Source organism: Pelobates fuscus, chromosome 8 (assembly GCF_036172605.1).
Source record: "Pelobates fuscus isolate aPelFus1 chromosome 8, aPelFus1.pri, whole genome shotgun sequence".
In the NCBI taxonomy this organism is placed as follows: Eukaryota; Metazoa; Chordata; class Amphibia; order Anura; family Pelobatidae; genus Pelobates; species Pelobates fuscus.
The window spans coordinates 171,127,042-171,199,130 of NC_086324.1; the positions used below are offsets into that span (position 1 = coordinate 171,127,042).

The 72,089-nt window shown below is 42.4% G+C and overlaps 2 protein-coding genes and 1 pseudogene across 10 annotated transcripts; all 3 read left to right on the forward strand.

Annotated features, from left to right (window-relative positions):
* Positions 1 to 5,561: 5,561 nt before the first annotated feature.
* On the forward strand, positions 5,562 to 16,865 carry LOC134572021 (nuclear factor 7, brain-like). The gene is made up of 9 exons (XM_063430791.1): positions 5,562 to 5,851; positions 6,588 to 6,662; positions 8,667 to 8,845; positions 11,938 to 12,408; positions 12,508 to 12,603; positions 12,720 to 12,953; positions 13,037 to 13,059; positions 13,711 to 13,841; positions 14,951 to 16,865. Exons 1-9 carry the CDS (start codon positions 5,614 to 5,616, stop codon positions 15,487 to 15,489), a joined length of 1,986 nt encoding a protein of 661 aa, XP_063286861.1. The 5' UTR covers positions 5,562 to 5,613; the 3' UTR covers positions 15,490 to 16,865.
* A 2,404-nt stretch (positions 16,866 to 19,269) lies between these two features.
* Positions 19,270 to 20,505, forward strand: LOC134572026 (U2 snRNP-associated SURP motif-containing protein-like; annotated as a pseudogene).
* A 10,653-nt stretch (positions 20,506 to 31,158) lies between these two features.
* BCKDK (branched chain keto acid dehydrogenase kinase) lies at positions 31,159 to 52,505 on the forward strand. 9 transcript variants are annotated; one of them, XM_063430800.1, is made up of 16 exons: positions 42,202 to 42,526; positions 42,784 to 42,837; positions 42,958 to 43,267; positions 43,442 to 43,492; positions 43,736 to 43,777; positions 43,856 to 44,067; positions 48,985 to 49,053; positions 49,152 to 49,262; positions 49,374 to 49,421; positions 49,724 to 49,843; positions 50,003 to 50,101; positions 50,200 to 50,273; positions 50,873 to 51,001; positions 51,075 to 51,164; positions 51,480 to 51,641; positions 51,717 to 52,505. In XM_063430800.1, exons 6-16 carry the CDS (start codon positions 43,891 to 43,893, stop codon positions 51,859 to 51,861), a joined length of 1,224 nt encoding a protein of 407 aa, XP_063286870.1. In that variant the 5' UTR covers positions 42,202 to 42,526; positions 42,784 to 42,837; positions 42,958 to 43,267; positions 43,442 to 43,492; positions 43,736 to 43,777; positions 43,856 to 43,890; the 3' UTR covers positions 51,862 to 52,505. The 9 variants fall into 9 exon arrangements, with proteins under 9 accessions (XP_063286865.1, XP_063286871.1, XP_063286873.1 ...); XM_063430795.1 differs by lacking the exons at positions 42,202 to 42,526; positions 42,958 to 43,267 and adding an exon at positions 31,159 to 31,247; XM_063430796.1 differs by lacking the exon at positions 42,958 to 43,267.
* Positions 52,506 to 72,089: the final 19,584 nt, after the last annotated feature.

The window sequence follows — 72,089 nt, forward strand, 5'->3', positions numbered from 1 at the left end:
GGCTAGTTCAAAGCTGTAAAATGACCATAGATGAGACGTGTTCTGTAGGGCGAAAGTAATATTCCCTAAACGTAGATTCACGAGACCAATCTGCCGTTCGAAGAAGATCTTCTAGTTTACAGCCCAAGTTGAAAGCCTTTGAAGCCTTTGTCCCTCTAGTAGAGTGTGTGCCATATACGGATATGCCTACGTGGGCCGAAGCCATTATCCATTTCACCCAACGGGCTAGAGTCACTGTGGATACGGGGTGATGAGGCATTTTAATAGCCAAGAACAACTTGTGATATGCTGGATTCCTGAACACCTGGGTCCGTGCTTCATATTCCTGTAGACTAGCCACTGGGCAGAGGTTAACATTGTGAGGAAACGATGGATAGGAAACCAAAGTAATCGATGACTTGGTAAGTCTGGAAATGTTGAAGGAAACTCCTGTAGGGGTAAAGGAGCGTGCGTCAATGTCCAGTGCTTGGAGACCTGAAACCCGTTTGCATGATATCAGACAGAGGTGCATGGCCAATTTTGCTGACAGCTATTTAAGCGTGAGTTCTGCATTCCGTGGTCAGGTTTCCAACAGGTTGAGAACCAGATTCACATCCCATAATGACGTGTATCGAGGTTGAGGTGGTCGTGCAAATTTAATACCTCATAGAAGTCGACACACCATTAGCTGTTTTCCAGCTGGAGCCCCATCTAGTCCACGATGGCCAGCAGAGATTGTTGATCTATAGACATTAATAGTGCGATAGGCCAAACCCTGATCATACAGCTCAGTAAGGAAACGTAACAGGTAATTCACAGGAGCACATACGGGATCCACCGTGTTGTACCACGCGCCAACAACTTCATGTGTTCCAAGCATGGCCGTAGGATCGTCTTGTTCCAGGGACCCAGGCTCCCGCCAGTAAGTCGAGAGTTGATTGTCAAACATCTGGCACGCTAAGAGTCTGAGGTGCACTTAAATCAGAAGATGATGTGGGTTCCCATTGGGTTCCAGTAAGAGGTGCATTGAGTCAGGCAGTAATCTGGGAAGATCGATGGACATCTCCATGAGTAAAGGGAACCAAGGTTGTGCAGTCCAGAATGGGGCTATGGGAACCAAAGACATCCGAGAGTGCCTGTGGGTTCCCATCGGGATCCAGTAAGAGGTGCGTTGAGTCTGATAGTAATCTGGGAAGATCGATTCTGGGTTGTGCAGTCCAGAATGGGGCTATGGGAACCAAAGACATCCGAGAGCGCCTGAGGTGTACTAGGCACGAAGGTTTGGACTGGGTGCTGCACAAACTCGATACGATAACCTAGTATAGTGTTTAGGACCCAAACATTGGAGGTCAGTCTGTGCCAGGCATCGAAAAAAATGGTACAGTCTGCCCCCCACAAATTACATACAAGGGGGAGGGGATGATAACACACTCACCATAAGGCCGTCGTCCACACGAGGTACCCCTGGTCCCTCGGGACTGCCACGATCTGCACCTGACCAGGAAGAAGGGAGAAGGGGATTTTGTCTCTGTAGACTGGAATCTAGGCGTGGCGGAGCCTCGGTAACCCCGGTAGGAACGACCGGGCAGACAGCCCCGATGTCTGACGGCCCCCCCAAGAACACTCTCTTTATGTTTGTATGTGCCTTGTTCAGTGCCATAAAGGTACTAACATAAGTACCCAATTCTTTAACAAAATTGTCCCCGAATAGGAGACCTGTTGCCTGCGGTCCAGGCTCAGATATTGCCAGGTTAATGAGCTTAGGCTCGATCTTCATGAGGATAGACTTTCGCCTCTCAGTGGCCAACGCAGTGTTAGCGTTGCCTATCAAACAAATAGACCCAACCCCTGATCAACTGGCGCGTCGTCGGTTAAGGCCGCTTCGATCATGTCGAAGATTTGGGCGCAAGGGCCTAATACGTCAAGCACCTTGTCTTGGCAGTGACGTGGGGAATAGTCGAGCCCCTTTCTTTGCTGCGGCCTCAACTAAATAATCCAGCCTGATTTGCCCACGAATTGGGCGACCTTAGGGTCTACGTATGGTGTGGCACAAGCCATCTCGGGGACCGTAGGGCGTGGGCACTCTTCCCAGAAGCTTATTCCTCGTGGCCTTGTCTAGGGGCTTCCTAATCCTAGCCGTGATATACTAGGCCACGTGATCGGTTGGGTACCATTTGGCCGATTTAGAGTTTTGCAGGGCATCGGGGTCAAAAAGGGGTTTTCCTGTGGGTCAAAGATGGCGGTCCGGAGACGAGTTACCCAAAATAATAGAGCCAATCCCATCAGACTCATCCGAGACCTCCTCAGAATCCGAACCAGAGTTGGAAGAATCTGTCAGGGCTTTTGCCCTCTTCCATGTCCGCACCGCTGTTGCCCGGTGGGTGACTCTTTCACATGGGGGCCCCACGTCCTCAATAGTAACAGGACGCAACCTGTCCGTCAATCCAGTTTTGGAGGCATGCTCGCCCCCATAGTGGGTCTTCCCAGTAGCCTTACGGCCGCTAGGAACCACCGGCTTATTAACAGAGGCCTTAGGGGGTACCGAGCCAGGGATGTGACCAGACACCAGAATATCATTAGAAATGGAGTTGGACAAGTTGTCCTACATCGCCCCCATTGCAGTAAAAATGGCTTGGGTGACTGATTTGGTCACTGTAGCGTCCAGGAGCGAGTGGAACTCCTCAGAGTTCATCTGCTCCATGGAGGCTATGTCCTCCCCCGGATGGGTTGGGGGTCTAGGGACATGGGTCATTCCTTGCCTAGTGGCACTCTCAGCAGTGTTAAAGAAAACATTACCTGCTTATATCTTGCCCAATGCTTAATATCAGTTTGATGCTTACAGTCATATTAAACAAAAGCCTTTCTGTATAGTTCAGCTAAATTCTGTTTTACGTGCACAAATGATTGGAGAACATGCAGAGAATTCTATTGGACAAACTGCATCACGGGGATATCTGCAAAACGTATAAGAAACAGCTTTTTATCTGATTATGTGCACGCCAGCTAAATAACATTGAAAGTGCTAAAACCTCTGTCACTTTGTTTTGTAATTTTGCTTATCTGTTCAATAATAATATTTTAATTTGGACCAGTTGTTTCACGTGATTTTATTATCCTCAACAGCAGTATTAGGGGCATTAATTCCCAACTCCTTAGGGGCCTGCCTAGTGACCAAATATGGGGCACAGGTATCCTGTGTTACACAGAAAGGAGGAACCTGCGTTGCCAAGAAGGGTGGACTGGCTGAAATAGGTCATAGGCACACTAGGACAAAGCATACCAAAATCACTGTCAGCTTACAGACTGTTCCCTCAGGAATAGCCTCAGGAGAGCACTGGCAAGCTGCCCAGCAACAAAGGCAGCCAATCAGCTCGCCCCAAAACGAGCAGGGGAAAAGCACGGCAAACTCCTTGCCACATGCAAGATGGTCACCGCGATGCACAGCCGCAAATTGCGCATGCGCGACCAGAGGGCAGTCATCGAGATGTGCCCTGAGGCCAGAGGGAGACCCCGGAAAGAGGAGTGGATTAGGTTCACATGGGAGTATATGCAATGTGGACTGCTCTCACTGGCCAAGATGTTATAATGTGATGGTTAACCCTCTGAGGGTATTTGTTTTTCTTTTCTATGAATATGTTAATATCCTTTATTTGCTGCTGATGAATAAAAGAAAGCGATAAGCCTAATATTCGCCTCCGTGTCCTTTAATAAAATCAGAGCTTGTTTACCCACTGTTTGGAAGATTTTGAATAATCCACAGTATTCTGTCGTACTGTCCGATATATCTTCCAGAGTTATAGTCTGCCTCCTTCTGGATACAAACTGCAAGCATCCAGCTACATGGACCTCAGTCTGGCTCATTTATTTTCATGAAGGAAACTGCTTGTAAATTGCACTCACATTAAAAAGATTATTAAACTGTGGCTCTAAACATGTCGAGTGTGCAACAACGAATGTCGTAAGATTTCAGTCATTACCGCTCCATTCAGAACAATGGTGTTTTCAATGTCATCACAAGAAAAAGGAATGCATCGGGTTTGTAGAGATATTCGTGTTTCGGGGGTGACTTATGCCTCATTTCCACTGAGCGGATCGGTTCGGTACGGTTCGCTATTTTGGGTGTTTCCATTATGAAAGTGGTCCATATAAGTGAACCGTACCGATTCATTCAGGGTCCTGCTTCAGATGTAGGGCCATAGAAAATGGAACGATTCGGTTAGGGCGGAGCTACTATACAATCCATTGATTGGTGGACAGGAAGAGCATTTTTTTCTAAACCCTGCATGGCCCTGAAAGGTCTGACTTGCAGTGGAAACGCTCACCAGAATGGGCTGGTCCATTCTAAACCTTCCAAACTGTACTGACCCGAACCGATCCGCTCAGTGGAAAAGAGGCATAAGAGAACCTCAATACAAGGTTCTATAGACTGTAATGATGGGAGACAGTATTTCCAGTGTCGAACAGAATTATGGAGTACACCCCTGTAACGTCACACTATGACTGTATGAGGTGAATGCTGGGCTGGCTGTGAGTGTATGGCTCTGGGAGGTGAATGCTGGGCTGGCTGGGAGTGATGGCTGTGTGAGGTGAATGCTGGCTGGGAGTGATGGTTGTGTGAGGCGAATGCTGGGCTGGCTGGGAGTGATGGCTGTGTGAGGTGAATGCTGGGCTGGCTGGGAGTGATGGCTGTGTGAGGTGAATGCTGGCTGGGAGTGATGGTTGTGTGAGGCGAATGCTGGGCTGGCTGAGAGTGATGGCTGTGTGAGGTGAATGCTGGGCTGGCTGGGAGTGATGGCTGTGTGAGGTGAATGCTGGGCTGGCTGGGAGTGATGGCTGTGTGAGGTGAATGCTGGGCTGGCTGAGAGTGATGGCTGTGTGAGGTGAATGCTGGGCTGGCTGAGAGTGATGGCTGTGTGAGGTGAATGCTGGGCTGGCTGGGAGTGATGGCTGTGTGAGGTGAATGCTGGGCTGGCTGAGAGTGATGGCTGTGTGAGGTGAATGCTGGGCTGGCTGTATGAGGTGAATGCTGGCTGGGAGTGATGGCTGTATGAGGTGAATGCTGGGCTGGCTGAGAGTGATGGCTGTGTGAGGTGAATGCTGGGCTGGCTGTATGAGGTGAATGCTGGCTGGGAGTGATGGCTGTATGAGGTGAATGCTGGGCTGGCTGGGAGTGATGGCTGTATGAGGTGAATGCTGGGCTGGCTGGGAGTGATGGCTGTATGAGGTGAATGCTGGGCTGGCTGGGAGTGATGGCTGTGTGAGGTGAATGCTGGATTTGAACTGTAAATGAGAACAATAGAAATGAAAGCAGTTGCTATGTGGGCGGGGTTTCCCCTATAGAGTCTGTAGCCCCTCCCACTGCCCGGAGCGGTCACTATTGGTGGTAGAGTTCTAATCACTAGAGTCAGTAATTGCGGCCTAGTTTTGCCACGCATAGCCACGCTGTGAGCAGCCTGGCGGGTTCGGGTGCAGTGTCTCTAGTGTTTGTGCCGCAGTGCGCCCCCGCCCAGCTCCGGTCCAGGCCCCGCCCAGTTCCGGCCCAGGCCCCGCCCCCCGGGTATTGTCGCTGCACGCGCGGTTTCTCGGGCGCCATTTTGTGCTCAGTCAGTGTCCGTGCAGGTCGCTCTCTCAGACATGGCATCCGTAGCGTCATCCACCGCACCCACCGCTGCCGCCACCACGAACGACAAGAACGAGACCCTGGCCGGCGACGAGGCCGACAGCAACCCCGAGGAGGTCGGGGAGGAGGAGGACGAGGACGATAATGCCGAGGACGGAGCGGACGGGGGCGATGGCGACGAGGAGGAGGAGGAAGAGCTGGTGGTGAACATCGGGAGCACCTACCCCTGCAAGAGGGCGGACGGCACCCTGCGTGAGTATACCGGGGGGGGGGGTGAGTGTGAGAGGGGGGATACCGGGCCCAGTGAGTGGGGGGGATACCGAGTGGGGGAGGGGGGTGTATTGGCGGTCGGCGAGGTAGATACGGGGGGAGGGGGGGGAATGGCGGTAGGTGGGCGAGGTAGATACGGGGGTGTAATGGCGGTAGATACGGGGGAAGGGGGTGAGATGAGGTCCTGGCCCCCGGGGGGCGCTGTATTCAGGGCCCAGTTTAGACTCCCATCATGCATTGCTGGCCCCTGTTGGTTCATAGTGGAGGGTGTAAAGGGATTGCACACAATATGGCTTCCACTAGCAGCCTTGCTTTACCGCGTACTGGCCGCCTGGGGACCTTTACTAATTCATTTATTGTTGAATTGTCATGGGGTAGTTTTCCCATTGTGGGTAAGGTCACCATGCTTTCTATTGTTGCAAGGCTTGCACCCTTATTTAAAAGTTAACTGCAGGGTTTATATCGGGGATTTCATGGCTGGGAGAAAGGTTACAGTGAATTTAATTAAACTGATTACACAAATATGGTGACCGCTTATATGCATTTAAATGCTTTTGGGACTGAAATACTGCTACTGGATTTTTGTTTTTTGATCAATTTGATTGTTGTAAGTTGTTATATCAATGCCAGTCCCTGAAAAACTGATTAGATGCATGCATGTCAGGGTAATGTCTGTGATTTTTCCCATCTGTGAGCCAGTTACAATCTCTCTCTGCAGATGATGCCGAGGTCATCAAGACTCGCATGAACAAGCAGGCTGGTCGAGAGGAGTTCTACGTGCATTATGTGGGCTGTAAGTTGTTCGCTTCATGTGCAAACCTCAGGATCCTGTTGAGAGCTTCCGTTTATGGGTCTGAGCGATTTTCCGCTAATAAGGCTTCATGAAAAGTTCATGTACACTTGGCTACATGAAGGTTTAATGCTGCCATTAGCAGCATTTCCACTGCCTTCAAAGGGGTTGCACAGCGCTATTTATGGGAGTTAGATTTTTATATATATATCATTACGTTTTGTTAAAATAATTTTCTTTCTCTGAAACTGCTTCATATCTCCTGTGAGTTGCTTAACCCCTTAAGGACCAAACTTCAGGAATAACAGGGAATCATGACACGTCATGTGTCCTTAAGGGGTTAATGGCAGCAGAGGTTCTGCAGCAAAACTGTCTTCTGATGAAGTCTTGCTACAGTGCCACCATTTTATTATCCAAGCTGTTTATCGCCCTAAAGTTATTTCTTAAATTTCCAAGATTGCCCTTAATCCACTGTTCTGCTGCAAGGACTGCTAATGCGGACATAAGCTTGTGGTTGTAGTCAGTGTTGTAAATTTGTAAAATACTAACACAGTCTGCAATATTACACAATGATTTCAAGTGATAAGTTTTAAACCTGTGGGCGGCGCGTGATTTGAAGCGTGTTTTTTTTTTTTATCCAAATGTTTCTTGGCATATGCATGTGGGTCTTTTCATCCTTGTGTATGCTGTTCAACCTGTGGAGTTGCTTACATTGTGTTAGTGGATGCTTCTGGTACTGAAAAACAGTGCCATGAAGATTTACCAATACTTTGCATGTCCTCTGACGCACCACAGTGGATGGAGTCACCAGGCAATCCATTTATTTACACTCACATTAAGGAGAAATGGTCAGTTTCCACTTAAGTCAATTCTAAGTTACTGATTAGCCCTACTCTGCATATGTTGGGCTGTCCTTGTAACCAGTCTACTTTTAAATGCTTTCAGAGGAATTTCATAAAATGATGTAAATTTCCTTTGGATGGGGTCAGCACATTAGTACATACTAAGAAGTGATATACATATACCCATAGTAAGCTGGGAGTCTTGTGCTGACTGTGTCAAAAATACCAGATTTAATCTGGGAGGAAAACCTGGCACTGATCTCTGAACAGTGCAAGATATGTTCCTGATAGCAACCCCTTATTTGACCCTGATGGTCATAGGTGTAAATAACAAAGTACTATAAATATCCTAAAAACCTGCTCTGGAAACATGTTCCTGATACCATTGGATTCCTCCAAACCATTACTTCCATTATTAAAGTTACTAAATAGATGTTTACACTATCCTGCATTTTTAAAGGGTCAGTAAAGCTTTATTACTTTCTGGAAGCTTTGGGCAAATCTCAAGCTATTTATCTCTGAAGCTTGTCATTGAGACAGATTGCTCTCTGAAATGCAACAATTTGGTTGTGCTTAACACTAAGTAATTCGGAATTCACATGCTTCCTCAAAGTAAGAATTTATTTCTTAATTGCACTTTCCAGTGTGTTAGTCAAGTAGTGAGCTTTATCCCAATTTATACTGGGTTAGGCCTGTTTTTTCATAAATTGAAAATAAACTCAAACTACACTGGTACTACCACCTACTACTTTCTGTTTGTGTAATACCAATGTAATAAAGGGTTTGTGTTAAAGGCTTTGATGTCCCTTTAATTATTCAGATAGTTATCACCCTTCAATCTTGCTAGAACACTTTAACCATTGGATCTTCCATCCTGCTAATATGCACAGGTTTTATTGTTTTGTGCTAATTTTCTGTAGTACAAGTCCGCTTGTTGGTTAACAGCGGTAATAAGGTGACCCTTAATTTATCACATCCAACATACAGAACAATCATAGCAAAGTCTGGTGCTATCTGATTGTCATTTTGCGTCTGTCTCCATCCAGGGACCTTGCCAGGTCAATCACGGTAAGTTACAGACTCTGGTTGGAGCTGATGAATTCCATTGTCCCCTTCCCTTCCTGGTTTGCTGTGGAATTGTCTTGTAAGCTCGCTTTTTCTGCAGTGAACCGCCGCCAAAACGAATGGGTTGACAAACCACGCTTGGTGTTGACCAAAGCCACGAAGGACGAAGTTAAGGAGGAGGCGAATGGCACGGACCAGGAGATGACTGATGTCCAAGAGCAGCAGGAACCCAAAGCTGCACTGAAAAGAAAACTTGAGGATCCGGAACCCGAGCCGAAGGTAACACGAGGCCTGCAAAGTCCCAATCCGTCGCTTATCGCCATAAAGTATTAAATGGATGGGTTGAACTGTACATAAACACAATTGGCTCTGCTACCGGTAGCTGGTCTTGTCACATTAATGTTTATATCATTATCTCCTGTTGCATGTCCTTTAAATGGGGACAAGTGGCGTAATTTGCTTTCCTGTCCTTAATCATCTTGTCTCTATGTTGACTTTTAAAACTCGTGCATTTTACTCATCGGGATTGCTGCGGTTATTTTGCTTCTGTTTAATTTACATTCTTTACAAACAACCCGGTAGTTCCGATTCCTTTCTCGGGTTAGATTTTCTCCTTCACTCATGACAGCCAATGTAAAAGGCAATTTTTTTTTTTATTTTGGGAGGTGGTTCAATTAATGTCTAAATCTGGCACTTATTTCTAAATCTTGATCATCTTCTGTATTTTTTATTTTGCGTTATTAGTCCATAATAGTGTAGGATCCATAGTGTTCCTTTTGAGCCATGACCCTACAATACTATAGGAATCTTCCCAGCCTCTGGATTTGTCTTTACCTGATTTTATTCAGGTCTTTTAGAATTTTTATGATCTTCTTTAAAGTTTACCGAGCTTGGGTTTCCCCCCACCTTATCATATTTACACAAAGGTAATTTCTCTTCTGCCTGCACCAGGAAAGGTTTATATTAATTTGAGCTGTTCTTCCTTTAGGGTAAAGGACCAATATAGACACCCAGACCACTTCAGCTCAATCTAGATGGTCTGGGTGCCAGGTCCATCTAGGTTTAACCCTGGCTGCTGTAAACATAGCAGTTTCAGAGAAACTCATTGACAGCTGCTAGAGGCGCTTCTCACTGATTTTCAGTGGGAAGACGCCAGCTCCATAGGAAAGCATTGAGAATGCTTTCCTATGGACTGGCTGAATGCACGCGCAGCACATGCGCATTCAGCCGATGACGGCCAAAGGAGGAGATTCCCCAGCGTCAAGGGAGCCCGACACTGGAGAAAGGTAAGGATTTAACCCCATTCCTCTCCATTCAACCTGGCGGGAGTGGGAGCCTGAGGGCGGGTAACCCTCAGGGCACTATAGTGCCAGGAAAGAGTTTGTTTTCCTGGCATTATAGTGGTCCTTTAATGTTAAGTATACTATGCGATTACTGCTCACTACCAGTGAGATTGGTTTGGCTGAATCAAATCTTAACGGCACATATAATTGCCTGGTGATTGCTTTGTTTGCAGAGCATTCTTCTACAGTTTGCATGTGACCGATGAAGCAATGTGTGGTTGTTTTTTTTCCTCATTATTATATATTTTTATTTAATCTAGATTATCCTTATTGTCTGCTTATAAAGGATGTTATGCAATATCCTTTTTATCTGAGCAGAAAACTTTCCCTATAACCACACATCGGTGCAGGCATATTCACTTTTTCAGTCTAAAAGTGCAATTCGTACTTTTTTTTTCTTCGTATTTTCTACTTGTCGATCTGACTTTCTTAGCCAGGCTATAAAATGAGCTCTTCCTTCAACGTTATCCTTCTGATCATTTTATATACAGTCCTTTGGAATCATTGTCTTGGCTCCCAAAGCTGCTATTTTCACTTGCAGTATTCTTCAAAAATACATCAACTACTGAGCCTTTGTTCATTTTACCCTAGTTTGCTAATTTTAATTTCCTATCTGCGTTCTTGGCCTCAATTTCCTAGGACGAGCATGGTTCTACTCCTAATAGTCCTATGGTGTCATTCTTTCATTGTTCAATAACTCCAGTAACTAAGTATAGATTTTATTTTTCATTCATTCAACTATATAAAAGCGTTATGTCCAGCAGTTGCTAAGGTGCAATGCTTTGCCTCCATCGTCTTACGGGCTCCTCTGACAATAAGAGCAATTTTTAAAAACAAAGTATTAAACTATACATTCATGCATATATTCTGTACAACATTTTTGTAATTTGAGTGGATTTCCTTGAGTTTATTTCCTCCCCACTCTGGTTTCAAAAATCGTACTGCTTTCTGAGAATATAATGTGCTGGTCTGTTAAAGACTTGACACCGCAGCCAATAATCGGTTCGACTTGTAGGGAGTGATTAACAACTCTTGCTTGCAGATGCTATTCTCTTCCAGTTGCAGACGGCGTTTGTTGATCTCTTCCAGACACAAAGCATACATAGAACACATTAATTTTTAAAAATGTTTTCCCCAAAATTCTTTTTTCAGTTACAAATCAAGTGTCCTGCTTCCAAACTGTTTGGGTTTCCACACACAGACCTCAATAAAATGTAATAACCAGTGTTTAATCTGCAGGTTTGTCCATGTACGACTGCCATGCGTCTGAGGAAGGCAATGGAGTTTGGGGAAATAGATTCCCTACATAATGATTAAATCCACTTATTACTTATAGCTGCATCTGGTCACATTTATTTTTCAAATGTGAAGTGATCATCCTACACACGAACACATATTTAAAAGTAGACATGTCTTCAGTGAGACCAGCAGCTGGCAAAGGTCTGGGCGCCTTTGGTAACTTTCCCTGTGACTGTTTACCGTATGGTGGGTATCTGCTCCTGGGCAAAAACACTTCAGCTGGTAAGATCAATCCTTCTGGTAGGTGAATTTATAATTGTTTCAAAATTCAATACCAGAAAGCCTCTAATTACATACATTGTAACGTCAGAATGCCACCAGTTTCCTAAAATGGCATTTAATATGTACCTCTTGTTTCCAGCAGCTTTTTACATTACGCACTGTCAGTGTGCCATTCTGTGTTTTTATGGAGTCCCTGGTTAATTGGCATGCAAGCTGTACGGAGGCAAAAGGCTTTGTTTAAGCTTGGCTCTTTTTCTTTCCTTTTGCTAATGTACTGATTTGGGGTTTATGCTCCATTAAGTATCCTTGGCCAGGACTTGAACAAACACTTTGCAACTGTAACTGATTTACTGTTGCATCATATACAGCTACAAGGATGTCTCTCCCTGACTCCTAGGTTAGTTTGTTCATGTCCTGGGTTAAATTTGCTTGCATTTTCGAGTTCTCAATCCACAATTGTAATAATCCTTAAACAATTTGTTCTTTTTTTTCATTTTTTTTTTTTAGAAAGTTAAGGTTGAGGAGTCGAGTGCCAACTCCTCCCTCGTGGGTCCTGGAGGTGACTTTGCAGAAGAGTTAACCTGCCCATTGTGTGTAGAGCTTTTCCAGGATCCTGTGATGGTGGAATGTGGCCACAACTTTTGCCGAGTCTGTATAGACAAAGCTTGGAATGGCCAAGATTCTTTTACATGCCCTGATTGCAAAGAAGTAATGTCAGACCGCAGGTATACCACCAACCGTGCTCTGGCCAACCTTGTGAAAAAAACCGGTAGCACCACCACCACAGTTGCCGTCAGCACCCCTGCTACTCCTGTAGAGAAGAAAGCACGTATTACGGAGAACTGTCCAGAGCATGATGAGAGGCTGAAGCTTTACTGTAAGGACGATGGGACATTGGGCTGCGTTATCTGTCGTGATTCACTGAAACATGCCAGCCACAACTTCCTGCCCATCCTGGATGCTGTGGGTGTATACAGGGTAAGTCCTTGTTAGCCCATGGCATGAGTTCTCAATAAATTAATTTGACTCAAAGCAGTGACAAACTTAATGTAATAAATGTGTCTGTTCTTTCTACAGGAAGAACTTGCTGCTATTGTGGCTCCACTGGAAGCTTCTCTTAAAGTTACAGAGCAGTTAACTGGCCAACAGAACGAGAAGATCTCCCAGCACAAGGTAATTGTGAAATGTTCATTTAGTTGCATTACTTGCAAAGCATGCAGATATGTGATGTACACTCTTACAGTTTTTGTTTAAACTGAACCTTTGTTTTGTTTTTTGCCATTCGATAGCACAATATTTCAGAGTACAAAACACACATCGAGTCTGAGTTTGAGAAGCTGCATAGCTTCCTAAAGGAGAGAGAGGAAAACCTTGTAAAGCAGCTGAAGGAACAAGGAGATTCTGTGCTGAAACAAATGGAGGAGAATCTGGTGAAGATGCAGGAGAACAGAGATAACATCAAACAAACCATTTCCTTGGCCAACGAGAGGGTGAATGACTCGGATTCAATCTCCTTCCTCACCGTAAGTAGCACCATTTCTTCTTCCTTCTCCAGAAGCAACACAGTCTTTCTATTCAGACCTGACAGTCTCTCTTTCTTTTTTAGGACATCAAAAGCTTCATTGAAAAGTAAGTATCCTGTTCTGTTTCCACATCTGGGAGAGTTTCCAATTTAGAGTGTAATAACGCTATCCATGCACAGCCTTTTTTTTTTTTTACTTTTTATTTAAGGCAATTGCTTTATATCCTAGTGCATCTGCAGGCAGGACATTATTTTGCTCCTTTTCTCCGCTGTTAAAGTCCCCTTCAGGAGGATGCTGATCTGTTCATGTTCCTAAAAGGAGTGGAAATAGGCTGTGTTCCTGGTGACTTGGTGAATTGTCTTAGGTGGACATTATACCAGAGTACCTCTTTCTGTGACTCCCAGGTGCATTTCTTCAGTTGCAGGGGCTCTCCAAGCTGCAGTTGACAATCCATTATTTCTATTCTAGATAGACCAAAAATAAACTTTTTATTTGTTTCCCATTAGTTCAGATATTTAGATTTCTGTAGCTCCTTTGAATTCACTAGACCTAAGAAGTTTTCCAGCCAATCTTTGTCTCCCCGTATATTTTTTGGGGCAGTTTGAGTTGTTACCCGTGTAGAATAATGAAATATGATATACATAGTGCACCCATAGTGCAACAAGGAACTCCTTTTGTTGCTATTGTAGCTGAAGAATAAACTCTTGAATGTACTCTTCCTTTTAGCAGCAATAGTAATATTTTTTTCATCTAACAGGTGTCTGTCTCAGCAACGCGATGTGATCTCATCTGGGAATACCCTACTTTCTAAAGACCTGTGTCAAGGAACCTTTAAGGGCCCTATTCAGTACATTGTCTGGAAGGAAATGAAGAGTATAGTTGTCCCATGTAAGTTTTTATTTTAATATATTTTATTAACTAATTTTACAGGTATAGTGTGAATGCTATAGATGAGTTGCTTTGCCACATAGTAAGGGGAGATGAAAGTGTTCAGTAGCTTAATATAGGAGTGATTGTGCCACTGCAAAATTTAATGAGCACTAACTCAAATTCAACTACGAAGTCCTGGTTATAGTGAGTGATGTTCAAAAATTTGACATAAACGTCTTGGGGCTCTGGACTGACAAATGTGCACTGCAGCATCCATAGTATAGAAATCTGAATGTAAAGCCAGATCCACTTCAAAATCCATTGCATTAAACTTGCTGTTGAAGTAGCAAGTGTGCAAGCAGAAAGTTAAATGAAAACTATAGTCAGGAACACAAACATGTATTCCTGACCCTATAGTGTTAAACCCACCCTTGGCCTCCTTAAAAGGAATTAAAACATAACCTATTTCCAGCGCCACCGGTGCTGGCCCCGCACCAATCCGCCTCCTTGGTGACATCCTTTTTTTTTATAAAATTTTTTGCCAATCCATTGCTTTCCCACATGGATTGCATTGGATTGGCAAAAATTGTCATGGGATGGTCCCAAACACCAGTTTGGCCAATCAGCACCTCCTTATAAAAATGCATTGAATCAATGAATCTGAGGAAAATTCAGTGTCCCCATGCAGAAGAAGCAGTGTTTGCATGGAAATGCCTGAAGGCAGTGATTATACTCTCCAGAACAACTACATTACGCTGTAGTTCTTCTGGTAACTATAGTGTCCCTTTAAGGATAGCATTTGCTGTATTGGAGTATTTCATAATGTTAATTGGGTTTAATAATTGCTCACCTGAGAAGAATGAAAAATAAACCTTAGTTCATAAGCGTTTCAACCAGTTTGGAATGAGAGGGGGCTCTACTTCTTGACAATGACTGCCACTTTACAGGCTTAGCAGTGCACATTATAAATGAAGGGAAAATTACTGACTCCCAAGGTGGCAGCTATCCACTCTAATACTGTCTTCTGTGGGCAAACTGCCTGCCTAAATATTTTTCAAATTGGATATTAAGTCATAAAGGCACCAGAACACTTTTAATTCATCATGTTTGTGTTTCCTTTCCTACAGTTCTTTCACCGATGATGCTGGACCCCAGCACAGCACATCCCAACTTGATGCTGTCTGATGGACTGACCAGTGTAAAGTACGGAGATGCTAAGCTCCCTCTCCCTGACAACCCCAAACGCTTCAGCCAGTGTATCCTTGTGCTGGGTGCCCAGGGTTTCGATTCTGGGCGCCACTATTGGGAGGTTGAAGTGGGAGACAAGACAGCCTGGGATGTTGGCATGGCCAGTGAGTCCAGCAACCGCAAAGGCAAGATTAAGCTTAACCCCAAGAATGGTTACTGGGCAATATGGCTGCGAAATGGCAATGCTTACAAAGCATTGGAGTCTCCCTCCAAGGCCCTCAGTTTGCCTGCAAAGCCCAAAAAAATTGGTGTCTACGTAGACTACGAGGGGGGCCAAGTGTCTTTTTACAATGCTGACAATATGACTGCTATCTACACTTTTAATGCCACCTTCACAGAGAAGCTGTTCCCATACCTATCTCCATTTTTGCATGACTCTGGCAGGAATGCAGAGCCCCTTCGTCTTGTCCATAACTAGTCCGGTGATGCTAGTACAGGCTTTTGAAGGTTGTGGGAAGGGCTAGGTTTAAAACATTCCATTCCATTTCCTGAGTCAAACATTCGGTTAGTACTATGCCTCCAGTACCAAAACATAGTTCTATACAATCAAAAACTAATTTGACCTTTTATCCAAACTACTCCAATATTCATCATGGGAGTCACTTTATCCTAGATTAATAGCTGCTAGCCTCTTAGATTCCTCCCTATAAAAGGTAAAAAGTGTACTTTATCTTCAGTCCTTTCAATGCTGCCAAGATCTGCTTTTCCTGTGACCCTAGTTTAGCCAGGTGTTTTGCGCGTAGGCAGTGCTCCAGTCTGTAGGAGCTGGATTGTCAGTCTGGCTGTCACAGGATTCTTTTGACTGGTTTAGAACATCAAAAACACACTTCACTTAAAGGTTTACTCCCAAGCATCTTCACCACTTTTGTCCTCTGTAGTGGTTAGTATGGTAGGAATACTGTGGCCTCGTTAATGGGGCAACTGTTATTCAGCAGTTTGTCCTCTTGCTTGCGTCCCACAGGTCAGAGGGTCCTTGCATTTCTGCTGATGTGAATTTGGCTTAATCAACAGAATGCTCATCTTATCGCCACTTACAGGCTGAGTGTTAGCTGATGACGCTCACCTAATCAAAGACTTTCTGTGCAAATAAATACACAGACGTGACATTAACCAATCCAGACTTCTTTTTCGTTAATGACTTTGCTGGACGTAGTTCAACTCTGTGCAGTGTTTCATAGTTGAACGCTGTACATTTAGGCACAATTACCACTTCAAATCTCTGAAGTGGTCATGGTGCTTGGAGTAACCCTTTAGCTTTAAACACAGTGCCATATATTCCTTCCCTATTACATGTATGGAAGATAAACTGTTTGCATATGAACATTTCCCAGTGCTTGTAAACATGTGAAGATAATTTATAGATAACATGTGAAGATAATTTGCAGATAACATTGGGCACTGGTAATTTTAAGGACAGTCTTTGGATTAATTTAGTATGCTATTGTCCACATTAATGTTCACGTACAGCCACTAGGCAGCGTTGGAGGCTCATAGGCTGTGCCTTTTTTTTACCTTACTTTTGGTATGTTTTGTTAACCCTTCCCACTGAACTGTGAATTACTTTGTTTTTGAGCTGTTTTTCTGATAATTGTATCAAGTCCAAAAAGTAGCAATTCTAGGTTTAGATGTTTGCTTTTTTTTTACACCGGTTCTGTAAGAAATTTCTTTTAAGTTTCTCATGTGAAATTGCAAATGTTTTGCTGTCCTATTGTATATTTTGTAGCCTTGCAATGTTATTCTGAATGTAGCTACTCTGTTCCTCATTTTGTTTTAATAAAGTGGCTGGAAAAAATACGATTGGTCTGTTTTTAAGAAAATTTCATTTTGTTTAGGCTAGATCATAGTGCTAATATTACTTTTAAGAGGTATCCCAAATTGTAGGATAACATATGAAGTGAATGTACGGGGGGGGAGGGGGCTAAAAGTATCAATTGATACCTCAGCATGACTTTTATCCATGCAATAATGTAGTTTAAAATAGGGATTGACAGTTTATTGGTTTGGCCCATATCAATTCATATTCAGGATTTTGGGCAGTATCTGCTCATGATGCTGATATTGCCAATGTTGGGGGAAGGAGGATACAGACAGGAGGGGCTAACACAAATCCGCCTTACCTATCAGGACTCGTGCTTAGTGAGGATCATGCCCTCTATCACAATAGGAGGGGCTAACACAAATCCGCCTTACCTATCAGGACTCGTGCTTAGTGAGGATCATGCCCTCTATCACAATAGGAGGGGCTAACACAAACCTGCCTTACCTATCAGGACTCGTGCTTAGTAAGGATCATGCCCTCTATCACAATAGGAGGGGCTAACACAAACCTGCCTTACCTATCAGGACTCGTGCTTAGTGAGGATCATGCCCTCTATCACAATAGGAGGGGCTAACACAAATCCGCCTTACCTATCAGGACTCGTGCTTAGTGAGGATCATGCCCTCTATCACAATAGGAGGGACTAACACAAATCCGCCTTACCTATCAGGACTCGTGCTTAGTGAGGATCATGCCCTCTATCACAAGTCTTTCCTGCCGGAGTTACGGTCACTAAAAGCCTGGGCAGAAAGAGCCAAAAATCAGGAAGCGGACCGAGCAACAAGCACATTCACACCAGCAAAAGGAAGACCGTGACACTGAGGGGAGGAGGAGGCTGCCAGGCATGAGCAGTACTCAGCCGATAATGCACAGGAGAATTGTGTTTTGGGGTATTTTTTTATAGATATAGACAATGAAACTAGTCATTGGATCTCTCAGAGTATACAAGCAGTCTGAGAGGATTTCTTTGCGTTATCGATAATTTAAAGGATCACCATAGGGTCAGGAACACAAACATGTATTCTTGACCACCCTATAGTGTTTAACCCACCATCTAGGTGGCTTGCCCCCCTATAAAAGTGCTTATTTCCAGCGCCACGCGGGTCTGCTGCCCCCGCCCCCTTTGTGACATTAAATTGGACGATCGTTAGTCAATCCAATGCTTTCCTGTTTTGGCCAATCAGGACCTCCTCAGAGATTCATTGAATCAATTCATCTCTATGAGGAAAATTCAGTGTCAACATGCAGGGCTTCTTACTGTGCAGCCCGGAGCCAGGAAGCACCTCCAGTAGCCATCTGAGGAGTGACCACTTGGAGGTGTCCTTAGGGGGTAATGTAAACACTGCCTTTTTATTATTCCTGAAAAGGCAGTGTTTACATGAAAATGCCTGAAGGGGGAGCTATTATACTCACAAGAAAAACTACATTAAAGGGTCACTATAGTCACCTGAACAGGTTACCACTTATGATGTCAGCAGACTCCTTGCTATTCTGAGGCAAACAGCATGCAGATCTACAGCTTCAGGCTTGAATACAGTAAGATTTTGCCATATTTATGGAGGCCCAGCGGGACTAAATGGTAGTTTTAACACTATAGGGTCACAGTGAGAATACGCTGGACGTCCATAGGAAATCATTGAGAAATGCCTTCCTATGGACTGTTTGAATGTGCCACATGTGCATCCAGCGCTGGAGAAAGGTAAGTGTTTAACATTATCGTGTCCCTGTCCCTACTTGTAGTCAGGTTCTCCATGTGCAATAAAATAAAATCTTTTACTCACCCTTTTTTTAATGCCACGTTTCCTTTGGCACTGCTTTGCTCAACTACTCTGCTTATGTCTAGCGCTCCTTGAAGAAAAATAATAATAATAATAATTGGGGACCACAACTGCCACATGCATTCTGACTTCCGCAGGAAACAATTTAATCTGCTTTCCTGTGGGGGGTGTCCATGTCAAGTCATAGTTTTTATCTAAGTGCCTTGGAAATACCTGCCATGCAGACTGCCTCTAGAGTTGGACTTGTGAACATGTAGGTTTTACCCCCTTAAGGACCAAACTTCTGGAATAAAAGGGAATCATCACATGTCACACATGTCATGTGTCCTTAAGGGGTTAATAGTGATTACCCAATGCTGCATTCTTGTGTTATAATAAGGGTTTTGGTAAATTGGCAAACATTTATCAGTTACTCAATCACATAGAACTTTAATTTTAATCAAACAAAAGACAGGTAAAACACCAATTGCATCATTACCTAGAAGCTGTATAAAATGGTTTGCATCTTTACTGACCTTTGGATAGGTCAATCACATGTGAGAGAGCCTTTCACTCCACTAACACCAAAGACTAACGTTTTGTACGTTTTCAAGTGCTCTATTGCTTTCCCCCCCAGTACTTCTCTCTGGCCAATAGATATTATCAATCTTAATTATCAGCAAAATATATGCTGATCTTAATGCAGCCTCAGAGCTATACAAGGACATTTGCAGTCAGAAAATTTTAAGCAACGTGTTGACATGTTTTTGGGCTTGGGAAGACTGGGCAATTTATCCAGAACCTTTTCTGATCAGGTTACAAAACATTTTTCTTGGCCTTGTTAACATTGAAGAAAAGAAACCAGAGGTCCCTTTGCACGACAGTCAGAAAAGACAAGTGATGTTTCCAGCACGATTACAACAGGAAATTCTGGATGACCTGAATGGTGCTCCAATTGAGGAAGCTCCTTTAGAAGATGTGGATGGAATTCCACATGATGAAGCCCCTCTTGATGGTCTTCCCATAAAGACACTTGATGATGATTTGGATGGAATACCATTGGACATCTCTGATGACAAGAAAAATGAGCCAATATTTAAAGTTGCCCTATCCAAACGGGAAGCTGTTGATGAATCTGAACTGGAATCACAAGCTGTGAGCACCTCAAAATGGGAGCTGTTTGACCAGCCTGAGGAAGATAAGAATCCTTACCAAGAAGAAGAGAGTGCAGAGGAAGATGGCACACAAAGTTCCAAGTCAAATGACCAACATTACTATTCCAACCCAATCAGAGATGACCTGTCTGATTCAAAGTCTATGACGTACTCTGCAAAGAGTGAAGAGAAATGTGCCAAACTTAGAGAAATTGAGCTTAAAGTGATGAAATTCCAAGATGAAATTGAATCTGGAAAAAGGCCAAAGAAACCTGGACAAAGCATACAAGAGCAAGTAGAACATCAACGGGAAAGAGAAAAGGAGCAAGAGAGAGACAGAGACAAAGAAGAAAAGGATAAGTTTGATTACCGATCAAAGGACAAAGATGACCTTACTCCAACTAGAAAAGAGAGAAAATGGCATAGTGGGTCCCCAAGTCCATCGCGTAGTAGCAGCAGTAGGCGAGCAAAATCTGTCACCGAAATCTGAAATGTCCCACAAGGACACCTCCAGATCAAGGTCATCTCACAAGGACTCTCCCAGAGACCTAAGCAAAAAAGCCAAACGGTCACCACGTGGCTCCAGAACACCCAAAAGGTCATGTAGATCACAGTCTAGGTCTCCCAAAAAATCTGTGAAGTCAAGATCTCACTCCAGATCCCCTCGCAGATCTCACAAGAAGTCAAAGAAAAGCAAACACTGACATTGTTTTTTTTTGGTTTGGTTTTTTTTTTGTCCTTTACGGAAACATTGTTTTCTTACTGTGTCTGAGTAATCTGTTTAAAAAAATAAAATAAAAAAATTGTAAATGATTAAAGGAAAAAAAACAAAAGTAGCACATTTTTCTGTGAATGCATGTTTATACTTATGGGTAATTGCTTCTGTAGAATTTGTCTGTTTTATATTATAAACCACAGTGGAAATTTGTGTTTTTACATCTCTTTAAAGCAAACAAATTTGTGTTGGGGGTATCACAAATGTCTGTATGTGGCCTGATCTGAGAACCTCAATTTGTTTTATTTTTTTTCCCATCCGTTTTTTTTTTTTTTTTTTTGTTCATTTGGTTTTGGTTTTTTTGTTTATTTGTGACAAAGTAAAACTTTTTTTTTTCCCCAAAAAAATAAAAAATAGATATTACCAATCAATATTTGTTTTTCCTTTTATTGTCCCACCCACTCAATCACTCCACCAAAGCTGAAAATAGGCTTGATTGTAAGATTGTTCTGACCGCACACACATCCATTACCTGAAGTTGGCAAAATAATTCCAACCATGGCACTGCTTAAAACCAAGATTAAAGATTGCCAGGTTGATGGACACATTTTTGGTACTGCTACCTCACAAGGATATGTGGTTATCTTATATGAATATTTGCACTGCCTATGCATTGAGCTGTGAAGGGGGGTTGTAGATCGAGGAACCTAATACGCATGCATGGCGAGCACCATGCGCGCATTAAGCTTTCCTCTGGTGTTTTGCAAGACGCTGGGCATCCTCATTCAAAATGTGAGGACGTCCAGAGTTGATTCACAGTGTTAAACTCAGGAAACTGCAGAAAGCGCCACTAGTGGTTGTTTGGTAGACAGCCACTAGAGGCCATCTTAATCCAGCTATGGAAAAGTTGCAGTTTTTATCAAACGACATTGTTTTCACCTGCAAAGTTAGGGACACTGTAGTTCACCAAAAAAAACTACAGCTTAATGTAGGTCTACTGTCTATATCCTGTACAGGCAGGCTTTTTAATGTAAACACTGCATTAGGTGTACTGCCCCCCAGGAACACACCTAGTGGCAGTCACTCAGACGGCCACTAGGTTCTTCCTGGGTCAGTGCTGCACAATGTGAACTTTCCTCATTAACATGCACTGATTCAGTGCATCTCTATAAGGACATGCAGATTGGCGCAGCACAGCATTGATAGTCTCCCAATGCTTTCCTATGAGATCGTCAATTCTGATTCTCAACCAAAGAGGCGGATTAGGGGTGGAGCCAGCGACCCCCTTGGCGCTGGAATGAAGGTAAGTTGATTAGCTTTTTAAGTGGGGCAGCCACCTAAATAGTGTGTTTAAAACTAGAGTGTAGGACTACATGTTTGTATTTCTGACCCTATAGTGTTCCATTAAAGGGACAGGGACACTTCAGTGAGATGAAGCGGTCTGAGTGCCTATAGTGTTCTTTTAAAAATTACTTTTAGATTGAAAACTCTTCACCCACTGTTCCAGTATGTCAATCATGTTGTTAGAATTTAGTGTCATATTGGCATATAATCTTCCAAGCAAGTATTAAGGGGGAAAAAAAAGCTAAATTCTTCTAAAGATTGCTTTATAGAAATGGGACACAAAATTCTAGTTAAAATCAGAACGTTCCAACCCACGGCTATGATAATGCTGCTGACATCAAGCAGCACCTAGATGACCTGTTCAACAGCTTCTGGAAAAAGCTCAGAAGACGCACACAGGCAGCCCAGATCGGGCAGCAACTCTCCCTGGAGGCGGGTGAGAAGGGCCGCAGGCAGGGGGGAGCGTGCACAGCATTCGACCACTCACCAACACTCACTTACCCTAGCCCACCCCGGCTGAAGGCCAAGAGGGTACCAACCTGGAAGCATCACCCACACGGGCGGCGGCCCAAGCGCCAGCTAGCCAACAGGCCCCCCGCACAGGGAGGAAACTCGGGCGCTGACAGCCGACAAGTTTCTGGCCAGAAGATGCGGGCCTATACACCAGCCTGGGGCTGGAGGCACACCCACATCCGTGCGGCAGCAACTCCCTGCAAACCACCTGAAGGCTCCAGAAACCTCCCGACAGGGAATCGGATGAGATCGATGACCGCTAACAGACCTACCCACAGCCCGAACACACTCCACCGGGTTACTGTGCATGAAATGCAGCCGTCTTGCCTCATATATCCCTTTTGGTTACACTCTAGCATGTTTCTTCGATACTTAGTGCTCCGGACCGCAGTGACTTACAACCTGTAGAGTAGCCAGTTATATTACCTGCATGGCCTGAACCAGACAAACCAGTCTTATTGACCAGCTCATAATGAGCAGTTTAGCTGACAGTCTTAGGCTACCGACACAAGCATGTTATAGCACCTTTACATTTCATAGCATTAATCGACATAACGACAGTGCTTTATATTATTTCATAAAAATGTGCAGTATTCTCCCGTGCCATACACCTGTCATTCCATGTTATAAAAAAACGTTTGCCCTAGATGTTGTGGCATGTGAAGCCTGATTGTCATATCCATGCACAAATAAAATAAAGAACTGAGAAAAAAAATCAGATTGTTATAAAATTACATTTCATATTCTTTATTTTGGACCAGTTACATTTAGTAGAGGATACGCCCCTGAGGAATGGGGTTACAATGAGTTATGGGTGCCTTCCCCATGTCTCTAACCCATGGACAGTGGGGGAGCAATTTTCTGTTCAAATTCTGTCCTTGATGCAAATATACAAATTATGAAAAATTAATCCTAAGGAAAATGGTTATTTCACTCTGCAATTTATTTATTTTTGTCGAGTGACTTTGTTAGGGAATATATAATTTTTTTCTTTTTTATTGCCGTCAGTGTGGTATATCTTGTTAAATGTATATACTATCTGTGTGTGAACAGCACTGTCTGTAATGGATACATGTTTTGTTTACCAATGTGGGTACTTGACCTTGTGTAAAAAGAAATGTATGCAGCATTATAACATTTAAATACCTGATGTTCTGACACTCCCTGCTTATATGATACTATGAAGTTTCGTGAATAGCTTTGAGGTAGGATAATGTCTTAGAAAAAAAATCTATAATATGCCCAGTTTGTAGAAACTGAATCTAGATGTATTTATTTTTAATTAAACAATCATTAAAACATTATCATTTTAACTTGGGTCACTGCCTCTTGTCAAGTCATTTTCGAACGGTTTGACGTCTTGTCTGGGACCTGCCAGGCACCCTTAAAATTATTAATAAACACTCAAACTGACCGTGTTGGAATTCCAATGAAATATCAATGTAATAAATAAAAAATCATGATATAAAGCAGAGACTACCGAATTTTACGGGAAAGTCCTAAATTGGAGAATCTTGACAATCTTAACCCCTGCAATGGTAGTTTAAAAAATTCAAAAAAAAGTAAAATCTTTAAATAAAAAAAAAGTAAAATCGAAAACATAATTAATGGGGAATCTGTGTAATGGGATTATAATAATAGTCTTGGGCAGTGATGGCGAACCTATGGCTCGCTGAGCCCTCTCTGTGGGGACGCAGCCATAGGTCGTCGGTAGGGTGCCCACGATCAGGGCTGGCGCTTCCTATAGGCGACTTACGCACTCAGGGGGTGCCAGATTTGAGTGACCACTAAAGGGAGGGAGAGAGGAGAGCTCTAAGGACAGAGGGGACAGCTCTAAGGGAGGGGAGGAGAGAGAGCACTAAGGGACAGAGGGGTAGGGGAGAACACTAATAGACACTGGGGCAGGGGAGATCACAGGTGACGGGAGAGAACTGGAGAGACAGGAGGGGATGATAGAGCACTACGGGTGTCTGTATATCTGTGAGTGTGTCTGTGAGTTTCCGTGTGTAAAATTGCCATGTTTAATGGCCGTGTTGGCACTTTGAGGAAAAAAATTTGGTTTGTATTGCAGTTTAGGCACTCGGGCTCAAAAATGTTCGCCATCACTGGCCTTGGGTGTCTGAGACACCCACACAACCTCTGACCTTTCAGAAGGTATTCATTTCCCATATGCATGAGTTATCTTGTGTACAACCTGTTTATTTATTGCCACTATCCACACATATGTGTGCAGTGCCCCAGTCAGACAGGCTCTGGGTCCTGAAGTTTGCCGGATCCACCATGGATTTCTCATGCTGATGGGTAGAGCATGAAAAGAGCTGCCCTGTAGTATGTGGAATTCACATTCTGCTGGAATCCTCAGTGATTAATCCCTGGACTGCTGTGCTGCCGCATATGAATTCTATATACAGAGCCATGGATTCCAGATTCTGAGTGACATGGATAAATGGGCTGGCCATTCTTTGGGACTATATATTAAAATAAAGCCAGTTAGGCCCAGGGTGAGCTGTGTATGTCCTGGGGTCAGTAATCAGCCTGAGTGAGGAAGGCTCTATGGGAATGTATTGGTTTATTTTCCCTGCAGCATATGAATTCTATATACAGAGCCATGGATTCCAGATTCTGAGTGACATGGATAAATGGGCTGGCCATTCTATGGGACTATATATTAAAATAAAGCCAGTTAGGCCCAGGGTGAGCTGTGTATGTCCTGGGGTCAGTAATCAGCCTGAGTGAGGAAGGCTCTATGGGAATGTATTGGTTTATTTTCCCTGCAGCATATGAATTCTATATACAGAGCCATGGATTCCAGATTCTGAGTGACATGGATAAATGGGCTGGCTATTCTATGGGACTATATATTAAAATAAAGCCAGTTAGGCCCAGGGTGAGCTGTGTATGTCCTGGGGTCAGTAATCAGCCTGAGTGATGAGGGCTCTATGGGAATGTATTGGTTTATTTTCCCTGCAGCATATGAATTCTATATACAGAGCCATGGATTCCAGATTCTGAGTGACATGGATAAATGGGCTGGCTATTCTATGGGACTATATATTAAAATAAAGCCAGTTAGGCCCAGGGTGAGCTGTGTATGTCCTGGGGTCAGTAATCAGCCTGAGTGAGGAAGGCTCTATGGGAATGTATTGGTTTATTTTCCCTGCAGCATATGAATTCTATATACAGAGCCATGGATTCCAGATTCTGAGTGACATGGATAAATGGGCTGGCCATTCTATGGGACTATATATTAAAATAAAGCCAGTTAGGCCCAGGGTGAGCTGTGTATGTCATGGGGTCAGTAATCAGCCTGAGTGAGGAGGGCTCTATGGGAATGTATTGGTTTATTTTCCCTGCAGCATATGAATTCTATATACAGAGCCATGGATTCCAGATTCTGAGTGACATGGATAAATGGGCTGGCCATTCTATGGGACTATATATTAAAATAAAGCCAGTTAGGCCCAGGGTGAGCTGTGTATGTCCTGGGGTCAGTAATCAGCCTGAGTGAGGAAGGCTCTATGGGAATGTATTGGTTTATTTTCCCTGCAGCATTTGAATTCTATATACAGAGCCATGGATTCCAGATTCTGAGTGACATGGATAAATGGGCTGGCTATTCTATGGGACTATATATTAAAATAAAGCCAGTTAGGCCCAGGGTGAGCTGTGTATGTCCTGGGGTCAGTAATCAGCCTGAGTGAGGAGGGATCTATGGGAATGTATTGGTTTATTTTCCCTGCAGCATTTGAATTCTATATACAGAGCCATGGATTCCAGATTCTGAGTGACATGGATCAATGGGCTGGCCATTCTATGGGACTATATATTAAAATAAAGCCAGTTAGGACCAGGGTGAGCTGTGTATGTCCTGGGGTCAGTAATCAGCCTGAGTGAGGAGGGCTCTATGGGAATGTATTGGTTTATTTTCCCTGCAGCATATGAATTCTATATACAGAGCCATGGATTCCAGATTCTGAGTGACATGGATAAATGGGCTGGCCATTCTATGGGACTATATATTAAAATAAAGCCAGTTAGGCCCAGGGGAAGCTGTGTATGTCCTGGGGTCAGTAATCAGCCTGAGTGAGGAGGGCTCTATGGGAATGTATTGGTTTATTTTCCCTGCAGCATATGAATTCTATATACAGAGCCATGGATTCCAGATTCTGAGTGACATGGATAAATGGGCTGGCCATTCTATGGGACTATATATTAAAATAAAGCCAGTTAGGCCCAGGGTGAGCTGTGTATGTCCTGGGGTCAGTAATCAGCCTGAGTGAGGAGAGCTCTATGGGAATGTATTGGTTTATTTTCCCTGCAGCATTTGAATTCTATATACAGAGCCATGGATTCCAGATTCTGAGTGACATGGATAAATGGGCTGGCCATTCTATGGGACTATATATTAAAATAAAGCCAGTTAGGCCCAGGGTGAGCTGTGTATGTCCTGGGGTCAGTAATCAGCCTGAGTGAGGAGGGCTCTATGGGAATGTATTGGTTTATTTTCCCTGCAGCATATGAATTCTATATACAGAGCCATGGATTCCAGATTCTGAGTGACATGGATAAATGGGCTGGCCATTCTATGGGACTATATATTAAAATAAAGCCAGTTAGGCCCAGGGTGAGCTGTGTATGTCCTGGGGTCAGTAATCAGCCTGAGTGAGGAGGGCTCTATGGAAATGTATTGGTTTATTTTCCCTGCAGCATATGAATTCTATATACAGAGCCATGGATTCCAGATTCTGAGTGACATGGATAAATGGGCTGGCCATTCTATGGGACTATATATTAAAATAAAGCCAGTTAGGCCCAGGGTGAGCTGTGTATGTCCTGGGGTCAGTAATCAGCCTGAGTGAGGAAGGCTCTATGGGAATGTATTGGTTTATTTTCCCTGCAGCATATGAATTCTATATACAGAGTCATGGATTCCAGATTCTGAGTGACATGGATAAATGCACTGGCCATTCTATGGGACTATATATTAAAATAAAGCCAGTTAGGCCCAGGGTGAGCTGTGTATGTCCTGGGGTCAGTAATCAGCCTGAGTGAGGAAGGCTCTATAGGAATGTATTGGTTTATTTTCCCTGCAGCAAATGAATTCTATATACAGAGCCATGGATTCCAGATTCTGGGTGACATGGATAAATGGGCTGGCTATTCTATGGGACTATATATTAAAATAAAGCCAGTTAGGCCCAGGGTGAGCTGTGTATGTCCTGGGGTCAGTAATCAGCCTGAGTGAGGAGGGCTCTATGGGAATGTATTGGTTTATTTTCCCTGCAGCATATGCATTCTATATACAGAGCCATGGATTCCAGATTCTGAGTGACATGGATAAATGGGCTGGCCATTCTATGGGACTATATATTAAAATAAAGCCAGTTAGGCCCAGGGTGAGCTGTGTATGTCCTGGGGTCAGTAATCAGCCTGAGTGAGGAGGGCTCTATGGGAATGTATTGGTTTATTTTCCCTGCAGCATATGAATTCTATATACAGAGCCATGGATTCCAGATTCTGGGTGACATGGATAAATGGGCTGGCCATTCTATGGGACTATATATTAAAATAAAGCCAGTTAGGCCCAGGGTGAGCTGTGTATGTCCTGGGGTCAGTAATCAGCCTGAGTGAGGAGGGCTCTATGGGAATGTATTGGTTTATTTTCCCTGCAGCATTTGAATTCTATATACAGAGCCATGGATTCCAGATTCTGAGTGACATGGATAAATGGGCTGGCCATTCTATGGGACTATATATTAAAATAAAGCCAGTTAGGCCCAGGGTGAGCTGTGTATGTCCTGGGGTCAGTAATCAGCCTGAGTGAGGAGGGCTCTATGGGAATGTATTGGTTTATTTTCCCTGCAGCATATGAATTCTATATACAGAGCCATGGATTCCAGATTCTGAGTGACATGGATAAATGGGCTGGCCATTCTACAGGACTATATATTAAAATAAAGCCAGTTAGGACCAGGGTGAGCTGTGTATGTCCTGGGGTCAGTAATCAGCCTGAGTGAGGAAGGCTCTATGGTAATGTATTGGTTTATTTCCCCTGCAGCATATGAATTCTATATACAGAGCCATGGATTCCAGATTCTGGGTGACATGGATAAATGGGCTGGCCATTCTATGGGACTATATATTAAAATAAAGCCAGTTAGGCCCAGGGTGAGCTGTGTATGTCCTGGGGTCAGTAATCAGCCTGAGTGAGGAGGGCTCTATGGGAATGTATTGGTTTATTTTCCCTGCAGCATTTGAATTCTATATACAGAGCCATGGATTCCAGATTCTGAGTGACATGGATAAATGGGCTGGCTATTCTATGGGACTATATATTAAAATAAAGCCAGTTAGGCCCAGGGTGAGCTGTGTATGTCCTGGGGTCAGTAATCAGCCTGAGTGAGGAGGGCTCTATGGGAATGTATTGGTTTATTTTCCCTGCAGCATATGAATTCTATATACAGAGCCATGGATTCCAGATTCTGGGTGACATGGATAAATGGGCTGGCTATTCTATGGGACTATATATTAAAATAAAGCCAGTTAGGCCCAGGGTGAGTTGTGTATGTCCTGGGGTCAGTAATCAGCCTGAGTGAGGAAGGCTCTATGGGAATGTATTGGTTTATTTTCCCTGCAGCATATGAATTCTATATACAGAGCCATGGATTCCAGATTCTGAGTGACATGGATAAATGGGCTGGCTATTCTATGGGACTATATATTAAAATAAAGCCAGTTAGGCCCAGGGTGAGCTGTGTATGTCCTGGGGTCAGTAATCAGCCTGAGTGAGGAGGGCTCTATGGGAATGTATTGGTTTATTTTCCCTGCAGCATATGAGTTCTATATACAGAGCCATGGATTCCAGATTCTGAGTGACATGGATAAATGGGCTGGCCATTCTATGGGACTATATATTAAAATAAAGCCAGTTAGGCCCAGGGTGAGCTGTGTATGTCCTGGGGTCAGTAATCAGCCTGAGTGAGGAGGGCTCTATGGGAATGTATTGGTTTATTTTCCCTGCAGCATTTGAATTCTATATACAGAGCCATGGATTCCAGATTCTGAGTGACATGGATAAATGGGCTGGCCATTCTATGGGACTATATATTAAAATAAAGCCAGTTAGGCCCAGGGTGAGCTGTGTATGTCCTGGGGTCAGTAATCAGCCTGAGTGAGGAGGGCTCTATGGGAATGTATTGGTTTATTTTCCCTGCAGCATATGAATTCTATATACAGAGCCATGGATTCCAGATTCTGAGTGACATGGATAAATGGGCTGGCCATTCTATGGGACTATATATTAAAATAAAGCCAGTTAGGCCCAGGGTGAGCTGTGTATGTCCTGGGGTCAGTAATCAGCCTGCGTGAGGAGGGCTCTATGGGAATGTATTGGTTTATTTTCCCTGCAGCATTTGAATTCTATATACAGAGCCATGGATTCCAGATTCTGAGTGACATGGATAAATGGGCTGGCCATTCTATGGGACTATATATTAAAATAAAGCCAGTTAGGCCCAGGGTGAGCTGTGTATGTCCTGGGGTCAGTAATCAGCCTGAGTGAGGAGGGCTCTATGGGAATGTATTGGTTTATTTTCCCTGCAGCATATGAATTCTATATACAGAGCCATGGATTCCAGATTCTGAGTGACATGGATAAATGGGCTGGCTATTCTATGGGACTATATATTAAAATAAAGCCAGTTAGGCCCAGGGTGAGCTGTGTATGTCCTGGGGTCAGTAATCAGCCTGAGTGAGGAGGGCTCTATGGGAATGTATTGGTTTATTTTCCCTGCAGCATTTGAATTCTATATACAGAGCCATGGATTCCAGATTCTGGGTGACATGGATAAATGGGCTGGCCATTCTATGGGACTATATATTAAAATAAAGCCAGTTAGGCCCAGGGTGAGCTGTGTATGTCCTGGGGTCAGTAATCAGCGTGAGTGAGGAGGGCTCTATGGGAAAGTATTGGTTTATTTTCCCTGCAGCATTTGAATTCTATATACAGAGCCATGGATTCCAGATTCTGAGTGACATGGATAAATGGGCTGGCCATTCTATGGGACTATATATTAAAATAAAGCCAGTTAGGCCCAGGGTGAGCTGTGTATGTCCTGGGGTCAGTAATCAGCCTGAGTGAGGAGGGCTCTATGGGAATGTATTGGTTTATTTTCCCTGCAGCATATGAATTCTATATACAGAGCCATGGATTCCAGATTCTGAGTGACATGGATAAATGGGCTGGCTATTCTATGGGACTATATATTAAAATAAAGCCAGTTAGGCCCAGGGTGAGCTGTGTATGTCCTGGGGTCAGTAATCAGCCTGAGTGAGGAAGGCTCTAGTCTATGGGATGGCTGCTTGATTAATGTATTGGTTTATTTTCCCTGCAGCATATGAATTCCACATACTGTAGGCAGCACTTTTACAGTACAGCCCCTCCATGTACAGTGTCAATGTGATTAATATTAATAATAATAATAATGATAATGTGGCTGTTTGTTGGGTATTCGATGGGGGATCCCTAACAACCCATGTACAAAGCAATGCTGCATGGTTACTGACAGCCAATCAGCATCCAGCTCACAGAGCGGCCATTGACATGGAATGCTCGCCCAGGTGCAAGTGCCTGTGTTTCGCGAAGCTTGCCGGGAGATATAGTTTTGTACGCGCTCAGAAAGTATTGGGCGCTCCTGCGCGCGGACTCCATCTCCCGACATGCATTGGAGCGGTTACCGCCCTGCGCTTTCCGCACTGCATTCCGGGACATGTAGTCCTGACAGGCTACGTACCTGACGTATGGCGCATGGCTTTAGCTGCGGCGGTGTGAGAGCTAGTCAGTCGTCCCCGGACACAGGGTCACAGTCCCGGCCGGTAGGGAACCGGGCCATGGCGGCCAAATAATACAAAATAATCCCATTATAATCATCTGTGTGACTGTGTATAATAATATATTACTGACTGTGAATAATATAATTACTGACTGTGTGTGACTGAATAATATATTATTACTGGCTGTGTGACTGTGAATAATATATTATTACTGACTGTGTGTGACTGTGAATAATATATTATTACTGGCTGTGTGACTGTGTATAATACATTATTACTGACTGTGTGACTGTGAATAATATATTATTACTGACTGTGTGACTGTGAATAATATATTATTACTGACTGTGTGACTGTGAATAATATATTATTACTGACTGTGTGACTGTGAAAAAAAATATTTTTATTGACAGTGACTGTGAATAATATATTATTACTGACTGAGTGACTGTGAATAATATATTATTACTGACTGTGTGTGACTGTGAATAATATATTATTACTGACTGTGTGTGACTGTGTATAATATATTATTACTGACTGTGTGACTGTGTATAATATATTATTACTGACTGTGTGACTGTGTATAATATATTATTACTGACTGTGTGTGACTGTGTATAATATATTATTACTGACTGTGTGTGACTGTGTATAATATATTATTACTGACTGTGTGTGACTGTGTATAATATATTATTACTGACTGTGTGTGACTGTGTATAATATATTATTACTGACTGTGTGTGACTGTGTATAATATATTATTACTGACTGTGTGTGACTGTGTATAATATATTATTACTGACTGTGTGTGACTGTGTATAATATATTATTACTGACTGTGTGTGACTGTGTATAATATATTATTACTGACTGTGTGTGACTGTGTATAATATATTATTACTGACTGTGTGTGACTGTGTATAATATATTATTACTGACTGTGTGTGACTGTGTATAATATATTATTACTGACTGTGTGACTGTGTATAATATATTATTACTGACTGTGTGACTGTGTATAATATATTATTACTGACTGTGTGACTGTGTATAATATATTACTGACTGTGTGTGACTGTGTATAATATATTATTACCGACTGTGACTGTGAATAATATATTACTGACTGTGTGACTGTGAATAATATATTATTACTGACTGTGTGACTGTGAATAATATATTACTGACTGTGTGTGACTGTGAATAATATATTACTGACTGTGTGTGACTGTGTATAATATATTATTACTGACTGTGACTGAATAATATATTATTACTGACTGTGTGTGACTGTGAATATTATATTATTACTGACTGTGTGACTGTGTATAATATATTATTAGTGACTGTATGTGACTGTGAATAATATATTATTACTGACTGTGACTGTGTATAATATATTATTACTGACTGTGTGACTGTGTATAATATATTATTACTGACTGTGTGACTGTGTATAATATATTATTACTGACTGTGTGACTGTGAATAATATATTATTACTGACTGTGAATAATATATTATTACTGACTGAATAATATATTATTACTGACTGTGTGTGACTGTGAATAATATATTATTACTGACTGTGTGACTGTGAATAATATATTATTACTGACTGTGTGTGACTGTGTATAATACATTATTACTGACTGTGTGACTGTGAATAATATATTATTACTGACTGTGTGACTGTGAATAATATATTATTACTGACTGTGTGACTGTGAATAATATATTATTACTGACTGTGTGACTGTGAATAATATATTATTACTGACTGTGTGACTGTGAATAATATATTATTACTGACTGTGTGTGACTGTGTATAATATATTATTACTGACTGTGTGACTGTGAATAATATATTATTACTGACTGTGTGACTGTGAATAATATATTATTACTGACTGAGTGACTGTGAATAATATATTATTACTGACTGAGTGACTGAATAATATATTATTACTGACTGTGTGACTGTGAATAATATATTATTACTGACTGTGTGTGACTGTGTATAATATATTATTACTGACTGTGTGTGACTGTGTATAATGTATTATTACTGACTGTGTGACTGTGTATAATATATTATTACTGACTGTGTGTGACTGTGTATAATATATTATTACTGACTGTGTGTGACTGTATAATATATTCTTACTGACTGTGTGACTGTGAATAATATATTCTTACTGACTGTGTGACTGTGTATAATATATTATTACTGACTGTGTGACTGTGTATAATATATTATTACTGACTGTGTGACTGTGTATAATATATTATTACTGACTTTGTGACTGTGTATAATATATTATTACTGACTGTGTGACTGTGTATAATATATTATTACTGACTGTGTGTGACTGTGTATAATATATTATTACTGACTGTGACTGTGAATAATATATTATTACTGACTGTGACTGTGAATAATATATTATTACTGACTGTGTGACTGTGTATAATATATTGTTACTGACTGTGTGTGACTGTGTATAATATATTGTTACTGACTGTGTGTGACTGTGTATAATATATTATTACTGACTGTGTGACTGTGAATAATATATTACTGACTGTGGGACTGTGTATAATATATTATTACTGACTGTGTATAATATATTATTACTGACTGTGTATAATATATTATTACTGACTGTGTATAATATATTATTACTGACTTTGTATAATATATTATTACTGACTGTGTGACTGTGTATAATATATTATTACTGACTGTGTATAATATATTATTACTGACTGTGTGACTGTGAATAATATATTACTGACTGTGTGACTGTGTATAATATATTATTACTGACTGTGACTGTGAATAATATATTATTACTGACTGTGTGTGACTGTGTATAATACATTATTACTGACTGTGTGACTGTGAATAATATATTATTACTGACTGTGTGTGACTGTGTATAATACATTATTACTGACTGTGTGACTGTGAATAATATATTATTACTGACTGTGTGACTGTGAATAATATATTATTACTGACTGTGTGACTGTGAATAATATATTATTACTGACTGAGTGACTGTGAATAATATATTATTACTGACTGAGTGACTGTGAATAATATATTATTACTGACTGAGTGACTGTGAATAATATATTATTACTGACTGTGTGTGACTGTGTATAATATATTATTACTGACTGTGTGACTGTGTATAATATATTATTACTGACTGTGTGTGACTGTGTATAATATATTATTACTGACTGTGTGTGACTGTGTATAATATATTATTACTGACTGTGTGTGACTGTATAATATATTCTTACTGACTGTGTGACTGTGAATAATATATTCTTACTGACTGTGTGACTGTGTATAATATATTATTACTGACTGTGTGACTGTGTATAATATATTATTACTGACTGTGTGACTGTGTATAATATATTATTACTGACTTTGTGACTGTGTATAATATATTATTACTGACTGTGTGACTGTGTATAATATATTATTACTGACTGTGTGTGACTGTGTATAATATATTATTACTGACTGTGACTGTGAATAATATATTATTACTGACTGTGACTGTGAATAATATATTATTACTGACTGTGTGACTGTGTATAATATATTATTACTGACTGTGTGTGACTGTGTATAATATATTGTTACTGACTGTGTGTGACTGTGTATAATATATTATTACTGACTGTGTGACTGTGAATAATATATTATTACTGACTGTGGGACTGTGTATAATATATTATTACTGACTGTGTATAATATATTATTACTGACTGTGTATAATATATTATTACTGACTGTGTATAATATATTATTACTGACTTTGTATAATATATTATTACTGACTTTGTATAATATATTATTACTGACTGTGTATAATATATTATTACTGACTGTGTGACTGTGTATAATATATTATTACTGACTGTGTATAATATATTATTACTGACTGTGTGACTGAATAATATATTACTGACTGTGTGACTGTGTATAATATATTATTACTGACTGTGTGTGACTGTGTATAATATATTATTACTGACTGTGTGACTGTGTATAATATATTATTACTGACTGTGTGACTGTGTATAATATATTATTACTGACTGTGTGACTGTGAATAATATATTATTACTGACTGTGTGACTGTGAATAATATATTATTACTGACTGTGTGACTGTGAATAATATATTATTACTGACTGTGTGACTGTGAATAATATATTATTACTGACTGTGTGACTGTGAATAATATATTATTACTGACTGTGTGACTGTGAATAATATATTATTACTGACTGTGTATGACTGTGAATATTATATTATTACTGACTGTGTGACTGTGAATAATATATTATTACTGACTGTGTGACTGTGAATAATATATTATTACTGACTGTGTGTGACTGTGAATATTATATTATTACTGACTGTGTGTGACTGTGTATAATATATTATTACTGACTGTGTGTGACTATGAATAATATATTATTACTGACTGTGTGTGACTGAATAATATATTATTACTGACTGTGTGTGACTGTGAATAATATATTATTACTGACTGTGTGTGACTGTGAATAATCTATTATTACTGACTGTGTGACTGTGAATAATATATCATTACTGACTGTGTGACTGTGAATAATATATCATTACTGACTGTGTGACTGTGTATAATATATTATTACTGTCTATATTAATATTTACTGAGATTACTGTGAATAATCTGTTATTACTGGCTATATAACTTTATTACTATGTAAATAATTATATATTACTGTCTATATCTATATATGACTATATTACTGTGTGTATCTCTATATGACTGTCTATATCTATATATGACTGTATGGTACTGTGAATAATCTGTTATTACTGCCTATATTAATATATTTCTCTTTAAATCCATCTATTACCGTGTATACAGAGCTCCCTGTTTGAATATCCCTCTATTACTGTGTATACAGAACTCCATATCTGTATATCTCTATTACTGTGTATACAAAGCTAACTGTCTGCATATCTATATATTACTGTGTATATCCCTCGATTACTGTGTATACAGATCTCCCGTCTGAATATATAATACTGTATATATCCCTCTATTACTGCTATTACTGTGTATACAGAGCTCCCTGTCTGAATATCTATATAATACTGTATATATCCCTCTATTACTGCTATTACTGTGTATACAGAGCTCCCTGTCTGAATATCTATATAATACTGTGTATATCCCTCTATTACTGCTATTACTGTGTATACAGAGCTCCCTGTCTGAATATCTATATAATACTGTGTATATCCCTCTATTACTGCTATTACTGTGTATACAGAGCTCCCTGTCTGAATATCTATATAATACTGTATATATCCCTATTACTGTGTATACAGAGCTCCCTGTGTGTATATCCCTCTATTACTGTGTATACAGAGCTCCCTGTGTGTATATCCCTCTATTACTGTGTATACAGAGCTCCCTGTGTGTATATCCCTCTTTTACTGTGTATACAGAGCTCCCTGTGTGTATATCCCTCTTTTACTGTGTATACAGAGCTTCCTGTCTGAATAGCTATATAATACTATGTATATCCCTCTATTACTGTGTATGCAGAATTCCCTGTCTGTATATCCCTCTATTACTGTGTATATTCAGAGCTCCCTGTGTGTATATCCCTCTATTACTGTGTATTCGGAGCTCCCTGTCTCTATATCCCTCTATTACTGTGTATTCAGAGCTCCCTGTGTGTATATCCCTCTATTACTGTGTATACAGAGCTCCCTGTGTGTATATCCCTCTTTTACTGTGTATACAGAGCTTCCTGTCTGAATAGCTATATAATACTATGTATATCCCTCTATTACTGTGTATGCAGAATTCCCTGTCTTTATATCCCTCTTACTGTGTATATCCCTCTGCTACTGTGTATACAGAGCTCCCTGTCTGAATATTTATATAATACTGTGTATATTTATTTACTTATTTATAAAATATGTTACCAGGAAGGATACATTGAGAGTTGTCCTGGGTCTACAAAACATTGCATTGATACAATCGGGTACAATACAATACAAAACCAATATTAATACACAATATATACAAAATGTAACATGGAACAGGTAGGAAGTATATAATCATCCATGACAGGGGCATTCTGTTTTGAGAAATGTAGAGTGGGATCTCTTAAAGGATTTTAGGCCTCGGGAAGATTTGAAAGTGTGCGGGAGGTCGTTCTATACTTTCGGTGCTCTGTAGGAAAAGGAGGATCACTCTGTGTGTATATCCTTCTATTATTGTGTGTGTGTGTATATATATTTATATGTATATGTGTGTGTTGTACTACATATATTCATTTAAGTTCTACATATTGTAGGCAGCAATTTACCTTGTATCTTGTGTGCGTCTCTGTATTATTTTGCATATAGAGCTGTCTGTGTACACTGTATGTGGGGCTATACAGTCCAGCATTAGTAATATTGTGTATATGGCTGTGTAGCTCTGTAGAGGGTGCTGTGCGCAGTCCGCTCTTTGTTGCTCTGTATAGAGCGCTTCCTGTGCCTTCATTGCTTTGTGTGCAGGGCTGCATGTGCGCCTTTTGTATTTTTACTGTATATGGAATACTTCATAATTCTGTGTACAAGGCGGCATACGTGGTGGAGAGAAATGGTATCATGGGACTCAATAGGACTGGTTCTCTAGTAGCTAGGGGCAAACGTTTTTTAAGGGTTCTCTAAGCACCATAACCACCACAACTCAGGGGCAGGTTAGCCCAGCACTCGCTGCCCGTCATTCACTGGACATGTTTGATAATGAGGAATTGAACTTTGGGATTATTTGCGCCTTGGTTTTGTCAGACCTCTCACATGGCTTATTAAAATGAATATGGGACCGTGCCTCTGCAAATCCCAACCACTACAATAGCTGTTGGTCATGGTACATGGTGCCTTCTAAGCTATGTATCATTATAAGGACTGGTATAGGAGGTCCTTTGTTTAAAAGGTTGGTGGAACCGACTAACGTCGTTGATGTATTCTGGAGCTGCACGCTCTGGACCACTGGAGAGCACTTGTCTTGAAGAGCTGGATGTTGGGAAGGGAAAATATTGTATTCTCTCTGGTTTGCCGCTAACCAGTGTAGTGTTAAAATGAAATAAAGATCATTGATGCTCAGATTGTTGCAGAGAACTATACAATCCTTAACCCGGGTCTCTGCATCGGAATAGGTGTCTTTCGGCCGGTATTGCTTCCTATAAGTCACTGTGATGCCAAAATGTTGGGGGCAATTGTTTTTGGTGTGTGTTTTATTTGTGTCGCCGTTTAAAAAAATAAATAATAAAATTGTTTGTTTTTTTTAAAATTTATTTTTATTCTTCTTTCCTGTCCTTTGGGTTTAAGTGAGCTGTGTTCGAGCGTCCAGTCCTTTTGTCCTTGAGGCAGGCTATTGTGGTAACTTCAAGGTGGCCATTTGATATAGATATGAATGTCACGGGCATACAGTGCTGGAGTACATTGGCAAGCTGAAAACCTACAGATATATATACACACACACACGAGAGTAAAAAACAAAAATGACACCAATTCTCACGCTGAACTCTGCTTTATATCCTGTTTCCAAAAATGAAGGGAGATGACTATCTCCTTAACAACCCCTGTCTGTGATTGTGGCCTGCTAGGGTTTGATTTAAGCTTGGTTGTGGCTGAAACATTACATAAAGCACCAGTGTTTGGCCATTATGGTTGGCCTTCTTGTTATGTTTTATTGGTGGATCTGTAGGTAATGGTTCCTGCCTGCTGTTCAGTGCTTATATGCAAGATTTTACCTAGTGCACTGGGAGGGGATCTTCATAGAATAATGGTATATTCTCTGCGTAGAAAGTTTGCTTAATCAAATATAGTAGATGCCTCATGTTCTGTAGGATGTTACCATCATTCATTTATATCATGTGTACATCAATAACCGTATAGGATGAGATTTGATTGCAACTGGATTCGAAAAGGGACTCGGGGTTGGTTTTCCCCACTTTGGAATTTGTATTTGTTTTGTTTGTAAAATCAACAGCAGCAACAGTTGTGTCAAAGCTTAGAATTGTAATAAAGGTGTTTTCTTATTTCAGCAAATGACTGGGTAACTATGTAATTTGTCAGACTGGGGGTGTTCACTGTACTGAATGTTTGCTTTTTGGGTTTCTGTTCCTGCTAATTATTGACTATACTGAGCATTGTGGACTACTGACACGGCAATGGCAGATTTAAGTTCAAGGCTGCTGATGGTGGTATAGCAGAGGTGTTTTTTGTTTTTTTTAAATGGGGGGGGGGGGGGTCGATGTCTTGTCATATTTTCCCCACAACATTAGGAACGAGAATTCTACATGCCATCTCACTCCTGTCCCATGTCCTCACTGTGGTATGGGGCAAGTAAAATGTAAATGGCAAATAAGAGCCATTGCAGCCAAGATGGGTCATACAGGAGTGAGGGGGTACGCAGTCCTCTCATTCCTAATGTTGGGGAGGCATTTTGTAAGATGGGGGGGTATTTTGAAATTCCCTTCGCCAGATCCCTGCCCATAGCCTTGTTGTTGTTGTTGTCATTTATATAAGGCCAACTTATTCTGCAGAGCTTTACAATGTTAAAAGAGTAGAGTAAAGCAGAGTTTTTTGTTTTTAAATTCTTTATTTTAGGTGTGCAGTGTTAAATACAAGCTTTTGTAATGACATAGTGACTTATGACAAGAGGTAGAACCACAATGTTTAGACAGATAAGGTCTAGATATGCTGCACATTTTTTTTTTTTTTTAAAGAAAACAGGCTTATTCTCAGTAAGGCAGTATATGAGCTGTGAAGAAACATAGACATGTAAGTTGCCAAGTGATTCAACTAGAGATTAAGAAAAGTAAAAGTAAACATGCTGAGCCTATGAGTAACTCAATCTAGTTTTTGTAAAAGTTCCACTGGGTATGAACACAAACGAGGGTAAGATAAGGAAACAGATTCACTGGGAACACTTTATAGTACGGGCACATAACATGAAACAACTAAGATCTGCACTATTAAACAGGATGGTGTGAAGATTTCGGTCAGCATAGGATCATCCAATACCACTAGCAGGTCTCAGGCAGTCCCTCTCCCCTCCTACTTTAAGGTCACCTCTTGTTCTCCCAAATGTCCCTGATGATAGCCAGGTTTCATGTAGATGGTCAGAGGGAGGGTTGCATGCTGCCTTCCTCTGTGTCTTGCCTTGAACGGGACGCAGTGGTGCCCTTTTGCTGCATGAGAGTGAGGTTGTTGTATAGACCCCACGAGTATTCGGTGAGGCTCTGTGTGGCAGGGCTCTCCTCCGGCTTTGCTGCACCTGCAGCATTAGGCCACGGACTTTGGTGTCCATTTCTCTTCCCTTCCCTGGGCAGATTGGTTTAGGCAGTGTGCGTCGCGGGCGGTGGACTCTCATTGGCTTGTGTGTCATAGTCAGAGAGGCAGCACTTCGATGGGCTCTTAGCCCAGGCGGGCGTTTAGCAGCATGGGTAAGCGCTCGTGTTTTAGGATCGCTTGGGGGAGGCCCACAGCGCTGCGTCTGCTGGGTCTTTTTTGTTTCCTGCTTCTGTTCCTGGAAACCAGACCTCGTACGTTGTTGCAGCTTTAGCCAAAAGTTTTCAAATATTTTGTCTAGCCGTTGCAGGACGGTGTCCGTGTGGCTGCTGTGAGGAGTATGCTGATTCTGTGCGTCTGTCTCAGAGTCTGCCGCCATCTTGAGTGTACGGGAAGCCGCCAGGATTTAGCAAGAGGTGAGTGTGGTAATGGTCGCCGAGGGTCAACCAGTGGGGACTGGGTTATCCCCCACCAGTCCAGAGGGGACTGGGATATCCCCCACCAGTCCAGAGGGGGGTAGGAGTGGAGCTTATCCGCAAGGCATCTTTAGAGAGGGGAAATCGGCCGCCTTCCCCCAGCTCTGTTGCCCGCAGGCCGCAGTGCTCGTCCGCGGCAACCCGCTCGCCTGTATGCTCAAGTAGGGGGTCTGTGGAATCGGTCAGTATGGCATGGTTTCGTTGCTTTCAGGGTGTTGGTTGAGGGGGGATCCCCCAAAGATTATCAAGTCGTGCGGGAGCTCACGCGGTATGCGTCCGCTCAGCTCGAGGTCTTGGCTCCGCCCCCTTTTTGTTTTTTTAAAAAATATTTTTCTTCAAAAGCTGAAATTCCCTGATCATTTTTTTCACTCTGTGTTTTGTGCTACTCCTTTATCATTGTAAACATGACCATTGGTCCCATGCCTCTCAGCCAGTCCAGTTAAAGGGGAGTTGTGATCTGTAGTTCCATCTTGTACAGAGCACAATACCGAGCGTCTAGTCAGGTACAGGGATTTAAAAGGACACTACAAGGTGCAATTGAATCCATTGTAAAGAAAATGCATTTAACCCCTTAAGGACCAAACTTCTGGAATAAAAGGGAATCATGACATGTCAGACAAAAAAAAAAGCTCCCAGATGTACTGCAAATCTGTAAGCTCTACTCAACCATAAAGTTGCTGAAAGCTGTGAGCCAATGTAGATGTCCCAGGAGTTATTCAGGAAGTGTTAGAGCACAGTGTGTATACTTGGCAGGGTCTCTCTCTCTGTATTGCACAATCTGGGCAAACCCCCCTCCTTTATGTTAGGGGGCTGTCTCTCTCTCTCTCTCTCTCTCTCTCTCTCTCTCTCTCTCTCAATTGCACAATCTGAGTGAGCCCTCCTCCTTTATGTTAGGGGGGTGTCTCTCTCTCTCTCTCTCTCTCTCTCTCTTTCTCTCTTTCCGAATTGCACAATCTGAGTGAGCCTTCCTCCTCCTTTATGTTAGGGGGGTGTCTCTCTCTCTCTCTCTCTCTCTCTCTCTCTCTCTCTCTCTCTTCTCTCTCTCTCTCTCTCTCTCTCTCTCTCTCTCTCTCTCTCTCCTCTCTCTCTCTCTCTCTCTCTCTCTCTCTCTCTCTCTCTCTCTCTCTCTCTCTCCGAATTGCACAATCTGAGCGAGCCCTCCTCCTTTATGTTAGAGGGTGGCTGTCTGTCTCTGTAGCAGTCTGTCACATGCTGCATGTTTGTACATACCCAGAATTCCTGGCTAAGTGTAACCCTTGCTTGGCCATGGCTCACGGCTGCTCTGATGTGTCTCACACACTCAAACAATAGCCAGGCCGCTGTCCACCCTGGACTGTCCTGCAGGATGTTATGGAATCCATTCCAGCTCTCCAGCTTTTTAATGCAAACCAGCTGAGTGCCCCCTTCCTCCACTTCTCGCCTCGTGGCTTTCTCTGCCAGATAATCGGTTAATGGTTTGTGCTATTTCCATAACCCTCCCCTCTTGCTTCACAGTTCAGCTTGGGACAGGGATGGTATGTTCCCTATACAGGCAGTGCAGACAACAAGGGATAGGGTAACCGCTTGAAGCTATGTCTCTGCCTAATCCTGCAGACAGATTGTTCCACGCGCCGTGCCAGCTGGGAGACTTTTGTCTGCTTGCTTTTAATTAAGCCGTGTAACCATTGCTCTGTTCTCAGGATCTCTCACCTCTTCTCGCTCTCTCTTGCAGATCTCCGTGACGTGTATGTATGGCCCCATGTATCAGCCATTCCAGATTAGACAGGTCAGTATAACACCAGTTCTAGAACCCTTCCCAGCATTTCCAATAACCGCCTCCACCAGAGGCAATCGGCCCAGATCTTGTATTATTAACTTATCGCTCTCTGCCTTCTTTTCGAGCCAGAACAAGCCCTGATGTTCCTTGCCAGACTGCAGACACTGAAACCAGTTTGATAGGTTTAAATTTGCCAGCTGGTCTGTAAGCTTGGCTGCCTTGCTCCCTGCAGATCTAGCTGCGGTGTCACACGGCACGTTCCATAACTGGTCTTTGCACCTTTGCTCACTTGGGCCAAAAGCAGCGATAATCCCTTCTGCCGTACTCCATCATGCCTGTTCTGGTGTGCTAGGCATTTCATCTTTGATTTGCTGTGTCCCTCCAATCTGTCTTGACGTTGTTACTGAAAAGCAGACTTAGATTTATTGCTATTAAACAGGTCTGTGCAGAGATTAAGGTTTTATTGCTTTGTGGAAGCTGTGCCTTGTAGATGACTCACATTTATTGCGGTAATGTCTGTGTGTGTGTTTCTCTGTTTCTATGAATTTTCTATTCCAGGGCAGTTTGTTTTTTGGGATTTGATTTACCCTATTTCTATCCTTTGTTTTTATAGATGGCACTGTGCCCACGTGTCCCATTATACTATGAATTCAGCCGTGGCACAGTAAGTTGGAGGGGGGTTGCACATCTAATGCATTCCACTCTCTGCTGGCTCTTTATATACAAAGTCTCTGACATTTTCCAGCCTCTGTGTGTGATCACTTTGTTAGGGAATAATTTGTTGATGGATTGGATTTGATCCAGGGTGAGACTTTATGAAGCCATTTTCAGTTTGTCCCTCCTCAGGTCCTGTGTTGTGCCCATGTGACGTGCGTGTCTCTGTTATGATAGAATTTTCTTCTCTTAGGTTATGAAGTAAAGTAACATCGGCAGAAGTTTCTGGACCTAGGTATGTTATTTACCTGTGTCAGTGAGGGGCTACTGTCCTCTGTATTTCCACTCTTTATGTTTGTTTTTTTCTTTTTAGCCCTCACTGTCCCTGGATCCCACTCACCTTTCACCATGCTGCGAAGGAGCCTGTTACTGAGGAAGGGAGCCTTGTCTCCTTTCCATCCGTCATTCTTACCGGCATGTGCCCGATCCACGTCTGCCACTGACCACATCGAACTGGCACGAGAGAGATCCAAAACAGTCACTTCCTTCTACAACCAGTCTAGCATCGATATTGCTGCAGAGAAGGTACCCAAATAAGCTGCTGGGAACAGACTGTGCCTGTGCTGCACTACTGGAACAGCAGGGTGGCATAGTGTTAGCTATTCCATATTATCCACCCACTGTGACATTCTGCTATTCCAGTACTTTACAGTACTCGAATAGCCGAGGGTAATGGTGTATGGATAATGTGTAGGATGCAGTATTGGAATAGCAGAGGGTAATGGTGTATGGATAATGTGTAGGACGCAGTATTGGAATAGCAGAGGGTAATAGTGTATGGATAATGTGTAGGAGGCTGTACTGGAATAGCAGAGGGTAATGGTGTATGGATAATGTGTAGGACGCAGTACTGGAATAGCAGAGGGTAATGGTGTATGGATAATGTGTAGGATGCAGTATTGGAATAGCAGAGGGTAATAGTGTATGGATAATGTGTAGGACGCAGTATTGGAATAGTAGAGGGTAATAGTGTATGGATAATGTGTAGGACGCAGTACTGGAATAGCAGAGGGTAATGGTGTATGGATAATGTGTAGGACGCAGTATTGGAATAGCAGAGGGTAATAGTGTATGGATAATGTGTAGGACGCAGTATTGGAATAGCAGAGGGTAATGGTGTATGGATAATGTGTAGGACGCAGTATTGGAATAGCAGAGGGTAATGGTGTATGGATAATGTGTAGGACGCAGTATTGGAATAGCAGAGGGTAATGGTGTATGGATAATGTGTAGGACGCAGTATTGGAATAGCAGAGGGTAATGGTGTATGGATAATGTGTAGGACGCAGTATTGGAATAGCAGAGGGTAATAGTGTATGGATAATGTGTAGGACGCAGTATTGGAATAGCAGAGGGTAATAGTGTATGGATAATGTGTAGGATGCAGTACTGGAATAGCAGAGGGTAATGGTGTATGGATAATGTGTGCGAGGCAGGCAGTACTGGAATAGCAGAGGGTAATGGTGTATGAATAATGTGTAGGACGCAGTACTGGAATTGCAGAGGGTAATGGTGTATGGATAATGGTGTATGGATAATGGTATAATGAGAAAAATGACTGGGACATAGCAATACCAGGGTACTCTTTATATAGAAAAGACAGGGGAGGCAAGAAAGGGGGAGGGGTGGCCCTGTATGTAAAGGATAGCATAAAATCTAGCCTAATAAAGGTTAGTGAGGCGAACATAGAGTCCGTTTGGGTTACGTTAGAATTTGGTAATCACACAGTAACTCGTGTAGGTGTGATTTATAGGCCCCCAGGACAAATTGAAGAGTTAGATAATCTACTAGTTGAAGAAATAGCTAAAATGACAATGAAGGGGGAAGTTATCATCATGGGTGACTTTAATCTTCCTGATGTGAATTGGAAAACAAAAATAGCTACTTGTGCCAGGAGCACACATATTCTAAACTCCCTACTGGGATTGTCTCTAAAACAAGTCGTTGAGGAGCCAACTCGTAAAGAGGCCATACTAGATTTAGTGTTTGGAGATTTGGTATCAGATATTACTGTAGGTGAAAGTTTAGGATCCAGTGATCATCAGTCAGTGTGGTTTAATATAAGAACAGTGACTGAGTCACACCACACAAAAACAAAAGTTTTAGACTTTAGAAAAACAGACTTTTCTAAAATTAGAATATGTGTAAAGGAGTCATTATCAGACTGGAGCAATTTAAATGGAGTCCAAAAGAAATGGGATTATTTAAAAGCTGCACTACTGAAGGCAACGGAAAATTGCATTAGGCTTGTCAGTAAAAGCAAAAAATTCAAGAAACCACTGTGGTACTCCGCAGATGTGGCCAAAATAGTAAAAAACAAAAAGTTAGCATTTAGTAATTATAAAAAAACCCAGAGTGAGGAAGACAGAATGACCTATAAGAGTAAGCAGAAAGAGGCTAAGCAAGTTATAAGAGCTTCCAAATCACACACAGAAGAGAAAATGGCACAGTCAGTAAAAAAGGGAGACAAAACTTTTTTTAGATACATAAATGAGAAAAGAAAAGTAAAACAAGGATTAGTTAGATTAAAAACAAAAGAAGGAAGGTGTGTAGAGGAGGATAAAGGTCTAGCTGACTGCCTCAATTAATATTTTTGTTCGGTATTTACAGATGAAAATGAAGGAAAGGGACCTCAGTTAAGAAAAAGGATAAATGAGTCATTTATTACATGGGAGTTTACAGAGGAAGAGGTTCTATTTCAACTCTCAAAAGTAAAGACAAATAAGTCAATGGGACCTGATGGAATACACCCAAAGCTATTAAAAGAGCTTAGTGGTGTACTAGCAAAGCCATTAACAGATTTATTTAACCAATCATTGATAACAGGAGTAGTCCCAGAAGATTGGAAGTTAGCGAATGTTGTGCCCATTCACAAGAAAGGTAATAGGGAGGAGTCGGGCAACTATAGGCCAGTAAGCCTTACTTCAGTAGTGGGGAAAGTGATGGAAACCATGTGAAAGGATAGGATTGTTGAACATCTAAAAACACATGGATTTCAAGATCAGAGACAACATGGGTTTACTTCAGGGAGATCATGCCAAACTAATCTTATTGATTTTTTTGATTGGGTAACTAAAATTATAGATCAGGGTGGTGCAGTAGACATTGCTTACCTAGATTTCAGTAAGGCTTTTGACACTGTTGCACATTAGAAGGCTTATCAATAAACTACAATCTTTGAGTTTGGATTCCAATATTGTTGAATGGGTAAGGCAGTGGCTGAGTGACAGGCAACAGAGGGTTGTAGTCAATGGAGTATATTCAAAGCTTGGGCTTGTCACCAGTGGGGTACCTCAGGGATCTGTACTTGGACCCATTCTCTTTAATATTTTTATTAGTGATATTGCAGAAGGTCTTGATGGTAAGGTGTGTCTTTTTGCGGATGATACTAAGATATGTAACAGGGTTGATGTTCAAGGAGGGATAAGCCAAATGGAAAATGATTTAGGTAAACTAGAAAAATGGTCAGAGTTGTGGCAACTGACATTTAATGTGGATAAGTGCAAGATAATGCATCTTGGACGTAAAAACCCAAGGGCAGAGTACAGAATATTTGATAGAGTCCTAACCTCAACATCTGAGGAAAGGGATTTAGGGGTGATTATTTCTGATGACTTAAAGGTAGGCAGTCAATGTAATAGAGCAGCAGGAAATGCTAGCAGAATGCTGGGTTGTATAGGGAGAGGTATTAGCAGTAGAAAGAGGGAAGTGCTCATGCCATTGTACAGAACACTGGTGAGACCTCACTTGGAGTACTGTACACAGTACTGGAGACCCTATCTTCAGAAGGATATTGATACCTTAGAGAGAGTTCAGAGAAGGGCTACTAAACTGGTTCATGGATTGCAGGATAAAACTTACCAGGAAAGGTTAAAGGATCTTAACATGTATAGCTTGGAGGAAAGACGAGACAGGGGGGATATGATAGAAACATTTAAATACATAAAGGGAATCAACACAGTAAAGGAGGAGACTATATTTAAACGAAGAAAAACTACCACAACAAGAGGACATAGTCTTAAATTAGAGGGACAAAGGTTTAAAAATAATATCAGGAAGTATTACTTTACTGAGAGGGTAGTGGATGCATGGAATAGCCTTCCAGCTGAAGTGGTAGAGGTTAACACAGTAAAGGAGTTTAAGCATGCGTGGGATAGGCATAAGGCTATCCTAACTATAAGATAAGGCCAGGGACTAATGAAAGTATTTAGAAAACTGGGCAGACTAGATGGGCCGAATGGTTCTTATCTGCCGTCACATTCTATGTTTCTATGTTTCTATGTGTAGGACGCAGTACTGGAATAGCAGAGGGTAATGGTGTATGGATAATGTGTAGGAGGCAGTACTGGAATAGCAGAGGGTAATGGTGTATGGATAATGTGTAGGACGCAGTATTGGAATAGCAGAGGGTAATAGTGTATGGATAATGTGTAGGACGCAGTATTGGAATAGCCGAGGGTAATAGTGTATGGATAATGTGTAGGACGCAGTATTGGAATAGCAGAGGGTAATAGTGTATGGATAATGTGTAGGACGCAGTATTGGAATAGCAGAGGGTAATAGTGTATGGACAATGTGTAGGACGCAGTATTGGAATAGCAGAGGGTAATAGTGTATGGATAATGTGTAGGACACAGTATTGGAATAGCAGAGGGTAATAGTGTATGGATAATGTGTAGGACGCAGTACTGGAATAGCAGAGGGTAATGGTGTATGGATAATGTCAAGGACGCAGTATTGGAATAGCAGAGGGTAATGGTGTATGGATAATGTGTAGGACGCAGTACTGGAATAGCAGATGGTAATAGTGTATGGATAATGTGTAGGACGCAGTATTGGAATAGCAGAGGGTAATGGTGTATGGATAATGTGTAGGACGCAGTATTGGAATAGCAGAGGGTAATAGTGTATGGATAATGTGTAGGACGCAGTATTGGAATAGCAGAGGGTAATGGTGTATGGATAATGTCTAGGACGCAGTATTGGAATAGCAGAGGGTAATGGTGTATGGATAATGTGTAGGACGCAGTATTGGTATAGCAGAGGGTAATGGTGTATGGATAATGTGTAGGACGCAGTACTGGAATAGCAGAGGGTAATGGTGTATGGATAATGTCTAGGACGCAGTATTGGAATAGCAGAGGGTAATGGTGTATGGATAATGTGTAGGACGCAGTACTGTAATACCAGAGGGTAATGGTGTATGGATAATGTGTAGGACACAGTACTGGAATAGCAGAGGGTAATAGTGTATGGATAATGTGTAGGATGCAGTACTGGAATAGCAGAGGGTAATCGAATGCTATTAATGGCATGTGAGCCAGCTGTGTAATATGATGAGTTAAAAGCTGTATTGTTGGTTCTAGGTTAAGGCTTTATTGTAATGGAACATTGAAACATTTACCCATGTGTGACTTTATTTTATTTTTTTCCTCTCCCAAGGTTTCTGTTCGTCTCACTCCAACCACCATGCTTTATTCGGGAAGATCTCAGGATGGCAGCCACATCTTGGTGAGTCTAACAGTTATGGCTATTTTTTTCTTCTGTCCTGTTTGGTTTTCCTACATGAAACGCCCGTTTAATCGTGCCCAATATTCTCTCTTTTGCAGAAGAGTGCTCGATATTTGCATAAGGAACTTCCTGTCCGCATCGCTCACCGGATTAAAGGTTTTCGGAGCCTCCCCTTCATAATTGGCTGTAACCCCACGATCTTACATGTGGTATGTTCTTACCTTTGGGCATTTCGTATTCCTGGAGGCTGCGAGCCACAGGGAAGGGGGCTTAATAGGGTGTCAGACGGCTACTAATATCTGTCTTTCTCCAACCAACAGCACGAACTCTACATCCGTGCTTTCCAGAAGCTGAGTGAGTTTCCTTCGGTGAGTGGGGATACCAGTAGAGTACAGTCATATTGAAGTTGTGCTTGCTAACATTTTTAGGCTCCTCATTCAGAATACAATACTGAAACTTGGACCTGCAATAGATAATTTTACATGAAACCAGTGACTGCTGCCTCTAGCAACACTGAAACGTCAACCTGTAATCAAAAGTGACATCATATGGCTGTTGTCTAAAGTTATTACATTAAATAATATCTGAAGATGTGTTAGCAGTGAGGAACAATTGATACAGCTTGCTCTCACACCGTCTAATGTATTAAATTGGATGTCTCTCCCTACAGATCACTGACCACGAGACGGAGAGTCAGTACTGCAAGCTGGTGAGACAGTTGCTTGATGACCACAAAGACGTAGTGACTCAGCTGGCAGAGGGTTTGAGAGAGAGCAGGAAGCATATTCAGGTACTTGTCCCATGATTACAGGGGAGCACAGTGTTTGTTATTAACTCCCTGACTCTGGTAGAGGGATTGTAACCTAGCCGGGGACTGTTACCCTTTTACTCCATATGGGCTGCGATTGCGCTTCCCTTCTGTAACACCTGCGTCGTCCTTTTCCTGCAGGATGAGAAACTGATTCGCTTATTCCTGGATAAAACGCTCACATCGCGGCTGGGTATCCGAATGTTGGCGACACATCACCTCTCTCTACATGAGGATAGGGTAATTAACCCAGCATTGCAGCCCCATCTGTATTGTTCTCAGCCACAATTTCAGAATATTTTCATGTGACTCTCCATTATCTTCTATTTACTTTGCAGCCAGATTTTGTGGGCATTATCTGCACCCGCCTCTCACCCAAGAAAATAATCGAGAAATGGGTAGACTTTGCCCGGTAAGCTATGAGTCCCACTATCCCTTCTTTTATATGTGTCTGCCCCTAGCTAGGAGGGCTGTATGTACTCTTTTATATAGTCAGAAAGGGCTTGCTTGAGAGTGGGCGGGATACTTTTTTTTATTTTTTATACATGGATTGTAAACTCAATGCAACACAGATTAATATGCTATCGATAATACCGTGCCAGTTACAGAGGCGTCCAGTGGGAATGAGAGCAGGACTAAACGTCAACATTTAGTTACCAAGATCTAATTATTAACATAATTAAACGTAATGAAAAAATGGTGTTTGCGTCCGGAAGATGTCAGTCTGTTATTGTTACTATTTGAAGAATATCTCTTATCACGGAACAAGCCGCCTAATGACACAGAAGGTGTAAATCCCTTATTTTGGCTTGGATGGTGGTAGAACATTCAACTGAAACATTGTAGGCTGGAAAAGTATTTCTGCTGCAGTAATAAGATCATGAATTTCCCGTGCTGTGTCTAGCCGTGCATGGTTTATTTATTAATATGTCACAGGGCAGGTTATTATCTTCTATGTGTAAGTTCTGTGTGCCAACGTCATCCCTTTAACGAGCATTCTCCATTCTACAGACGCCTGTGTGAACATAAGTATGGGAATGCCCCTCGTGTCCGCATTAACGGCCATGTTGCAGCTCGTTTTCCGTTCATTCCCATGCCGTTAGATTACATCCTTCCTGAACTGCTAAAAAACTCCATGAGGTAAGTAGACCTTTTGGTAATTTGAATGGCTTCTCACTCTCTTTCTTAATGTGACCTTCTTTCTTTTCCTTAGAGCCACAATGGAGAGCCATATTGATACTCCTTACAATGTTCCTGACATCTCCATCACCATTGCCAACAATGACATTGATCTTATAATCCGGTGAGAACTGAAGTACCACTGGCTTTAATTCCATTATTATATATTTCTCCCCCCCCCCCCCCCATAATAATTGTCTGGAAAGCTTACCTGCTTGTTGCCAAAATATTCGCTATTCACATTTTACGCTGGTTTTTATTGCTAAACTGGATGCTATGGAAACCATTTGATGCTTTTAGTCTGTGCATTGCGATACATGGTACATTTTCTATTAAGGTGATAAGGTTACTGCCAAACCTTTAATTTACATGTTGTGTCACTGGGCAGGGAGAGTGCTTTAAAAGTTTATATTTTACATGCGCTTCCTCTTTCCACCAGGATCTCTGATCGAGGTGGGGGAATACCGCATGATCACTTGGAGAGAGTTATGAATTACCATTTCACAACAGCTGAGACCAGCACTCAGGACCCCCGCATCAATCCCATCTTTGGGAATATGGTGGACATGGTGAACAGTGGCCAGTCCGGTCCGATGCATGGGTGAGTTTGGGTGGTATTTCTGGGAAGTCAGCAATATATAATAATTATTTATTTACCCTTTTTGTGTCCTTTTAGATTCGGGTTTGGACTCCCCACTTCCCGAGCATATGCTGAATACCTGGGAGGATCGCTCAGCATCCAGTCCCTGCAGGGGATTGGTACTGATGTCTACCTGCGGCTCAAGCATATTGATGGCAAAGAAGAGAGTTTCCGTGTCTGAGAGAGGCCAAAAGGACTGTTCTAGTAACTCCTTCAAAGCTGGGGACTACAGCAGTGAAGGAGTTAACAGTACCAATGACGCAAGCCCCAATGGTTCATGGGACACTTACCGTGCAAGCCCAACATTTTACTTCTCAAATCATCAGATTTTTGTTTTGGGGATTCCAAAGATCTGCTATTCTTTGGTTCCTCTTTGAGAACTCAGAAGATGATCTTATCTCCCTTGGATGTATTGAGAATGAGTTAAAACCTTGGTTCCCCAACAAGAATAAATATTTTGCATGTTAATCCTCTTCACATGATACCAAGGCTCTTGTTCGAAAAGATTAACCCCTGACAGGCACCAGCAGGGAGGGGGATATTTAGCTTATCAGACTGCCCCTGGGTTTCAGAGTGGCAGTTTGTTGTAAGAATTCCTGACTGCCTTAAAGGCCGCTGGTTATTGCCTCTTAGGGATACCTGCGGCTCAGACCACGACTAGAGACATGAGAACAATTATTACTTACCTTTCCAAAACGCCAATATCTGAATGGATGACCTTACATGGTGTGGAATGATGGACCGTTCAGAGGATCAATGCAATCTCTGCACTCAATGGATTAATTTAACGAATTGATTGAATTAAACTCCGCTCTTATTGTGGTCCATTCCACAACACCCAAATTGTCTGAAGGTGTTTGGGAAGGGGGGGGGGGGGGAGTGGGTACCATTTGCTGGGGCCTGTAGCAGTAAACGGGTTATATACGCACTTATATGTATCTTGCTTCGATTTTGATTTGTGACGTTCCAACAAAACTTAAGAGATTATTCTCCACACTTTGTATTCAGTAAGCACTTAAAGCTACGTCCTCTGGACAGCAAGGCTATGGATGTCACATCACTGATGCCACTGCATTCTTGAGATTGAAGCTGACCCAATGGACTCTAATCTACGGCAGTGTTTTGTGATCCAAAGTATATCATTGCAGTGCATATATATGGCCACTAGATGTCACTGTTAATACATTATCACTGTCAAAAATATGGTTGTATGAAGACAGCAGGTTACGGGTGATTATTTTATTGTTTTTTTGTTTTTTTTGGAGCAAGTCACATTTCAAAGAATAGGTTATCTTGCTTAGCACGAAAAAACAAAACTCCTGTCTGTCTGTGCAGCAGTCGTCCAATTCTGTGGCCCTTGCTTCTCTCACCAACTGGTTATATCTCAGGACTCTGCGCTCTGAAAAAGGCATTTAATGTGTTTGGAAAGACCCTGCGATATGACTTTAGCTGGCTAAATTTCACTTGTGATGGAGGTTCTGAAAGAATATTTGAGCTCTGTTTGATAAAGCACTCAACTGGGCAGTTAGTGAGTCCTTCACGGGGCTGACTGGATTTATTACAAGCCAGGATCAATTCTAACTTGGGCCAGTTATCTGTTTTTTTGTTGTTTTTTTTTTTCTCAATCTGCCGTTTCACAGCTGGGACTACGAGGAATTCTATTTTCGTGGTTTAACTTCACCCCATTTCTGTAACCTATGCAGAAGAGATTTAGATTGGATTCCAGCTCCAGGGGACGGGGTTTATACAGATTGTCACTGGAAGTTGAGACTCTTTAGGTTGTCTTCTGATTAATCTCACAGATTGAATTATACTAGATATTTTAAGATTGTGGTACACAAGGTAAGAATCAAGCTATAGTGTACAAGGCGGGTTTGAAGGCTGCGTGTTACGGTGGCGGTCACGCTGTGTGTGTTTTTCAATGTATTTTATAAACCAATGATCCAACGTGACTTTCAAAGCGACAATCATGTGATCTATGTATGGAAACCCTCTCCGCTAAGGGATTTCTCAATGTTAATTTCCTCACTGATGCTGCCATTCCTTTCTGACTTTGTTCTTTTGCAGTAATATTGCGTGCTGTTTTTAATTTTGACATTTTTTCTCCCCCCTCCTTAAAAAATAAATAAATGTAACTGCCTGTCCATAGCAGGTAGAAAACGGTTACTTGTTTGTATTCATTGAAGAAGGCTGTACCTTATTGGGGGGGGGGGGGGTGCTGATGTCTCTTTTGGGAAATCGTTGTGTTTAATTAGAATACTTGTAATGTATGAGCCTCCAGAACTCAAAATGATATGGACTACTACTCCCCTGGTGCTTTGCCACCATTAATCTTGTAATGGCATTATGGGAGATGCAGTCCACAACATCTGGAGTACCTGCTTGAGAGTGTTTGTCATTTGCTCTATGACCTCTGCTACCAACTAGTAGAGACAAAAAGGGAATTAGGGGCACATTTGGAGCATGCATTTTGCAGGAATGGTGCTGCTGTAGTGCATTGTGAAGTAGGGTGGGCTTACCACAATATGGCCATATGGTGGAACTGAATCCCCGTATTTGTTAGAATGGATACCTGAGGAATAAAGAAAATACAATTAGTCATTGTCAGAGGGATTCATATTACCTCACAGTAGCAAACACTACTTCATAACACTATAGTGCTCCCCCCTCCCTCCCCCGTTTCCCTCGGTGAGCATTTGAAAAGTGAGTTTTCCTTACACTTCTTCCCATGCTGCGGCTGAAATCCTCTAGATTGATGATCTCAGCCAATCCAAGGCTTCCCCATGGAGGTAATAAAATCCTTTACAGGGAATTGAACCCAGAATTGTTCATGTTATTTTACTGAAACCTATATTTTAATAAATACTGGTTTGTGTGGTGTGGAAAATAAAATGTAGAATTCCACATCTCTTTATGCTGGGCATCTTGACCTCCTGCCAGTCATTGTTATAGGCTGCGGCGGTCCGCACAGAGAGACGAGAAACTGTGAGGTCTATTCACTAGACGTCAAATATTAACTAAGCGGCTGCTTGTATCAGGGTTGTTACAATTCGTCTGTTTTAATTTATTCGGCTATTCATAAAAGGCAAATTCAGTTATTTCAGCAAGATTTTCACTCTATTCGGTTGAAGTTCAGTTATGTTTCAAAGTCAGCCCATCTTTATATAATATGGGTGATTTATCTATTCACAAACATTGGCAATCGAATTGCAGCTGTCATTTGTTGCAATTCCTCTAATATAGACCTGGAGAATTGCCCCTAAATCTCTGATCTCCTAGTTTGTTTTTAGCGTAGAAATTCTGAAATATTTCAGTTGCTGCTCTAAAATCACTCACACTAAGCCAGAGCCTTTTTAAAGTTGCAGAGACTCATTCCGATTGATTCTGTTACCATTTGGTTCTTGGAGAATACTGTGAACATACGGATTTTAACAACCAAATGCAGGAGAATCAATCCAACTGAATTTGGTTTTTAATTCCTCCTCTTCATTGGCAATGTAATGTAATTTTGCTAAATATTTAATAGAAAACAGAGCATCACATGAAAAAGGGATTCTAGAGGCAACCAGACTGCTTCATTTCAATGCCATGTCCCTGTCATTTTAACCCCTTAAGGACCAAACTTCTGGAATAAAAGGGAATCGTGACATGTCACACATGTCGTGTGTCCTTAAGGGGTTAAAGGGACACTGTAGGCTCATAAACAACTTTAGGTTAATGAAGCAGTTTTGGTATATAGATCATGTCCGTGTACCGTCATTAATCAGTTACCTGCCATTAAATCACTTTGTTTATACAGCCCAAGCCTCACCTCCCTGCATGTGACTTCCACAGCCTTTCTAAACACTTCCTGTAAAGAAATAGTGTTTATATTTATTTTATTTCACAGTCTGTTTAATTTAGAATCTCTTTCTCTGGCCTTCTAGGCCCTGCAAGAACCTCCAGTTTGTGATTTAAGTTCAAGCTACAGAGCAGGGGATTAAAACCTCTAAAGCAAGTTAACATCGGATTGCAAAATGAAAGTTTTTTTTATGCAGGCTGTGTGAGTCACAGCCAGGGGAGGTGTGGCTAGGGCTGCATAAACCAAAGCAAAAGTGATTTAACTCCTTAAATGGCAGAGAATTGAGCAGTGAGACTGCAGGGCTGTGATCTGTACACCAAAACTGCTTAATTAAGCTAAAGTTGTTTTTGTGACTATAGTGTCCCTCTAACCCTGCAGCTGAAAACGTTGATATGCTGCCTGGGGGGAGGATGCTCACCTAAACTGTGACTTGGATAGTATGGTGTTTTGAATACACATTTATATTCATAACACAATAGTGTTTCTTTAACACAAAAAATAGGCAATTTTCAGTGTATTCAGTGGTGTAAATATTAAAAATGTAACAGTTCTGCTACTTTGATACCTTGATTAATCACGTTCTCCCCCACCCCATTTTTATATTGTGATCTTCTAAACTGCCAGGAGAAAGAAGTAGCACTTTGACCCCTTAAGGACACATGACATGTGTGGCATGTCATGATTCCCTTTTATTCCAGAAGTTTGGTCCTTAAGGGGTTAAAGGAGATACTGAGTAGTCAGATGTGCATTACCTCAATTTGACACCGAATCATCGAGTCCCACACATTCCGTATCCGCTATATTTTGTTTATGGATTTGGAAGCTGTATATTCTGCCATTATATTTCCGGGTAATAAATGTCTGCATATATTAAGTGCTGGACTACCATTTTTATTATTCTGCCACTTTTCAGATATATATATATATATATATATATATAAAAAAAAAAAGCAAAGCGCTGGTCACAAACACACACAGAAGGGTTAGTCTTGTGCTAGAAACACAATGTATGATTTATAGTGTGCAACACAAAAGGTCATAGGTCACATGGTATGGTAGACATTTTAATTTTGGAAAACGATGTCACAAAATATTACAGATCGACTTTACAGAACCGTTTATGCTGCCGATGTGCAGATTGCTATGAGCTTACGCTCTAACCTAGGGTCACGCGTTAGACGACAATTCGTCGATGGGCTCTTTACACTTAGTGGATTGGGCAAAGTTCTTCAAACATGTCCTCTTACACCGTTTATCTGAACAATGTGAAACTTGGCACAAACATCCAGTCACGTGTGTTCTACAATGGTTGTTCAAACAATTCTTTCTCAATGCATTGTGTGATCCGAGTGTGTCAGAACTCAACTGGACTGTGCTGCCAGTTATTTATCTTTAATATACAGTAAACAAAAAACAAAAGCAATGACTAGCACATGAGATTAGGTTTTCAGTGGTGTAAATTCCATAAAAGTGACCATTCTCCAGTTATTAAAAATAGAATGGAGTGTAATACACAACGTGTCACTAGAGTCTCTACTTGGCTATTATTTATTTATTTTACTATTCATATTTCCTCATTCTAGATTTTCTCCTGATAGTGGCTAAAGGAAATGAACCACTAATGGATTTTAAATTAATTAGTTCACAGAAGCAAGTTTAGACATAACTATAAACCATTCAGAAGATAAGATTTTGAATCACGTGTCTCCCTGGTGTTTTGTTTTTTATCTTTTTTGCGCCAATCAAAAATTTTAAAGGACAGTTAGAGATTTTTTTTATACCCTGTATAACTCGCTCAACATGGGGAAAAAAAACTGGGAACATCTTCTATTTTAACTCTTAGACAGCCAGTGAGCGATTTTTGGGAATACCTTATGTAGCGGACCCTGGGTAACACAGCTGGTTACTAACGCTAACAGAATAAAGAGACCCATTTTCCCTAGTAACTGGAGGGCACACAGTTCCAGGGGTACAACACCACTTTATTGGCCACACTGCTTTACACTTTCCCCATTCAAGGGGATGGAACACAGGTAACATACAATGTCCCTTCCCGGGGTCGCCCAATGTAACCAGAACTTCCATGCCTTTGTCCCCCTGTTCCTGCCATGCAATGCCGCCTCCCAGGGGCCTGTGCGTGTCACAGGACTCTGGTCCCTTTGTCTCCAGTTCCCACCACCCAACTACAGGGTTTCCAACTTCCCGTGATAGGGGGTCTTCTTCCCATCAGCCTCTGTGCCTGGGAGTCCCAGTCCTTGAAGCTTCCCGCCTCTGTGGCTCCCAGCCACAGAAAGCCCGCCAAAACGCCATTGTTCCCACCAATCTCAGGGATCCCCCCCGAATGGTAACTGCCTCCGTTCGCAGGATCCCTGGGTGAAACCAGGCAAGGGAAGTGTCTCCGTTCGGGACGCAAATGCTCCCCCTGGCCGCCATCTGTCTATACTAACGGTGGCCGGCCAGGGGAGCATTCATTAATTACTTCCCTTGCTGTTTCACACTTAAGTTTCAAGTTGTCAACGTTCTAATTCATTGGTATGCCGGTATTTCAGAAGTGTGTAGTAGCTTGTATGTCACGCCTGCCTTTTCCGCTTGTAGTCTGCGTGGGCCCCATTTGTAGGGGATAGCTTGATCCCGTAGTAGTTGTGTGACCTGCCGAAATGATTTCCTCCACTGAATAGTGTGTCTGGAATAGTCTCTCTAAAATGCTAGTTGTGCCCCTTCAAACGGCACTGTGGGAGAGTCTCTCGTAGCCCCCATAAGTATTCCTCGGTCAGAGTCCCTTACAAATTTTATCAGGACATCGCTAGCTCCTACTTGTGGCGTAGAGGTCACCCTGGAGAGCCTAAAGCAGGAGTCAATCATTACCTGCTTCGCTTGGCGTGGTGTCAGCAGCGTGGCTATGAGCCGTCGGCAGAAATGTGGCAGTTCGTTTCCGGTGATCATCTCTGGCACTCCCCGGACCTTCAGGTTCCGTGCCTTGTGCCTGTCGTCCATGTCCGCCAGTTGTGCTTGCTGGTCGGCACACTGCTTGCGCAGGGCGTTCAGTGCGGCATCTGTGGCATTTTGCGCCAGCGTTGCACCTTTCGCGCCCTCCTCCACTGCAGCCACCCTGTTGGTTAGCGTAGCCTTATCCTCTCTCACCAGTGCCATATCGGCCTGAAACATGATCTTGATTTCTTTTACCAGGGCTTTGATATCCGCTTTGGTGGCGGGTGCTGAGTCTCCCTGATCCAGGGGTGCCTGAGGTGTTTGGCGCTCTCGGTTTAGTGTGGAGGGTTCAGTGTAGTGGCTATCCTCGTCTGAGGATTGGGAGGTGTAAGCCTCCGGCGCCATCTTGGGATTTGCCGGCCGCGTGGCTGCGCGGAGAAAAGCCCCGATATCTCCCGATCCTATGCTCGGATCTGCCCGCTGTTTCTTATTTTTCTTCCCCATAACTCAGGGAATCCGTGCCCCGTCTTTGGTGAGCCGGGGAGCCGGTATTTAACGACTCTGGACAGCGTTTGTCGGCACGGTACACGGAGCAGCAGTGCTGTGCGACTATCCTGCTCGGGTTCTGGCTCCGCCCCCCTGAAACGTGTCTTTTAATTTGCTTTGATTTATCATCAATTCACACATTAGTGAATAATCCCAGCAGTTTTTGTTTGTTTCCGTCTTCCCTAGATGTCTTATTAAATCGTCACTAACATCCCCTGCTAGGAATCTCAGAGATATATTTAGCTGCGGTTTTTCTTTGGAATCAGGAATGCCAGGGCAATTAGCCAGAACAATATTGACTGTGTGTGTTATTATATCCCAGGAATGTATCCAGCCGCTGCGTCCTATTTAATCAGAAAAATCCATTCCTTGCCATTATGTGCTGGTGTGCGTTTATCTGATGAAAAATGCTAATTATGTAATAGCAGACCCTGCAACCACCCTTCGAATATCTGATTCATCCAACCGACTCAATGTTAAGGATGGAACTGACACTATTTTTATAATTACGCTGTGTAAGGTAATTACTAGACACAACTGCAAACAAATGTGGAAAATGTTAAAAACTATATCACAAGCAGCCTTTTTAAGCCTAAATATTTCAATTCTGTTTTTTACAGTTTATTCTTTGGTAAATTAATCCCTCTGTCTCCTGGGTATCATACAGCAACACAATAACACAAAATGGTGATCACGGGAGACACCAAAAAACGAAGTTGTATTCTCCCAGTATAGGAGAATACCAGAACCTTTATTTCCCCAGTATTGGAGAGTACCGGAACCTTTATTCCCCCAGTATAGGAGAGTACCGGAACCTTTATTCCCCCAGTATAGGAGAGTACCGGAACCTTTATTCCACCAGTATAGGAGAGTACCGTAACCTTTATTTCCCCAGTATTGGAGAGTACCGGAACCTTTATTCCCCCAGTATTGGAGAGTACCGGAACCTTTATTCCCCCAGTATTGGAGAGTACCGGAACCTTTATTCCCCCAGTATAGGAGAGTACCGGAACCTTTATTCCCCCAGTATAGGAGAGTACCGGAACCTTTATTCCCCCAGTATAGGAGAGTACCGGAACCTTTATTCCCCCAGTATAGGAGAGTACCGGAACCTTTATTCCCCCAGTATAGGAGAGTACCGGAACCTTTATTCCCCCAGTATAGGAGAGTACCGGAACCTTTATTCCCCCAGTATAGGAGAGTACCGGAACCTTTATTCCCCCAGTATAGGAGAGTACCGGAACCTTTATTCCCCCAGTATGGGAGAGTACCGGAACCTTTATTCCCCCAATATAGGAGAGTACCGGAACCTTTATTCCCCCAGTATAGGAGAGCACCGGAACCTTTATTCCCCCAGTATAGGAGAGTACCGGAACCTTTATTCCCCCAGTATAGGAGAGCACCGGAACCTTTATTCCCCCAGTATAGGAGAGTACCGGAACCTTTATTCCCCCAGTATAGGAGACTACCGAAACCTTTATTCCCCCAGTATAGGAGAGTACCGGAACCTTTATTCCCCCAGTATAGGAGAGTACCGGAACCTTTATTCTCCCAGTATAGGAGAGTACCGGAACCTTTATTCCCCCAGTATAGGAGAGCACCGGAACCTTTATTCCCCCAGTATAGGAGAGTACCGGAACCTTTATTCCCCCAGTATAGGAGAGCACCGGAACCTTTATTCCCCCAGTATAGGAGAGTACTGGAACCTTTATTCCCCCAGTATAGGAGAGTACCGGAACCTTTATTCCCCCAGTATAGGAGAGTACCGGAACCTTTATTCCCCCAGTATAGGAGAGCACCGGAACCTTTATTCCCCCAGTATAGGAGAGTACCGAAACCTTTATTCCCCCAGTATAGGAGAGTACCGGAACCTTTATTCCCCCAGTATAGGAGAGTACCAGAACCTTTATTCCCCCAGTATAGGAGACTACCGAAACCTTTATTCCCCCAGTATAGGAGAGTACCGAAACCTTTATTCCCCCAGTATAGGAGAGTACCGGAACCTTTATTCCCCCAGTATAGGAGAGTACCGGAACCTTTATTCCACCAGTATAGGAGAGTACTGGAACCTTTATTCCCCCAGTATTGGAGAGTACCGGAACCTTTATTCCCCCAGTATAGGAGAGTACCGGAACCTTTATTCCCCCAGTATAGGAGAGTACCGAAACCTTTATTCCCCCAGTATAGGAGAGTACCGTAACCTTTATTCCCCCAGTATTGGAGAGTACCGGAACCTTTATTCCCCCAGTATAGGAGAGTACTGGAACCTTTATTCCCCCAGTATAGGAGACTACCGAAACCTTTATTCCCCCAGTATAGGAGAGTACCGAAACCTTTATTCCCCCAGTATAGGAGAGTACCAGAACCTTTATTCCCCCAGTATAGGAGAGTACCGAAACCTTTATTCCCCCAGTATAGGAGAGTACCGGAACCTTTATTCCCCCAGTATAGGAGAGTACCAGAACCTTTATTCCCCCAGTATAGGAGACTACCGAAACCTTTATTCCCCCAGTATAGGAGAGTACCGAAACCTTTATTCCCCCAGTATAGGAGAGTACCGGAACCTTTATTCCCCCAGTATAGGAGAGTACCGGAACCTTTATTCCCCCAGTATAGGAGAGCACCGGAACCTTTATTCCCCCAGTATAGGAGAGTACCGGAACCTTTATTCCACCAGTATAGGAGAGTACCGGAACCTTTATTCCCCCAGTATAGGAGAGTACCGTAACCTTTATTCCCCCAGTATTGGAGAGTACCGGAACCTTTATTCCCCCAGTATAGGAGAGTACCGGAACCTTTATTCCCCCAGTATAGGAGAGTACCGAAACCTTTATTCCCCCAGTATAGGAGAGTACCGTAACCTTTATTCCCCCAGTATTGGAGAGTACCGTAACCTTTATTCCCCCAGTATAGGAGAGTACTGGAACCTTTATTCCCCCAGTATAGGAGACTACCGAAACCTTTATTCCCCCAGTAGAGGAGAGTACCGGAACCTTTATTCCCCCAGTATAGGAGAGTACCGGAACCTTTATTCCCCCATTATAGGAGAGTACCAGAACCTTTATTCCCCCAGTGTAGGAGAGAATCTGCACTTTTTTTGGTTCTATTTCATCCCAGACCTCACCCAAGGTTATCTAACTGTGCACCTATGAATGCCTCCCGATAAATAGTTGTTTCAATGTATCTCTTTCATCTTTACAGCCCCGTCTGTAGGAAACGATTCCAATTGCCACAAGTAATTCCCTTCTACTAATCGCCATGATTAACTGGTGTCATCCTTAAATCCCACAGGATCAACACTGTAATTCCCGTCTTTATTACCGTGTTCCTTTCAATAAATGTGTGCTCAGCATCCATGACAAATATCTCATAAATCTGGTTTTCTATAAAGTTTATTTTGAATATTGTCCCATAGTAAGCCATCAAAGTTCATCCATAGGTCCATTCTCTGCCTTGAATCAGCTTCCTAGCTCACTGAAAATGTGGAGACTTAGCGAGACTTTGCGTCGAGATAAGAGCTTGGTATGAAGACTAGGAGACACATGGAGAATGCTCGAAAGGACACAAAGGGGAACAATAGCTCAACAATGCCATGTGTTCTTCAAGAAATGTGTGCCGTGTGTGCCAATGAAGAGTATTTCTGCCTAGGTGAGATGTACATGTCCCGATGCCTGTGTATTAGGAGGAGGTGAGAGGTGCGTGTCCCGATGCCTGTGTATTAGGAGGTGAGAGGTACGTGTCCTGATGTCTGTGTATTAGGAGGAGGTGAGAGCTAGGTGTCCTGATGTCTGTGTATTAGGAGGAGGTGAGAGGTAGGTGTCCTGATGTCTGTGTATTAGGAGGTGAGAGGTGCGTGTCCTGATGTCTGTGTATTAGGAGGAGGTGAGAGGTACATGTCCTGATGTCTGTGTATTAGGAGGAGGTGAGAGGTAGGTGTCCTGATGTCTGTGTATTAGGAGGAGGTGAGAGTTAGGTGTTCTGATGTCTGTGTATTAGGAGGTGAGAGGTGCGTGTCCTGATGTCTGTGTATTAGGAGGAGGTGAGAGGTAGGTGTCCTGATGTCTGTGTATTAGGAGGAGGTGAGAGGTAGGTGTCCTGATGTCTGTGTATTAGGAGGAGGCGAGAGGTAGGTGTTCTGATGTCTGTGTATTAGGAGGAGGTGAGAGGTAGGTGTCCTGATGTCCTTGTATTAGGAGGAGGTGAGAGGTACGTGTCCTGATGTCTGTGTATTAGGAGGAGGTTAGAGGTACGTGTCCTGATGTCTGTGTATTAGGAGGAGGTGAGAGCTAGGTGTCCTGATGTCTGTGTATTAGGAGGAGGCGAGAGGTAGGTGTCCTGATGTCTGTGTATTAGGAGGAGGTAAGAGGTACGTGTCCTGATGTCTGTGTATTAGGAGGAGGTGAGAGGTAGGTGTCCTGATGTCCTTGTATTAGGAGGAGGTGAGAGGTACGTGTCCTGATGTCTGTGTATTAGGAGGAGGTTAGAGGTACGTGTCCTGATGTCTGTGTATTAGGAGGAGGTTAGAGGTACGTGTCCTGATGTCTGTGTATTAGGAGGAGGTGAGAGGTAGGTGTCCTGATGTCTGTGTATTAGGAAGCTTTTTGGGGTTCTTTGTATAAGAAGGTAGGTGAGATAGAAGTATCAGAGGTAACAGAAGTAGGGCTGTGGCCTGCTGTCTGTGTATTGTGTCTCAGTATTAGCAGTGATTAGGTATAACACTCATTAGGAAGGCTTGCAGCATCGTTAAGAAGGTAAATAGTAATTGTGAGTTTTGTAAACTGAAGCCAATTAATCACGGCATTTCTTCAATGTGTCTGTGTTAATTGGAGTCTGCATTCCTCCTGTGGTGGCGTTACATTCCAATATACCATAATCACTGCGCATGTATGGCATTCCCAGACTGTGCATAAATTTACCATCAGGAATATTAAATTCATTCTGGATTTTCAGGGACTACAAAATTAGGCAAAAATATCTGATGTGGAAAAATTCTCAACTCTGCGATATTCACAGCTTGGATGTGTTAGCCTCAGTTTGGCCCCTTTGGATTTAGGTTCTTTAGAAGAACCCCAATAGATCTAGACGTGTCTATATGTGAGCACGTGTAGGTATGTAGACAGCTGGGGTAAAAATGATTTCCATAAACAAAGAGCCGTCAGAACAGCAAGATCCAGGCGGCGATCAGGATTTCAGAATGGTGGCCTTCTTAACAAATCTTTTAACAGATCCTAGTGGTTTTATGGGTGGAGAAATCCCGACTTATTCCTATTGTGTAACAATAGGTTAGTAAGTTGGGTACGTCTGCATTGACAATGTTGGGGGTTGCAAATCACATTACTGTCAGCCAGGCAAAGATGGACTGCGGTTTATGGATGATGGAACCACATCATTTCCAGTGTCCAATGCTAGATTAAAGGTGTTAAAGAAAATATTAACTGCCTGTATCTTGCCCTGCGCTTAATATCGAATTGATGCTTTAAACGCTGTATCAAACAAACGTTTTTCTGCTTGGTTCATCTATTCTGTTTGCGTGCACCAATTTACTCTCACATGGTACATCAGCCACCCAAGTACCGTGAGGACGAGATAAAGAAACTCTGAGTTGGAGAACGCGCAGAGACTTGGATTGGTCAAACCACATCACTGCGACATCTTCAAAAAGTATAAAGACACGGTTCTATCTGATCGTAGTGCGCGCCGGCTGAATTACTCTGAAAGGGCTAAAACTCTGTCACTTTGTTTTGTAATCCTGCTTGATTGTTCAATAATAATCTTTTTTGATTTGGACTAGTTGTGTCACGTGCCTTATTTTCTTCAACAAAGGGCTGCTCCAACCACCATAACCACTTCTGCTTTCAGAAGTGGTTATGGTGGTATGAGTGTTTCAGGCTGAAATGCTACATGTCCAGAGATATTTGCACTTTTGTGCCAGGGATCAGTTACACTCCCAGCACTCATTACTTTGTTAAATGTGTGCAAAAAATAACTGGAAATGCACCTGCCAGAGGAAGCATTATCTCCCCTCCATCCCTCGCTTCCTCACCCTCTCCCTCTCTCTCTCTCTCTCTCTCTCTCTCTCTTCCTTCTCAGTTGAGTCCTCTCTTCAGTCCAGGCCTCCCTACTGTGCTCTGGTCAGTTTTTGACCCCATGCGAGGTAGGCTGTGACATCAGACGAGGCATGGAATCCGGTACGGGGAGCTTCACCCAGCACTCGATTCCAGGTACGTTTTTCTTTCCTTTACAGGTTTGTTGGGGGGTTGGTCATGAATAAATGCATTTACAAAATTCGATCATTCATGAAGGGTTGGAGGAACCCTTTAACTATCCAGAAGTTAGTGAAATTCTAGTTGTTCCAAAAGCCAAGCTGAGAACAATGGGAGTTTCAGTCCCATAGCATCTGCAGCACCCCTGTTAGATTAGTGGTATTTTTTTTCTTTTGTTGAGAAATTCTGTATTTATTTATTTTTGAGGTCAGGTAGCTGATATACTCTGAGGAAGGCAGTGCTCTGACATTCTGAGCGCCACTATTTAACGTCGCCGCTTGTAAAGTGAAATAAAAATACAGCTTTAAGATCAATGCACTCGTGAATGATAATTGTCCCAATCGGGCCTGAATCAGGACTTTGAAAGAGAGAGAATTCTCGACACACCTGCCACCTTTCCCGTCAGAGGCGTGGACATTTTGGGCAATTTTCATCTATTTATAAATGTCATTGCTTGGGTAATTTAGGATAGGTCGCCCCAGGAAGGGTTGATTTTACGAGGTTTCCAAATCAGTGCAATGAATTACCGTAAGGTGAGCAATAAGAATAATGATTTCAATTTAAACTCGTCCTGTAAACTATTTGCATATTAGCCATCACGGCTAGTAGCCAATGCTGGAGCCTGTTTACCCATTAAATAAGAATTAACTTAATGAAGGGCTAGGGCGCATTCCTTAGAGGGTGATGCCAGACTCGTTGCTGCTACGCCAGCTCGCACGTGTGCCCTGGAGATCACCTTCTCCGATCATTCCCAGACACGCCGGCTTGATGTTACATGTGATTATGCCGGGACCCAGACAGTATTAGGAGGAGTGATGGGTGTGACTGCGGGCGTAGAGTTTATATACACAGGTTTTTTGGTTAGGTGAATACAAACAGAAAGACAGGCACAGCGAGACATGGTGAGAGACTTAGACAGTGTGAGACACAGCAAGACACGGTGAGAGACTGAGACAGTGTGAGACACAGCGAGACATGGTGAGAGACAGAGACAGTGTGAGACACAGCAAGACACGATGAGAGACTGGGAGTGTGAGACACAGTGAGAGACTGAGATAGTGTGAGACACATCGAGACACGGTGAGAGACTGAGACAGTGTGAGACACATCGAGACACGGTGAGAGACTAAGACAGTGTGAGACACAGCGAGACATGGTGAGAGACAGAGACAGTGTGAGACACAGCGAGACACGGTGAGAGACTGAGACAGTGTGAGACACAGCGAGACACGGTGAGAGACTGGGAGTGTGAGACACAGTGAGAGACTGAGACAGTGTGAGACACAGCGAGACACGGTGAGAGACTGGGACAGTGTGAAACACAGCGAGACACGGTGAGAGAATGAGACAGTGTGAGACACAGTGAGACACGGTGAGAGACTGGGACACAGCGAGACGCGGTGAGAGACTGAGACACAGCGAGACGCGGTGAGAGACTGAGACAGTGTGAGACACAGCGAGACACGGTGAGAGAATGAGACACAGCGAGACACATCGAGACACGGTGAGAGACTGAGACAGTGTGAGACACAGCGAGACATGGTGAGAGACAGAGACAGTGTGAGACACAGCGAGACACGGTGAGAGAATGAGACACAGCGAGACACATCGAGACACGGTGAGAGACTGAGACAGTGTGAGACACAGCGAGACATGGTGAGAGACAGAGACAGTGTGAGACACAGCGAGACACGGTGAGAGACTGAGACAGTGTGAGACACAGCGAGACACGGTGAGAGACTGGGAGTGTGAGACACAGTGAGAGACTGAGACGGTGAGAGACTGGGACAGTGTGAAACACAGCGAGACACGGTGAGAGAATGAGACAGTGTGAGACACAGTGAGAGACTGAGACAGTGTGAGACACAGCGAGACACGGTAAGAGAATGAGACAGTGTGAGACACAGCGAGACATGGTGAGAGACTGGGAGTGTAAGAAACAGTGAGAGACTGAGACAGTGTGAGACACAGTGAGACACGGTGAGAGACTGAGACACAGCGAGACGCGGTGAGAGACTGAGACACAGCGAGACGCGGTGAGAGACTGAGACAGTGTGAGACACAGCGAGACACAGTGAGAGACTGAGACGGTGAGAGACTGGGACAGTGTGAAACACAGCGAGACACGGTGAGAGAATGAGACAGTGTGAGACACAGTGAGACACAGTGAGAGACTGAGACAGTGTGAGACACAGCGAGACACGGTAAGAGAATGAGACAGTGTGAGACACAGCGAGACACAGTGAGAGACTGAGACGGTGAGAGACTGGGACAGTGTGAAACACAGCGAGACACGGTGAGAGAATGAGACAGTGTGAGACACAATGAGACACGGTGAGAGAATGAGACAGTGTGAGACACAGTGAGAGACTGAGACAGTGTGAGACACAGCGAGACACGGTGAGAGACTGGGAGTGTAAGAAACAGTGAGAGACTGAGACAGTGTGAGACACAGTGAGACGCGGTGAGAGACTGAGACACAGCGAGACGCGGTGAGAGACTGAGACACAGCGAGACGCGGTGAGAGACTGAGACAGTGTGAGACACAGCAAGACACGGTGAGAGAATGAGACACAGCGAGACACATCGAGACACGGTGAGAGACTGAGACAGTGTGAGACACAGCGAGACATGGTGAGAGACAGAGACAGTGTGAGACACAGCGAGACACGGTGAGAGACTGAGACAGTGTGAGACACAGCGAGACACGGTGAGAGACTGGGAGTGTGAGACACAGTGAGAGACTGAGACGGTGAGAGACTGGGACAGTGTGAAACACAGCGAGACACGGTGAGAGAATGAGACAGTGTGAGACACAGTGAGACACAGTGAGAGACTGAGACAGTGTGAGACACAGCGAGACACGGTAAGAGAATGAGACAGTGTGAGACACAGCGAGACATGGTAAGAGAATGAGACAGTGTGAGACACAGCGAGACATGGTGAGAGACTGGGAGTGTAAGAAACAGTGAGAGACTGAGACAGTGTGAGACACAGTGAGACGCGGTGAGAGACTGAGACACAGCGAGACGCGGTGAGAGACTGAGACACAGCAAGACACGGTGAGAGACTGAGACACAGCGAGACGCGGTGAGAGACTGAGACAGTGTGAGACACAGCGAGACACGGTGAGAGAATGAGACACAGCGAGACGCGGTGAGACGCGGTGATAGACTGAGACAGTGTGAGAGCGAGAGAAACACACAAGATTATTCACTAGTGACAGTCCAAAGGGAATTTCACATTTAAGGCCAACGCAGCGGAAGTTAAAACATAGCTTGATTAGAGATTGTTTCAGATCAGCTCCTTTAGCCTTAAATTCAAAATGTATTTTAAATTCTCTTTAAATTATCACTTTGATGAATAACTCTGATAGTGAAACAGACATAGGGCTATTCAGTAACCGGTTATTTACATTTAAGGTCATAATAGCCGAGCTTTAGTGAATAATATTGATAGAGACAGAGAGTTTGAAAATAATATCGATAGAGACACAGAGTTAGTGAATAGCATTGATAGAGACACAGGGTTAGGGAATACAATTGATAGAGACAAAGCGTTAGGGAATAACATTGATAGAGACACAGAGTTTGGGAATAACATTGATAGAGACACAGAGTTAGGGAATAACATTGATAGAGACACAGAGTTAGGGAATAACATTGATAGAGACACAGAGTTAGTGAATAACATTGATAGAGACACAGAGTTAGGGAATAGCATTGATAGAGACAGAGTTAGGGAATAACATTGATAGAGACACAGAGTTAGTGAATAACATTGATAGAGACACAGAGTTAGAGAATAACATTGCTAGAGACACAGAGTTAGGGAATAACATTGATAGAGACACAGAGTTAGGGAATAACATTGATAGAGACAGAGAGTTAGGGAATAACATTGATAGAGACACAGCATTAGGGAATAACATTGATAGAGACACAGAGTTAGGGAATAACATTGATAGAGACACAGAGTTAGAGAATAGCATTGATAGAGACAGAGTTAGGGAATAACATTGATAGAGACACAGAGTTAGGGAATAACATTGATAGAGACACAGAGTTAGGGAATAACATTGCTAGAGACACAGAGTTAGGGAATAACATTGATAGAGACACAGAGTTAGGGAATAACATTGATAGAGACAGAGAGTTAGGGAATAACATTGATAGAGACACAGCATTAGGGAATAACATTGATAGAGACACAGAGTTAGGGAATAACATTGATAGAGACACAGAGTTAGAGAATAGCATTGATAGAGACACAGAGTTAGGGAATAACATTGATAGAGACACAGAGTTAGGGAATAACATTGATAGAGACACAGAGTTAGTGAATAACATTGATAGAGACACAGAGTTAGAGAATAACATTGATAGAGACACAGAGTTAGGGAATAACATTGATAGAGACACAGAGTTAGAGAATAACTGATAGAGACACAGAGTTAGGGAATAACATTGATAGAGACACAGAGTTAGGGAATAACATTGATAGAGACACAGAGTTAGGGAATAACATTGATAGAGACACAGAGTTAGGGAATAACATTGATAGAGACACAGAGTTAGGGAATAACATTGATAGAGACACAGGGTTAGGGAATAACATTGATAGAGACACAGAGTTAGGGAATAACATTGATAGAGACACAGGGTTAGGGAATAACATTGATAGAGACACAGAGTTAGGGAATAACATTGATAGAGACACAGAGTTAGGGAATAACATTGATAGAGACACAGAGTTAGGGAATAACATTGATAGAGACACAGAGTTAGGGAATAACATTGATAGAGACACAGGGTTAGGGAATAACATTGATAGAGACACAGAGTTAGGGAATAACATTGATAGAGACACAGAGTTAGGGAATAACATTGATAGAGACACAGAGTTAGGGAATAACATTGATAGAGACACAGAGTTAGGGAATAACATTGATAGAGACACAGAGTTAGTGAATAACATTGATAGAGACACAGATAAGGGAATAACATTGATAGAGACACAGAGTTAGAGAATAACATTGATAGAGACACAGATAAGGGAATAACATTGATAGAGACAGAGAGTTAGTGAATAACATTGATAGAGACACAGAGTTAGTGAATAACATTGATAGAGACACAGAGTTAGAGAATAACATTGATAGAGACACAGAGTTAGTGAATAACATTGCTAGAGACACAGAGTTAGGGAATAACATTGATAGAGACACAGAGTTAGGGAATAACATTGATAGAGACACAGAGTTAGGGAATAACTGATAGAGACACATCGTTAGGGAATAACATTGATAGAGACACAGAGTTAGGGAATAACATTGATAGAGACACAGAGTTAGGGAATAGCATTGATAGAGACACAGAGTTAGGGAATAACATTGATAGAGACACAGAGTTAGGGAATAACATTGATAGAGACACAGAGTTAGTGAATAACATTGATAGAGACACAGATAAGGGAATAACATTGATAGAGACACAGAGTTAGAGAATAACATTGATAGAGACACAGATAAGGGAATAACATTGATAGAGACAGAGAGTTAGTGAATAACATTGATAGAGACACAGAGTTAGTGAATAACATTGATAGAGACACAGAGTTAGAGAATAACATTGATAGAGACACAGAGTTAGGGAATAACATTCATAGAGACACAGTGTTAGGGAATAACATTGATAGAGACACAGAGTTAGAGAATAACATTGATAGAGACAAAGAGTTAGGGAATAACATTGATAGAGACACAGAGTTAGAGAATAACATTGATAGAGACACAGCGTTAGGGAATAACATTGATAGAGACACAGAGTTAGTGAATAACATTGATAGAGACACAGATAAGGGAATAACATTGATAGAGACAGAGAGTTAGTGAATAACATTGATAGAGACACAGAGTTAGGGAATAACATTGATAGAGACACAGAGTTAGAGAATAACATTGATAGAGACACAGATAAGGGAATAACATTGATAGAGACACAGAGTTAGAGAATAACATTGATAGAGACACAGATAAGGGAATAACATTGATAGAGACAGAGAGTTAGTGAATAACATTGATAGAGACACAGAGTTAGGGAATAACATTGATAGAGACACAGTGTTAGGGAATAACATTGATAGAGACACAGAGTTAGAGAATAACATTGATAGAGACACAGAGTTAGGGAATAACATTCATAGAGACACAGAGTTAGTGAATAACATTGATAGAGACACAGAGTTAGAGAATAACATTGATAGAGACACAGAGTTAGAGAATAACATTGATAGAGACAAAGAGTTAGGGAATAACATTGATAGAGACACAGAGTTAGAGAATAACATTGATAGAGACAAAGAGTTAGGGAATAACATTGATAGAGACACAGAGTTAGAGAATAACATTGATAGAGACACAGAGTTAGGGAATAACATTGATAGAGACACAGAGTTAGAGAATAACATTGATAGAGACACAGAGTTAGAGAATAACATTGATAGAGACACAGAGTTAGGGAATAACATTGATAGAGACACAGAGTTAGAGAATAACATTGATAGAGACACAGAGTTAGAGAATAACATTGATAGAGACACAGAGTTAGAGAATAACATTGATAGAGACACAGAGTTAGTGAATAACATTGATAGAGACACAGAGTTAGAGAATAACATTGATAGAGACACAGAGTTAGAGAATAACATTGATAGAGACAAAGAGTTAGGGAATAACATTGATAGAGACACAGTGTTAGGGAATAACATTGATAGAGACACAGTGTTAGAGAATAACTGATAGAGACACAGAGTTAGAGAATAACATTGATA

Coding starts and splice junctions, on each gene's coding strand:
- LOC134572021 (XM_063430791.1), top strand. CDS start 5,614: ATGGCATCCGTAGCGTCATCCACCGCACCCACCGCTGCCGCCACCACG. Junction 5,852..6,587: donor GAGGGCGGACGGCACCCTGC/GTGAGTATACCG, acceptor CTCTCTCTGCAG/ATGATGCCGAGGTCATCAAG. Junction 13,060..13,710: donor ATCAAAAGCTTCATTGAAAA/GTAAGTATCCTG, acceptor TTCATCTAACAG/GTGTCTGTCTCAGCAACGCG.
- BCKDK (XM_063430795.1), top strand. CDS start 43,891: ATGCTGCGAAGGAGCCTGTTACTGAGGAAGGGAGCCTTGTCTCCTTTC. Junction 49,054..49,151: donor AGGATGGCAGCCACATCTTG/GTGAGTCTAACA, acceptor TCTCTTTTGCAG/AAGAGTGCTCGATATTTGCA. Junction 50,274..50,872: donor AAATGGGTAGACTTTGCCCG/GTAAGCTATGAG, acceptor TCCATTCTACAG/ACGCCTGTGTGAACATAAGT.